This window comes from Schistosoma mansoni, chromosome 3, assembly GCF_000237925.1.
Source record: "Schistosoma mansoni strain Puerto Rico chromosome 3, complete genome".
Classification (NCBI taxonomy): Eukaryota; Metazoa; Platyhelminthes; class Trematoda; order Strigeidida; family Schistosomatidae; genus Schistosoma; species Schistosoma mansoni.
The window spans coordinates 27147522-27219610 of record NC_031497.1 but is presented as its reverse complement, the minus strand read 5'-3'; the positions used below and the strand labels follow the sequence as shown (position 1 = coordinate 27219610).

Genomic DNA, 72089 nt, shown 5'->3' with positions numbered 1-72089 from the left:
AATTTTTTCTAAAACATACAGACCTTAAACATGCACAGCTGTTCTTCTTCAACAGTCCATAGGCTAGGAACAGTTCTGTAGCATCTTTTGTTGTATGACAACAAGCGAGAGACTTTGTGTATTATTAACGGTGACGTCGTTTCTTCATGAAAGTATGTCTACTGTATTTCCTTGAAAAAGCTTGGACCAGATTGCCAGGCGAAACGTTCGATTTACTTTAGATTCATTCATTGAGATTTTACAAATATATTCTTCCTATTTAATATAACGATAATACTTTGTTCTCCTCGAACAACGTTAAACGTCCATTCTGCATGGTACACCAAAACACTATCTGGTATGTTCAGTCAATGTTCTGTAATATTTTTGAAAATCAGCCAGTCAACAGCATACATGATCATACATGACAACTACAGTTGAACATATGCCTGAGAAAAAAACATTGGATAGCACTCACGCAGTCACATTAAGGGAGAGCTAATTCGACCATACGCTCGAATTGAGGGTCGTTTACAAATTGAATAGTCAATGCAAATCCTTGTTGCACGTGGTCGTTTAATGTTTGCGCCTACTTGATAAATGTATTTCAAAGTAGGTTCTGTTGAGAATCATAGTCAAGTTTCTGTTTCTTACTCGTGCACTTTGTGAAATCGTTGTCGACGTATTTAGACGGTTCCTACTGTCATTTATACATTTCCGGCTCATAAGTTCAGCGCAACCATTCTAACTTTCATCAACGGTATGCTCTCTTGATCGTTTCCATATCTGAAATACGGATAGTGAGTGAATATGACGAAAAGATGGCCCTATAGAGTAAGTAATAACAGCGAGATGTTGCTTCACCTACACATGAAATACCGAGGAAAATATTAAAACTTATGGACAATGGATAATGTAGACGTGAATATTAAGGACTTAATCTGACATGAAAGTGTTCTTCATTATTCTTCAACTCATAATCACTTAAATGCTTTTATAACTTTTCAGCAAATAGAATAAATCAAAGAGGAAATTGTTAGATTTTATGCAGACGTACATTTTAGAAAACCAGCTGAATTAGAGAAAGCAACCAGGTGAATAAAATGTCAGTTTATGAGAAACAGAAAAAATGTGTGTTCATATTTGACCACCACGACAGACAAACATAGTATACTGTGTTCAAGCAATCGAGTGAATATTCAACCATCCATAATATAAAATCATGATACAGACAAGCTAAGAACAGTTTACATGACTTAAAATCCGTCAAATTTTGTAACATGTTCAAGGGTGTATAAAACAGGACTGTTATAATTATATTGTGAATAGTCTGGATTTTTCAAAATACTAACTCAATATATAGATGTATTAGATAAAATAATATCAGACAAAATTACTGTTGATGAAAAACACTTTTGTTTGATTGAAATACTTAATGGAAGACTAGTTGATCAGACCATAAACAAAGGAATGACCTTACTGAGAAGTAGCAATTATCGAAACAAGAAGAATGATAAAATATTTGTTAATTTCTTTGGTTTTGACAGAATGATTGCAGAAGTTACCTCGACAATAACATATAGTTCGTCTCATGCCAGCACCACCAACTGAATTAAAACAACCGACACCATATCCTTCTGGGATAGCAGCACATGTACGTGATACAACTACAGCACTCAATGAAGGCACACCGAGTTGTGATCGAACCCTCCAACTTTTCGTCACAATTTTAGCGCAACCATCATAATTTATATTTTCGCACTTTCCATAATTTTCTGAATCGATAAGCAATTTGATTGCTGAGCGATTTACTCGTTCTGAACACAGTCTTGATATTTGTAAACTAGTCAGTCCACCTCTTAACTGATTTCCATTACTTGACATACTAGTCCAACCACCAACTACCGGTTTCCCACCAAACCATGCCAATCCAGTCCCTGGACCAGGACGAAAACCAGAACTTTCTGACAAACTTGCATAATTGTCACAAACGTAACAATGTTGAGTCTGTTTTACAATTGGGTTATTCGAATGTTTCAGATAGTTTGTCTTGGTTAAATAGGCTATTGCTACAAAAATGATCACCACTAACCAACAGCATATCGAATAGGCGTGCTTTAAACGAAACTATAAAAATATAGATTAAACACTAGTGATTAGGTTGAAATTAACGCACCATATTTGACAATGTTATCATATAAATCAGACAAGATTCAGATAACTAGAATGACGAACTTTATGCACACAAAGTGGTCAAGTTAGCCTAATTTTAGCTTTGCGCCTTAGATAAGTAAATCCATTTATAAGTTTGAACGAACAAGAGTCTATTTTCCTGTGTCTTTATAGTCATTTCGACTATTTTAAATTGCAAATTACTGCACAGTGATGTCTGTTTGAACTAATGATTCCTTTGTACTTAAAGACTGCTTGATTTCGAATTCTAAATACAATGCATTCGTTTGTGCTCACTTAGTTCTATTTGTTGTAAATTACACTATTTTGGGTATTCTTAGTTAATACAATAATTCAAATACTTCCAATTCTCACATGTACGATAACTTTATATAACCAACTATCATTTCTTTAGGTGGGCTGAGAAAACTTTCAGATTTCCAGCTGCATTCCATCATTTAATTTTGTCTGTTGACGATTTTCTCAGCCACTAGCATCATAGTGTCGAACACCTTTTCGTAAGGTTTTCCTATCCACACTGTCAAATGCTTCCTCATAATCAACCAAGTCGATGTTTAGTGACGAGTTCCATTCAATTGGTTGTTCAATGATGATCCGTAGTGTCGTGACTTGATCTGTGCACAACCGATCCTTATTGAATCCAGTCTGTTGATCTGGAAGTTGAACGTCTATTGAGTTTTTCATCTGGTTCAGTAACACTTTGTTGAAAACTATTCCCGATATTGACAGTAGTGTGATGCCCCTGTAATCCTCACATTTGCTCAGTTCTCCTTGCTTTGTTATCTTGATGGGGTGCCTTTCTTTCCAGTTCATCAACATTTGTTCTTCCTTTCAAATCTTCCTGAATAGAACGTGGAGTATTTTTTCAGCTACTTCTCTGTCTGACTTCAGTGCTGCAGATGATATATTGTCAGGCCCTACTGCTTTCCCACTCTCGATTTGTGTGATGGTCGTCCCGATTTCTTCGACCTTTGGTGGAGTGAGATCCATAGGAAGGCCTGTAGGTGCCGCCTTAATATCCGGTGAATTCACTGAATCTGGTCTATCTAAGAGTTCCTCGAAGTAATCTACCATCTTGGCCACAACCAGGTGTTGATCTGAAGCTATGTCAGCTCCTCTCCTGGTTCTCACATCTTCGATTGACTTTCTGAATTTTTTACTGATGAAAATATGATCTGGTTTACTGTGTTGTGGTCCGGTGAAATCCATGTAGAACTGTATATGCGTTTGTATGGGAATATTTTGCCGCCTATAACCAACATGTTGAATGCACATAGATTTGCGAATCTCTCCCCATTTTCATTTATCACTCCCAGTCCATGTCGTCCCACTATATCTCCATATCCTGTGTTATCCACTCCGACTTTAGCATTTAGATCTCGCATCAGAATGGTGAGGTTCTTTCTTTGTCACTTCACTATGATTGATTGCAGCCCCGAGTAGGAGTGATCTTTATTGTAGTCGATACTATCATTGGTGGGTGCATATCATTGGATAACATTCATTGTGATCACCTCCAGTTTATATCTCCTCATTTCCGTCGCTATTTGACTAGTTTTCCCTGTCTCCCACATTGTCCGGACATCCCACACACCTATATTAATTGTTGCGCTGGTTGTTTGAGAGGGTGTTTTGGTCTCGTGACTTCTGAAGAATGTCGGCTTTCATTATGGGACGTCATAGTTATTCCGAGAGGAGATCGCTTAACGCAGAGGGCAGGGTTTAGATGGTTTAATTTACATATTCTATTTAGTGTTTTTTAGCATGGTTATTTTCTACGGGATAGGGTTGCTGACCCTATGTCAAACCCCCTCCTCTACCTGAGCTTGTGGCCGGCAGTAACCCCAGAACAGCTACGGATAGAGTTGTTATACTAAATAAGGCATACAAAATTCGTAACTTTGATGTTCGTATCCGACCAGATTGGTTACGTAAAAATCTAGCTAAGTGAAGCTCGGAGGTGAAATGTTGAATTAAACGTTAGGATTCAGCGCTTTTTAGTACTTGGGTCTTGGAAGCCAATGCTTTCAAAACCTATTTAGGTAGAATACATATTTTTCAAAATACCTTGAGTATCCTGCAAACAAACGCTCAAAGTCTCAGAAATACATAGTCAGAACTAAGCTTAATAATAGAAGAATTCAGTCCCTATATAACTTTTGTCACAGAAACCTGTCTCATAGTAGATGTAGAGTTTCCTCTAAATATTTCAGGGTACGTCTGTATTAAAAGTAATGGGGTTATAGATCTCATGAGAGAAGAGATAATATTATGTGCTCGCGACGACTTTCGAGTATAATCGGGTCCATCGAAACTGTACTATAGTATCACACTTTTGATAGCTAGGTTTACGAATAAATCTAGACATGGATTAGTTACTGAAGGAGGAGTATACGGAAGTCCACGTTGTTTGTAAACGACTTCATGGCGGCCTGCTGTTAATTGCCGTTCAACGCATCTCAAAACAGACATATTTTGTTTTGAAACGCAAACCATTGTTGTTAATTCTTGTTCTCAAACATCACTGTGATGATGTTGCCCATGTTCAGCACCTGCCCCTACTGACGAACAGTGGGCACGTTGTCCTGTACATCAGGTTTCGGACACAATATACATCATGTATCTGCACCACTTCGTTTAAACATCTTATGGGCTAGAATTCTGAAAGTCGGAAACAGTGCTATCTCAGCAAATTGATCAATCAATATCAGTGGGTTGATTGAACGTGAACGGAGTTCAAGGCCAAACTCGAAGGCTTAAAAGTACCATGTGCCCGATAGTCATAACACAAGCTATAACACCGCCAGAGACAGATTGTGTCTAACCACCATCTCTTAGTTTATTTATCGTAGTAGTCAAAGTCTCTGAGATAATAATTCGGGCTGAATTACTAGATTGCGTGGTCTCATATAACCCGTTAACTTCCAAGCAACACAGTTTTCTAACTAAACATTCGTGCCTAACTAGTTTACTGATTGCTAGAGAGGACTGGACAGCAGCCCGATATAACGGATTGTCCTTCAGTTTGATATTCATAGATTTATGCAAAGCGTTTGATGAGTTTCTTCACTTAGGGATCACATGGAAGCTCTCAAAATTTGAGATAACTGACGCCATGCAAGAGTGGATTGAAAGATTTCTTAGTGGCCGAGGCAAAGAGTGAGGGCAAGTGAAACACTATCTGGTTGGGAACCGGTTAGAAGTGATGTACCATAGGAAGCCATGTTAGTTCCCCTATTTTTCTCCCCTATTTCAGTCGTCGTGACCGTTATTTTCAGATGATCTGAAATTCTGAAAAACAGTGAGTAGTGAGGCTGATCAAGCTGATGTAGACGAATTATTCCGATGATTCCAAGCTTAACGTTTGAAACATAATTATAGAAAGCATGCTAATACTCCCTAAACATGGCAGTGCCCATCAATATACCGTCGACAGTACATCACCTGCATATGTGCAGGAACATGGGTATCTATGGGTGATGGAAGTCCATGGCTTGAAAACAAGTGAGCATTGCAATTCAGCAGCTCCCAAAGGTTTTCAAGTTTTATGGTCACTTCGCTGAACACTCAAGTGCTTTAAAGATATGTTTTGATTTTGCCCACCACCTATAGGAGACCTCACTTAGGGTATTGCATTCAAACATCCAGTTAGTGTCTTCATAAAGATGAAATCAAGCTTCAGCCTGTTCAACGTGTGGGAACTAAGTTAGCGACCGACCTTATCAAACTCTACTATAACGAGCGATTGAAATGAGGAAACTATTTGCCCCCATTTTATCGTAGAACGCAAGCTGAATCACAATTGATTGATCACTGGGTGGTGATCAATGTCATGCGTGTCAAGTCCTTCTTAGTGCTGAACGAATGCTATCGATGAAGTTGCAATTTGGCCACTAGTCTAGGTGGCTCGGCACTGCGTGCACTATGTTGAAGTAAGATGGTGATTGGAAGTGGTCAACAGGAAACCCTGTACCCGGGTTTCGTGCTACTTGGAACTCGTCAGCAAGGTGTACCTGTAATCTTGAGGGAACTGGTGCTTCCTGACGGATTCCGTCAGGGGATAAAACCCTGGTCAAGGGCTGTGACAAATCCAACCAACAAACTAAATTAGCCCTCACAAAACCATGCAACTAAACTATAGCATTCAGATCACTGGTCATTTCATGATGTTCCTGATATCCAGTGAGAAATTGTCACTGGTGGACTTAAGACATAATGTGAGTTAAACATTTGTCACAAATGGAATTGGATAACTGTCACACTATGTAGAAATTTGATTGAATCTGGAGTAGCATATATGGATGCAGAATCACTAGTTCTACTGACTAAACATTTTTTACTAAACCTAAAGGATCTGGGTTCGATCCCTGGCGAGATCTTATGCCAGCACTACTAAGGAGTCCTATACTAACTCGAAACAGCTATATTTGGTTCTACTTCTTGATCTTCAGTTTTACTCCGAATAAAGTCAATCAATGACGAGTATTACTTGAATATCAGAGACTAATCATCATAAATCCCTTCAAATTCAAAGCTTCAATAATTTTAAAAAGGTTAAGATAGCCAGCTATCAACAATATGATGTTAGATACAATAATAATAGTGATAATCATTTTAATAGTTGAGATCATGAGTCAATTGAAGCTAGACCACCACGGAAAACCTGGAAGCATTGAATGGCCGTTTCATCCCATTGCGGGACTCCTCAGTGGCATTGCGCATCCATGATCCTGCCTCGGGAGATTCCAACCCAGAACCTATCAGTCTCGGCGCGTGAGCGCTTAATCTCTAGACCACTGAACCGGTTGGCATCCAACGGTATTAGTCTCTAACTTTAATCAATCTACGAAATTGAGCGACACATCCATTCATGATCTCAACTATTGAAATTACTATAACAACCACAAAACCCCTTTCTGATACTAATAATTAAGACTTACCGTTTTCTTAGTTAGCAAAACATCCAAAAAAGATATTCGATAGTTTTGATTAATGGATTCAAGATCAGCTACATCATCATTATTATCTTCTTCTTCTTCTTCAACAGCAACTACTAAATGTTTCATGATGAATTGACTTAACTAGTTGAGTTATTTATAAAAATGTGTTTTTTTGTTTTCTTTTTGATTTCATTCCATGTAAACATGTTACGTAATTTATTCAATGTACATATATCTATCTACTTGTTATGTAATTTCTATATTAAACAAAGGGTGAAACAATCACCATGGTAACTGTTTATTGATTAGGTGAATATATACACATATGTTATCAGTCTGTTTATTTTTAAAGAAAGAAAAAAGGACTTGAAATATTACTGAGGTGTAAAATATATGTTACATAATAAATGAATTGATTTCAAAGGAATATGTGAATATATACATTTGTGATGAATGAGAATGTAGTCAATACAGAGAGAGAGAGGGGGGGGAGACAGGGGGAAGGGGGGGGTGTTAGAAATTGGTTAGAAATATCGATTTTCAAAATGAAAATAGATGGTTTTGAAATTTCATTTTTCAAACAAAATTTGTTTTTGAAGTATTCGTTTATAAGTATCAGTTAACTATTTACCTTCAGTAGGAATGTTTGAACACTTAAGGTATTATTCCATGAAAGAAGGATTCTAATCAGAACTGTATATAACCAGTGAATAATATTGATCATAGTTACATTCTCATCAGGCTTCACTTTCATATAAATGAATACTTTAATGGATGAATTCATAAGTCGATTAAAGTTAAACAACCATGGAAAACTTAGGAACATTAGACGGCTGTCTCTTCCCAGTGTGGAACTCTTCAGCAGTGCGCATCCACGATCTGTAGCTTGGGACTTAAATCCAGGACCTTCGATCTTGTGCACAAGCGCTTAACATCTAGACAACTGAATTGGCACCCAACGATGTTAAATTGCGCCACCGACCACCAATGTTTTCAGTAAGTCACTGCGTCACAACATACCCAGTTGAACTCCACTGGTCACAGCTTCTTACTAGAACTTCAGGAAATATATCATGGATGCGCGCTGCTGAAGAGTCCCATAATAGGATGAAACAGTCATCCAATTCTTCCAGGTTTTCAATGATGGTCTGACTTTGCAACAATCTCCAAAAAACCCCATTTCTGAAAATGAATATTTCTACACATTCAATAAAATAAATGACATAACTATAAATAATACACAAAGATGCAAATTGATGGTAAGACGACAGGTGTACTGGTAATGATATCAATAATAACAGAATAATAAAAGGTTTCAATCAGTGGTTCTGTAGTGATCGAGAATACTATTGGGGACAATCGAATGTATTTGAATATAAAATTGCAGAAGATCTTAGTAAAATTTGGGAACCATACAGTAAATACTTCATTTAAAAAATGTCAATCATTCGTCTCAGACTTCACTGTTCCTTCATTTCCGTACCAATTGACTTCTATTCTCATTATTTCCTTCTCAATCTTCTCGACCTTCTGTTGCTAGACATTCTATTCCTGACTATCGTTACGTACTACTTATGTCAATATAAGTTGCATACACCACAGTTCTACATAGGAATTAATTCAGAACTTGAGTAGATAGACATTAAAATTATTATTACAGAGCATCAGGTACTGAAATTGGCGCCGTGACCTTGAAATCTCTCAAACGCATCTGATTGGCTCGTCCATAAATTATAGTCTCACTGTTTTGTTCTCAATTGTAAAACACAATTAATAAATTAGTTCTAATAAACTTATTCTTAAATTTTCCCCTCCCGTTTCTCACAATCACCATGATTGACAAATGACTTTCAGTTCTAGTATTCTAAAATAACACATTATTTAATCGTTGCTTAAATGAACATATCATTCTTCCCAGTAAATAACTGTTGATTCTGTTCTCACTTTCATTTCTCCCGTATTCATTCGTATAATGTATACTGCATTATATTACTTAGTGGAAATCAGTGGCTCATGTGATTGTCAATACTTTCAATGGGCGTACGTTACTATAACCTCTTCATTGTGTTTACATGTGTTCCGAATGGTTAATTGATTCGATGACTATAACGGTACTCTCCTTCCTTCCCATTTTTACTCAATGAAAAGCTGATTCTTCGTAAAGACTTACATGTTGGATTGTTCTCTGTTTAATGTGTTGACATATATTGTTGATATGAAACATCATGTCGTTACTTGATTCACCATATATCTCGTAAATTATTTCTCATATAATTGTTTAAGGGAAACAATTTTAACTGATCATACCTTGAAGGGTTACTAATATGTTAGATGCTCTCTCCGCCGTCCATTCTTCTGACTTATTTGGCTACAGCCCTTGATTAAAGATTATAGTAGTGTTATAGCATCCTTTTAGGCCTTCCCACACTACTTTGGAGCTCTGGCCCGGATGATTATTAAGTAATACTACAGGATTTAATCTTCTTCATTTTGCCGTTGGCGCCATCACGTGTATAGGATCCTTTGTTAATCAAGTGAACCTCTTTGTGGTTTTTATCTCAGAGAGCAGCTTGCAAGTAACATTAATTCCATAACAACTGTTATCATTTTGTTGTTCAATATACCACTTTATATTAACACTGTAATTTGTTATCTTTTGCGTTACTCATAAACACGCGCTTGGGTTTGTAGTGTTAATTCTTTTGGTATATTATTGAAAACTGCGTATTGTTATATTTTGACTAAGCTCTTTTGCTGGGATCCATTACAGTGTTGAGTAATGCTAAATGCTTTAAATGTGGTATGATTGGACACATAAAATCAGTTTGTAATACTACTATTCATTTCGCTGCAAGTAATGCTGAACTTAGTAATTGGGATCCTATTAAGTTGAATGTCTGGAATGTATCATACTGTGATCAGATTTATTATATTATTTTACCAGGTGTGCATTGTTCCCATGATTTATACATTTCTAATGAAATTATTTACAAACATGTAGAGGATATGTTGAGTGCACCAAATGCTGATCAGAAATCTTATGTTATTTTATCAGATGTGGTTTGTCTTAATGATTCACTTATTTCTAGTGAAATCTTAATTAAATGTCAGGAAAAAGTTTTAAATGGGTTAAAACCTGATTACAGTCCTTATGATGTCACATTAAACGTTATTTGTCCTCACAATGGATCTATCTCCAGCGATATTCCCATCTAATGTGACAAGTATGTTTAGAATGAGTCGAATTCTAGTCACATTTCTCATGTTATTGTATCAGATATTGGACATTCTCCAGACCAATGAGTGTCACATAGAGTCCCTAGTCAGTGGTACGATGAATCAGAGGGAATAGCAAGTTTTAACGAAGTAGTCAGAGAAGCAGTTTTCCCAGATATGAAGTTTGCACAGGCAGAAGATGCAAATCGATTTCAAGACTGTCCTAATGAGTATGAGGCAGATGCACGTTTTCCATGTGATTGTCTTGCAGGTAAACCAAGCCCAGATTATTCATATGTGTTAATTGCACATAACAATTCATGTTTGTCTGGTAAATAGAGCAACGACCTTGTGTATTCTTACATGAAAATCAAAGGGGATACGCATCATATTTTTTATGCGAGTCAAAGTCACGTGATGGAATGCCTCAAATTATATGTCAGTGAGCACCCTCAAATACTCACACATAATGATCGAAGTATGAGATATGAGAAGATAATGCAAAGTGAGAACGTCAAATTAGTCACGACATTGCGGCATAAGGACCCTACATTATGTGGGGGAGGATGATGTTGGAATGTCTGTAGCGAGATCCCTACATCTGCTTCGGACCCCGTACTGGATGCATCAGAGACCTCATTCTCACGTCCCAGTCAACAGCACGTGTCTTCAGTCTCATGTACAAATCAGCAGGCCATGCCGTTCTTGAATTCGGATGAGATTGCAGTCTCACGAGGTACGAACGAGACTACCCTCTCACGTCCCGGTCGCCGAGTACGCCTAACCGTACGCTTTCGCAACTAACCTCTCAATCAACAACGGATACGGTATAGGACTCTATCCCTATACTACACACACGCTACACCTCTTTTTCTTTAATTTTTTATCCTGGGCCCACGCCTCCGACCATCACCCTGTTGGTACCGTTGATTTCAGTCAGTCTTGGCGAAAGCTGGACTAATCAACTACTCTTTTTCAACTAAATTAGTCGATGTTCTGGCTCCGAATATGTCTGGCATACGTATGATCTCGTAGCTGGTATTTATGGCACTTCTAGTTTCTTGATTCAATGTGGTTCCGTCCTACGTCTGCAGAGTTTTCTGGTCCGAACCCCTAAAACTCTATCCTCGGATTATGGACACAAACCACTCTGGTGTGACACGCTAACTCAAGCAACAAATACGGCAAGTTTCTCCTGGTACCGTTCTACGTAAAAGACCTTCGGTGACAACTCTAGGATCAACGATCGCTTCCTGTTTGTCAATCCTTGCGTCCTACAGTCGCATGTTTACCAATCAGTCCCACGAACGAAACCGCTATGTATCGAAAGTGTAAACCCTTTCTAGTGGAGGGCTCCTGTGGTGACCTACTTTTATGAAGAGAACATGGTTGGTACAAAGAGAACATAAAGAAAACCGATTGTATCAGTGATTGTTTTACAGTACTTGTTTGTTTAAGTGTACCAAAAAGACACTTTTCCGTTGTCTCTGACTTTCCACGAACTCGCATACACTCAGCGGTCTCGCTTGTGGATTTTGGCACGTTTCGGTGTTCTTCGATACCACGAGATCGCCAATAAATACATCTTACTACAACCATCAACTACCTTTTGATATCTGGCCTTTGGAGGGGTTTAATCTAGTAACTGTCACTTAGTTTACCTGTAGTGGTGGTCATAGTCAACCGCGACCCGACGCCTACTACAAGTCTATGGCTGAAATTCTAGCTATCGGTTATTTCAGTAGATAACCGACATATTGATCATATACAATTCCAGGAACCAGGAGAGTCCGTTCCAATTTCAGTTGTTAATTCGAATACTAATGAGCATATTTTAGATCATGTAGAGTCTGTATCTATTACACAGTCCGACAAACATATAAGTAGAAGACTTTCAACCGATTATAGGAACGTAAATTCCAATTTAGGCTGTAATGGTTGTGGTGTCTGTATGAACTAATGGTATTTTTGCACCAGACGACTGCCTGATTTAGAATTTTAAACAAAATACGTTCGCTTGTGCTCACATAGTTGTGTTTGGTCTAAAATGCGTTATTTTGGGGATTCCTAGTTCATGTAGTAATTCAACTACTTCTAATCATCACAGTTTGATTGACCAAAAACTGTTGTTCTGAATATTAACAGCTTCATCGTGTTTGGGATGCATTTGTTCTACTCACATTTTAAACCCGCTTATTTATAACTTTATCCTCTGACATCTTGGTTTCGCTCTGATTTCGGTTTGATGTCTTGATTTTTGGTCCTGCAACCTAAAAACTGAAATTTCGTTTTTATTAGAAAGATATATATTTGGGTTGATTACTTGAAATTTTTGACTAAACTTTTCTACTTGAATTACAATTCGGTTCTATTGTTACGAGTGGATCAATCAACCGTGCTTCAATACATCATTATTATATCTCTTTAATTCCTTTGTACTACACGGGCTGAAAGTTTAGAATTTGCAGGAGAGATGAGTAGAGTCTTTTTCCAATTCGAAAACCTTGTCACTTGCCTTTCTTCGAATACGTTTCAATAGAGCAATATTGTTATCAAGATAAATGAGCCCATTGTATAGGTGTTTGTCAGGTGAAGAACGTTTTAAATAATTCCATAGACAGGCTATCAGATTTTAAGAGGCCTGAAGACGAAGGCTGGTCGGAAACGTCACATAAAGTACCACATGGAACTATGCCCAGTCTCTTTTCTTGGGTAGAAAATGTGGTACTACAATCTCACCAAAATTAAAAGGTGAGCAGAGCATTGCTGCTATTTACCATTATCATTCTGGGCGTGGTGGTGTCGAGAAGGAAGAAACTTCTGGTAGTTTCATTGTGTATCCTGAGTGAAACTTCTTGTAAAATCACAATGTCGTTTGGGTGAAGCGTTTCCCTCCGAATATAAGACAACCTGCTTATAATAGAGTTAGGGAGTATCGACCAGTGGACAGATCGTTGATAAACGATAAAAAGAGGAGTGGCTAAAGGCTAAGCCTCGTTTCGCCTTGTTTGAGAACCAGTCAGATGAAGGAGAACGAACTCTAACGGCTTGTAATAGTGAATATCTACAATTCATCGAACCTCACTAATGCCAACGAGCTCAAGTTCCAGACTGGGCGTTCAATGCTCATTACCATTAGATGTGTAGTGGATGTCGAGTCGAGGACGAACTATGATCACCACTACTATTCGATTACGCGCCCAAAAACGACTTGGTTCCTTTGATAGCTCGTAAATCAGAAGGCTTTATTAATCCAGATCAAGCATATTTATTGGCGATCTCGTGGTATCGAAATAATACCGAGACGTGCCAAAGGGTACAGGCGAAATGGGCAGTGCGCGAGCAAGTTCGAACCAAACAAGGCGGATAGCGAAACAAAAAGCGAATCTGATACAGTTAAACAAATACAGTAAAACAATCTCTGGTACAATTGGTTACAATAATAATAATTGTTTCTGTTATTCCAATCATGTTCTTATCGAGACTGGCCGGTCGCTACAGATGCTCCGGAGAAGTCCAGACAGCTTATATGAGCAGAATAGTTGTATTTCAGTTATAGGTTACATCTATCTCAAACAGTCATTATGGAATTACGTAGTCTGACAGGGAGGAAACCGTTTTGTGGATGATAAACAAACGCTTTTTGGCAGATCTTTTGAAGGAATTCTTTGAAAACTCTTTCTATGTCATCCGTAACCGCTGAGAACAAGGACTTTTAGCTTACTTTCTCGTTTCTATGTGGACTTAACCATACTCTTTTTTCAGTCAGAGCATAGTTTGCTGTTGACTAAGGAAAATTCGAAGAGATCAGTAGAAGAGAAGAATGGTAGATCTGGAAATTATTTCAGGGCTGTGGGTTTAATTTAGTCTAATCCTGCAGGTTTATGTGAATTCAAGCACCTTAGGATCCCCTTAATTTCAATAGGCTCTAGCTCCACGATGCTTAGGTCGGAATAGGAGATGTAGGAAAAGGTTGACAAGTCTACTAGCCTCTTTATTAGGGCTGTATGTTGAAGCAATAGTGAGTGGATTTGAAAGTGTAGTATCAGTACCTATCATAGCAGCCGACGTTATAGAAAATGAAAAGGCAAATGTAACTACCCAAGATACCATGTCATCCGTCGATACCCTGAGGACAAGGCCAAAAGATAAAGCTTTATACAGAATATTGATGATGCAACGGATATTCTAGTTTTACAACTGGATACCAGTAGCACCTTCTATGTTCGATCGTTCCCAGTCAGATAGAAATCAGAAGTCAGACGAGAAGAGGCAGGAAAGATATATTTGATTCGTTACCAATATATCGAGGACCTTTTCTATAAGCTGGCTAATGAAACGTAGGAGCTGTGTCCCACGCTGTGTTGAAACGTGATCTGGTGCGGATGCATGACCGAAAGCCTTCAATTAAACAAGTCCACTTAAACAACATGGTCAGCATCCAATGTCGGACACTTAATGAGCTACTGATTTTGGGGAATTATTTACAGCTACAGATCACTCCCCCCCTAGTGAGGTAGTGATGCTCCTAAGACGTGACCAGCCAGAAGTTTAAACCCAACGAGTTTGTCGTTGGTAAACACTCTTATGATAGCTTGCTTCGTTCAGCAGCGTCTGGTCGTCTTTCCTTAAACTATGGGACCAAAATGTACAACAACGCAATAAAGAAATATAGTGCAATGAAAATTTCGGTTCCTTGCGAAACTTCGTCGTTCCTTTCCAGCCGTCCTGGAAAAGAGGAAAAATAAAACGTGTGAGTGCATGTCGAAAATACACTCGTACTTGAGTAAGGACACAAGATGAACGGGGGAAAAATGAATAAACTAATACACTTACAAACAGCGTAAAAGCGATCGGAAAAAAAACTGGTTTTTTTTATAAATATATATAAAAATATAAATACGCTCAAAAAAATAAAATGTTTAGTTTTTTTTTGGTTTTGTTTTATATAATTAAAAAAAAATGAGCGTATTAAAAAAAAATTTATAATAAACCATGAAAAGGCAATTCACGATAAAACCTGTGTCCTACGTGCAATATTCGTTAGGATGTTCTGGAAATCTTACTCGTCTTCCAGAACGCGCTGTTTTAGGTTTATCTATCGTCGTTGACGAAGTATCAAGTTGTGTGTTTGTTGTCGTGTGGGGTACTACGAGTGTAGTAGCTGTGTCGTTTGCTTGTACCGAAGGAAAATCGACGTAGCTAGGGTTTCCTTCTAAGTACGCTGCTTTGAGTCAATCGATACTGATGCTATCGTTCGTGCCGTTCTTATCGACTACATAGTACTTGGGTTCGCGTTGAAGAACTTTGAAGGGTCCTTCGTATGCGGATTCGAGGGGTCGTCGATGTGAGTCTCGACGAATTAAGACGTGTGTACTATGTCGTAATTCGGGTTGAACGAAAACGTCAGTTGATTGAGGTCGAGTGTGGGCAGGTTTAACTGAACGCATAGCGTTTGAAAGCCTACTCGTGTAAGATTTTAGATCCATGTTCAATGAAGAAGCTGAAGGATCCACGAATCCTCCTGAGAGTCGGAGTGTCGTTCCGTAAACGAGTTGAGATGCCATGTATCCAATGTCAGCTTCCATTGCATTGCGGATACCTAGCAAGACGAGTGGAAGAGCGTCTGTCCACTGTGAAACGTTTGAAGCTGATAATGAGGCTTTTAGTTGTCGATGAAAACGTTCTACCAACCCGTTTGCTTGTGGGTGGTAGGCGGTCGTTCGGAAGCGCGTGATTCCTAATAGTGAGGTCAGACAACGGAAAAGTCCAGATTCGAACTGGCGTCCGCGGTCTGTAGTGATTGTGGAAGGGCAGCCGAAATTTGCTACCCATCGTTCGACGAAAGCGCGAGCCACTGTTTCAGCAGTAATGTCCTTAATCGGTACTGCTTCTGGCCATCGAGTAAAACGGTCTACGCATGTTAGGAGATATGAGTATCCGTTCGAGTCGGGTAAGGGACCTACCAAATCTAGATGGACGTGGTCGAAACGAGCGTCAGGGGTTTTGAAAGAACCTAAGGGACATTTGTTGTGTCTGATCACCTTAGATTTCTGACAGCTTACACAGGAGCGTGCCCACTCCCTCACGTCTTTATTCATGCCAGGCCAACAAAATCGTTCGGCTATAAGTTCGATTGTTGCACGAACACCTGGATGAGAAAGATTGTGCAACGTATTGAAGACGTTGCGGCGATAATGTTTTGGTACAATTGGACGATCCCTACCTGCAGATGTGTCACAGAGTAAGGTTTCCTTACCTGTTCCCATCTGCTTAATACTTAGTTTTAGAGTTGTCGAGGATAACTCATGCTGAAGATCAATGTCTTCTTTTTGAAGCTGAGCGAGTTTAAGAAGGTCGATTCCTTGGAAACTGTTCAAGGAATTTATTCGAGACAAGGCGTCTGCGACTACATTGTTTGCTCCAGAAATATGTTGTATGTCTGAAGTAAACTGCGAAATGTAGTCGAGTTGTCGAGACTCTCGTGGTGAGTACTTGTCTGAAGATGAATTTAAGGAGAAGGTAAGAGGTTTGTGATCGGTAAAAAGCGTGAATTCTCTTCCTTCGACGGAATGTTGGAAATGCCGTACAGCACAATACATAGCTAGGAGTTCCCTACCGAAAGTGCTGTACCTAGATTCCGCGTCTAGCAACCGTCTCGAGAAAAATCCTAAAGGTTGCCACGAGTTGTTAACCCATTGTTGTAAGACTGCTCCGATTGCTGAGTCGGATGCGTCTACGGCGATACTAATGGGCGCTTGAGTGTCCTGATGAGCAAGCAGGGTTGCTTTAGCGATGTGTTCCTTAACTGTGGAGAATGCTTTACGGGCTATGTCGTCTAAACTAATTGATTTCGCATTTCCACGAAGCTGATCGGTTAACGGTTTCATTAAGGATGCGCATTTGGGTATGAACCGTCTATAGAAACTTACGAGTCCGTTAAAAGTTCGTAACTGCTTGATCGTGGTCGGTTCTGGGTAATCCAGAATGGCCGCCACTTTGCTCCTAAGTGGTCGGATGCCTTGAGCATCAATAGTGTGTCCTAAGAAGTCTAAGCAGTTAGTTCCGATTTGGCATTTCTGAATGTTGACAGTAATGCCATGCCTTTGGAGTCGATCGAAAACAATGTCCAGATGCTTGAGATGTGATTCTCTGTCCGGACTTGCTATTAGACAGTCATCTACATACGCATGTACGAAGTTGAGACCTCGGAAGACGTCGTCTATAAACCTTTGGAAGGTTTGAGCCGCATTTCTTAAACCAAAAGGCATTCGTAGAAATTCGTAAAGACCGAAAGGAGTGATGATGGCGGTTTTAGGAATGTCGTCAGGTGCCATCGGGATTTGGTTATAAGCTTTAACCAAGTCGATTTTCGAAAAGACAGTTGTACCTTTCAAGGTAGCTGTCAAATCGTGAATATGAGGCAGCGGGTAACGATCGGGAATGGTTTTAGCATTCAGACGCCGATAATCACCAGTTGGCCGCCAATCATTGCTGTCCTTTTTAGGGACCATGTGCAATGGGGATGCCCATGGACTATTCGATGGTCGAATTAGCCCTAGGTCCATCATGTGGTTGAATTCGTTTTTAGCTAACCTAAGCTTTTCGGGAGCGAGTCTTCGGGCTTTCGAAAATACAGGTGGTCCTGTAGTCGAGATGTGATGTGTAACATTGCTGGTCACACAAGGCAATTTCGATTGCGATTGGCATATCCCGGGGTATTTGTCGAGTACTGCTTGGTACAAGGGGTCTATGGTGTGCTTAATCGTGACTGGGGATAACCTGCAACCAGAACAAGGAGTTACGCAAACGGATAACTTAGTGTTTCCGTCTATTAACCTTCGTGCGCGTGTGTCGATGAGTAGATTGTGGTGTTGTAACAGGTCTATACCAATGATTGGCATAGAGACATCTGCAACCACGAAAATCCAGTGTATGGGTTTGCGTAAACCCACGTTAAGGTAGACGTACCTTTTACCGTAAGTAGCGATCGGCTTTCCGTTTGCCGCCTGTAAACTCAAAACAGACTCGCGAAGTCTGTCGTCGGGATTTGCTGGAAGAACGCTAACTTCTGCGCCAGTGTCGACGAGGTGGCGAACTTTCGTAGTCACATCCGTGACATATAAGAGGCGGCTGTGTTCGCCGGCTACGGTTGCCGTTAACGCGTGCCAGCTGGGAAGTTTCCCGAACTGTTTTTCGTGTCACTCGATTTTGGGGTCGGATAATTGCAAGGTTTCCTGCAGTTTCTGGAAAACTTACCGTACTGGTTATGATACCAGCACCAGTCGGGATTGTCTGTCTCTCGTGGTCAAGAGCCAGATCGCTTACGTGAGGCACTTCTACGCGGGGTTTTTGACCGACTACGGTCATTGCGAACTCTAAGATATCGTGTAAGCGTGTGACATAGTTCGGCCATGTCAGTCGAGGTCGATTGGGGTTTTTCTTTGACGGAAAAAACCTCGGCCTTAGAAGATCTAGTGATTTCCAAGATTCGATCGGCAGATGCAGCTAGTTCATCTATGGCATTGTTTTGAAATGAAACAAGCACTGCCTGCACCTGTTGAGGGAGTTTAGACAAGAAAAGTTGTCTAAATAGGCCATCATCGAAAGTTCGTTGGCCGATGACTTCTCTCATTCTAAGCAACATGTCCGTCGCAGAACCATGTTGCAGGTCGATATTGTTAAGGAGTTGGTCTAACCGTTGTCGATCAGTTAGGTCTCCTCGTTTTAAAATCGATAGCTTAAGCGATTCGTAAGGTTCGGAAACATCACTAGTAAACATACTAGGTGTTACGTACCTGTTAAACTCGCGCGGTAACGCCTTAACTACCGCGAGGAAACGTGTGCGCGAGTCCGTGATTCCGTGCATGCAAAAATCGGCTTCTGCATAGCAGAACCAGGACTCGATATTGTCGGGCCAAAATGGCGTTAACTGAATCGAAATAGGGGGAATAGACTTTAACTTAAAGATCTTGGGTGAGTGTTCCGTCATAGTAATATAGCTAACGAAAAATGTCTAATTAAAATATATCCGAGAAAAAAAATTCGCGAAAAAAGGTATATCACAATATATAAAATTCAAATAAAGAATAACAATGAATAATAATATTCCAAAATGGAACAGACTCACAGTATATTGACTTGGTGTACCAGATCACGTCGGTCTCACCAATGATGATGCAACGGATATTCTAGTTTTACAACTGGATACCAGTAGCACCTTCTATGTTCGATCGTTCCCAGTCAGATAGAAATCAGAAGTCAGACGAGAAGAGGCAGGAAAGATATATTTGATTCGTTACCAATATATCGAGGACCTTTTCTATAAGCTGGCTAATGAAACGTAGGAGCTGTGTCCCACGCTGTGTTGAAACGTGATCTGGTGCGGATGCATGACCGAAAGCCTTCAATTAAACAAGTCCACTTAAACAACATGGTCAGCATCCAATGTCGAACACTTAATGAACTATTGATTTTGGGGAATTATTTACAGCTACAATATTTTTGGAAATTTCGCTACCGAAAGTGATATGGACCAACTTTAAAGTGTTAGGAGACTTTTGAAATAAAAACGTCCAAACAAATTCTTGGTATTAGTTTCTATTCATCAAGAAATCATCTCTGATAGGATGGTTATTCTACTATTTGGTGAAGTAATTTGCTTCAGTAAAGGTTTAAATGAGCAATTCTGTTTAGAAACTGAAACTGAAAATGTGGGCATTGACTCTAATGCTTATGCCTAACGATTTTAATAAGTATCACAATAACGCGAAATTCACAGAAGCATCTTAGGAAGTCAAACACCTAGGGGCAACTTATAAGTTATATCCATTGGACTACGTTGGCAAACATTATCGGATACGCAGACTTAACTTTAAAAGATTGTCTCTCCAAGAATACTTTGTCGAGCTCTCTAAATAAATTCATGGCCCCTATAAAGACAAGATACTCGCACTCAAGTGATATCAAGCTGTCACCGATAGTATGCGTTAGTATTATATTGTGCCTAGTAGGATTCATACTGGAAATAATCTTTATCTAAATGGTTTCAGGGAGTCATATCCGTTCTTATTTCTGTGATCGTCTTATATAAAGGAGGCAGGAAAGTTGTGGCAAAAGCATGTTTATTCCCTTCTAACCAGTCTTCGTCGATGTTGTTTAAACATCTCAGTTATAATTTTGTTTCATAACGCGGGTTCATGATCTGACTCCAACGTGTACTTTAATTTAAGGTTTATTTTCCATATTACTGAATACTGAAGAATGCCAATGAAGCTTGATATTAAAAGGAAACTTTTATCAAGATCCGATCGAGTTAAGTCCGTAGATTTGCACTCAACAGAACCATGGATTTGTGCTGCACTGTATAATGGAAATGTGCATATATGGAATATCGAGGCTCAGCAGTTGATAAAAACTATAGAAGTTTGTACAAGCCCTGTTCGCGCTGCAAAATTTGTAGCTCGCAAAAATTGGATAGTTACAGGCTCTGATGATATGCAGGTGAGTTTCAAATAACTCTTTGACCATGATATCATGATCAAAGATAGCAATATTGCTATTATTTTCTAATTACGAAGTTAGTAAGATCAACATATGTAACCGGAAGAAATACAATAACTTGATTCACTGTTTTATTCGGCTTAATGCTTTGATTGTGCTGATTTACTCAATCTTCATTCAGTTTCAGGCTTATTGTAATTTACTTTTTCTATCTAAAATGATCCGTCCGTTTGCCTCATGCAGTAACCACTCTTGTCGCGTAAACTTGCAAGCTTATTTGCGCCACAAATTTTCCTATCTCGAAACCCAGTCAACAGGAAATGGGCCGCCTATTTCACTTGTATTCTTATTATCCTAATAATAGCTTCATTTAGTTATCTCCTGTTTTGAGAGCTTTATATTTCTAATTCCAGTACCATACATAACTATATTATTAACTTCTCAATGATATTTGTTTTCGACTTGTCATAATTTTGAGCAATGTGAATCGATGTAGTAGTGTCTAGTTCTATAGTGGATCACAAATGTTAGAGATGGATTTCACCAGATTCTTTTCTCTCGTTTGATTCATATGTTCAGATTTTTGCCAAAAGTTCATCCTTTGACCATCATCTGCAGATAATCGTCTTTAGTAATCGGAAACTTTAGGAATAGATTTTATCATGGTATAGATGTGTATTCTTTTTCTCCTGAGTTTTTGTGTTTCAAATATTGTATCATTACTTCTTGTCCATTGATTTCATGTGTTCTCTCCGGGTAGGTTGTCTTATCAACATGGGCAATAATGTTATTACTGGCTTTATGTTTTCTCTTTGCTGTGCTGAATTTGATGGCTTGAACTAGTGTACGTTTGTTCCACATCATGGTTTGTCCATGACTGACTAATTGATAACACTCATAATTTTTAAATGCATTATCATAAGTGGATGCCTTTTGTCATTGCAAACTTTGCGTTTTGTCAGCTTTTTCATTTTAGTCACGTCACATATTACTTTCTTCATACTTTTAACTACAGTTGCGAGTTTTCAATTATAATACTCTTGAAAGAATTCAACAAATAGAAGCACATTCTGATTATATACGATCCATTGCTGTGCATCCTACTCAACCATTTATTCTTACATGTTCAGATGATATGCTTATACGTTTATGGGATTGGGAAAATAACTGGACATGTGCTCAGGTATGTTTTAAATTTAGCTAGCAAACATTGTCTCTTGTTAATTGATTTGTCGGACAATGGGTAATTAGAGGTGTAATTCAGTAGTCTAAAGGGTTTTTCACAGATTTAAACCTACTTCGTTTACGTGGGTATGAGTAACAGGACAATATTGTTATTGTCCACTACTCCACAACTGTATTTTTCACGATTCCAATCTGTGTATGATGGTTTAGAATTTTTTTATTATTTTATTTATACACATAAATATTGGTACAAGGAAGCAACAGATACATATGCGCCGCACAAATCAAATGAGATTTGTGTGAGGGCTGTGATACTGCCTGGGTACCCAAACTGAAGCAGGTGGTTTTCTTAGGGAGCCACACCCGGAGCCTTCGATCTAAAGGTCTGATCCACAAGGCAATGGAGCATCGTGAGGCGATGCATTCCCATGGTAGCCGGTGACCAACAATAGGTTCATACGCCATTTGTTTTTTCAGGATCCTGGAGATAGCCCATGTGCACCATTGGTTTGGAATGAGGGTTTGCCAACTCCCCTAGGTGGACTTTCCGTGTCCACCAACCCGGTTAAAGCTCCAGACATTCGCTTTTCGTCCTCTCAATTTCGTAAACAACATTTATGCCACGAGAAGGCAGTGAGTAGGACTTTCCTGGTAGAGGCTATATTACGCATGGCCATGTGAGAGCATTTCGAGAGGGAGAGCGGACTCTCCCCACTCTCGGCCGTACCAGGGCATTTGGGGGCAATGGTTTAGAAAGTATGAAGTAAAAACAGGATGATGGGAAAGATCTTAGTAACACAACAGCCAAATGTGGCTGTGGACGTGGGATACGATAATCAATAAACTGGATATAATTTAGCGACAGTAAATCGTATAATAATTCATAGATCAGAATGAAGCTTACTATAAGATGAATACAGATATACACAATCCAATTACTCAATAGTTAAACAATAAGAATACATATGGAATAATAGTCCATTAGTAGGTCCTGGGAGTCACCCGTGCTTATGTCTTTATCAGGATGTAACAAAGAGCTTTCCACCTTAAGACCCAATGATGTTCCCACGTTTGCAAATCTGTTCGGACTATCCAGTAAATCTCCTGAAAACTGGTGGAGTGAATCATACCAGCCCATTAAATTTGTCAACCTAAGTTTGATAAATAATTGCACTTATATTTCTCAGAAATGCGACATGAATTTGTGAGCTAGCAGCTTGCTACCTGTTTGACTTGACTTATATACGTAGAGAGGTCTAGCATTTATCTAGCCATGTGATTTTAAGGGATCAAGAATCGCACTTCCTAGGCTCATTTGATTGGTAACAGTAATAGAGTGAAAAGATTTCGAAATAGTAGTAGTAATGTTGGTAACAATAGGCGACACTGAAAGCAACTAAATCGACAAAGAATGAATATAACGCTTGATAAACAGGATATGTATTTTTCCTGTTTCAGTCGTACCATTTTATTACTACTCTTGGGGATGTTAACGTGTTCTTATAGTACCTAGAAAGGAAAATACATTGCCGTTGTATTATCATACAACCAAGGTACACCTACCTTATTTAATGGAGTGCTAGGATATTCGTTTATTTCTTTTACAACTAGTACACTAAATGAAGCAGTTAAAATTTGTTAACGAGAACCATCGTATACAAGTCAAATTTTGAAGTAATCATTATTTATGTTTCACATTGACATCTGCTTATCATTTCGTTATTCCAGGTGTTTGAGGGTCACAATCATTATGTTATGCATCTAGCATTCAATCCAAAGGATAATAACACATTTGCTAGTGCTTCTTTGGACCATACAGTCAAAGTGTGGAGCCTGGGATCAGGTACTCCAAACTTCACATTAGAAGGTCATGAGAGAGGAGTCAATTGTGTAGATTATTCCACATCCGGTGATAAACCTTATTTGGCTAGTGGATCAGATGATAGAACTGTGAAAATATGGGATTATCAAACTAAAGCTTGTGTTCAAACTCTCGAAGGTCATGCTCAAAATATCAGGTAGTTAATTATAGATTTCCCATGCATATTTTCATTTGTAAAAATAACTATGTATATATATATATATTATCAAATTCAACACTCAATGAATCCTTCCTTTAGGAATTGGTACATCTTATCCGGTACGGTACATACTCCGTTATTCTTTTGAATAATCTCTTTACTAATTTGTATAATTGTATTACTAGCAGTTCAGTTACGTGTTTATTGATGACAAGTTCACTTTCTTCTGTATCTGTTTTTTTCTCAGCTCTGTTTTATTCCATCCTGAATTGCCAATAATTCTTACCGGGTCTGAAGATGGCACTGTACGATTTTGGCATGCTAACACTTATCGTTTGGAGTCAACATTAAATTATGGCTTAGAACGTGTCTGGACTATGACGTGTCAACGTGGTAAACAGATAGTTGGTATTGGTTATGATGAAGGTACTGTTGCTATATCTTTGGGTCGAGATGAACCTGCCATGTCTATGGATGCATCTGGAAAATTGGTTTGTGCTAGACATTCAGAGCTAGTTCAAGCTAATTTACGATCGTTGAATTTCAGTGGGGAAGGAAGTGAAATGATTCAGGTAGATAAATAGATTTTTATGAGGAAAATTGTTCTCTTAGTATGAAGGGATTGAAATACTGCGTTTGTAACTGTATATGTAGATGTTAGTCGGTATGAATTGGGGGCGTTATAAACTTGGAACTGTTGTATACAAACAAGCTACATCACTTATAGGTCGTAACATCATCAGTATCCTTTCCACGTACTACGATTTTTAACTATTTCAAATAACGATTCATATAGTTGTGCAGACAAATTATTGTTAATTGTTTATTTACCATTTAGTTCGTTTTCTGTCACATATGGGATGCTTGTCGATAATGAATGACTTCTTGTTTGGCATGCGTTGCGACTTGGTTATTCATGTATGTAAGCTAATGAATGTTTGAGAGAAAGACATCGAGCACCTGAAATATTAATAGTGGAAGCTTGCCTGGTGTGTCCTCTTGTCCAAACTCAAGATAAGTCAGAACAAGGTACACACGTCGGAGGATCAATAAGCTAGAATTATCTTGGCCTCGTCTCGAGGTCAATTTGACCAATTGAGGTATATCATTCATCAAAGCTTAGGGTACTAGTTAATGAATGAAATAGTATACTCAAAGTAGAATTATAACTAGGATTCTGATTAACGAATCTTCTTTTAATTATCGATGAACGTCTCATGCACAGTGCTTATGATGGAAATTCTCATTTTATTTTGAATTCTTATTACATGACTTCGCATTGAATTTATTTTTTTTATCAATTCCAGGATGGTGAACGTCTTCCAGTTACTTTCAAAGATATGGGTACATGTGAAATATATCCACAAATTATTGAACATAATGCTAATGGACGTTATGTGGTTGTTTACGGTGATGGCGAATACATAGTTTACACTGCTATGGCATTAAGAAATAAAACATTTGGTCAAGGCTTGGAATTTGTATGGTGTCAATCTGATGCTGGAGTTTATGCTGTTCGTGAGAGTAATGCTGTTGTTAAGGTATATTTTAATCGTTTTATTGTTAAATACGTCAATAATTTGCTTTATTTTAATATAAACCTCAATCTGAGGAAAGAAATGTATGTGAGATGGTGGACAAGATATGTAGGTCATGTGGATGATTTTGATGGAGTTTTGTTGTCTGAACTAGATGGTTTGATCGTGGGGCTTTCATCGTTATTATGAACGACATCAACGGCAAAAATTTCAGGTAGAAATGAAGTGTTCGAAATTCTCCACATATGTCTTACAGCTTATCCATAATTATGGACAAATATAAGACCATAAATCAAATCAATGGGCGATACAATCAAACTAAAGTAGACAATGACTGGTTAATGGTCAACAATAACCAATCAAGATCGAGGTCTACAGGACAAACTGTGAGTCATATGTGGAGAAATTAGAACACTTCACTTCTACCTGGAGTTTGTGCTGATGATGTCGTCCAGAAGAACGATAAGAGCTTCACGACCAAACCATCCAGCTCAGAGGACAAACTCCATTTATATATATATATATATATATATATAGTTCCCCGAAGTTACCCATAATTTAGTCTTCTTCGGACCCGACAATATATATTTTTTTCGACAATATATATATTCGACATATATATTTGAACAAAAAGAAGTGTGTATCTAGATATATTGAGCATATGTTTCGATCACACTTGCACCAGTCACCAATTTTTTCAATATTCATGGTCACGTCACCAAGATTTATTGTTAGGGACAAGGAGAAAAACAACGGTTGTTTTATAATGTCAGTCGTTGTTTCACTGAGAAGGTATGACTTGACTTATCTTTTACTTATAATGTCATAAATCGCTGGTTATGATTCCCCTACTTTCAACTGTTGGGTTGTAGGTGTGAACCTACTGTGGTTTTAGACATTTTGGTAGTATAATAAGCCCACACACACAAACATGTACATGGTTGTATATGAGCTTCACTAACTAACGTCAAATATCTGTATATTCGTCTGATAGATCTCTCATGTAGCGTATTATTTCCAGTAATTTTCTAGAACTCTTTATAGAAGTATATTCATTCATGATGGCATTTGGGTAAAACATGTTTTATCTAAACGATCGGTCGGAGGATGAAATTCCAGTTAGATTTTCATTTTTCTTTCAATTTCTGTTAGTTTCAGTGTTCAAAAGTAGTAACAGTTTAATTGTCAGATGGTCGTTTGCTTAAACTGTCTTAGGTAAACAATTTTATTCTTGAAGCATCATTATATTCATTGTCACTGTTTAATTTACAACCCAGTCATATTTATGGATGTGACGTCAGCTCACTGAAGTCATTGAATGTTGGACTGATCCGTGTTGGTAGGTGTAAGCTGCATGGTTTGAATTCGTGCGATTATCATACTCATTGGTTGGAGACTTTTGGTAACAGGGTTCAGAATCGTTCACGAAGTCGTAGATGTTCTGAGTCTTTGCTTTTCCCTAGATCTTAAGCTTTATCAGTATCTTATACTTTTTATTCTGCCAATTCGTTCCCTCCTCGAATCATACTGTTTCTGCTTAGTCCTTCGTTCTTCCACTGATATCATTACTAATTCAATTACACTACGACTTGTCTTGACAATTTCATCTCGCTGTACTAATATCAAATGGTTCACAAATTGATATATAATAATAAGAGGTACCTGAAAACGAAATTGGATTAGAAGTGGTCTTAGTGACCTGAGAGCATGACCTCAGTGCCCAAGGGACAACTGCTGGAGGTCGGTCACACACGATCTTTGTGTGTTACCTCCGTACTTGTTTAATTTTTACCACCGGAGACGGATATCCGTGGGATTAGGCGAGGTGTGCATTTTTAGGGTCGACCTATTCTAACCCCACTCCTCCTTGTGGGAAGGCAGCGTCGCTGTTATGCTGGTTGTCTGAAGGAAACACCTTACTGCTGTCACACCTCTGTACAGTCGGCAGTACAACTTCGCCTTTGGATCTTGGGTTTGCTGCTTTTAGTCTTACCACTCTTCAACCGACCTGTCTGGCATGGTAGGACCTTGAGGAACGATCGTTCCAGCCAGTATAGCTCGATTGGTTCATCACGATAGAAAAGCCCGACCATCACGTCAAGGTAGCAGCAACAGTCGGGGGTTCACAAATTGAACTAATACATATATATATGTCACACTTTCTACGTTGCTTATATATGACTGATTGATTGAGTTTTTCTTGTGTACGATTATTACAATTTTTCACATAAACAAAAATATTATATTATTATGAATCCTATTTCTAAATTTAATATCATTATCATCATCATCATCTCGACTACAGCCCCCAAATGCCCTGGTACGGCCGAGAGTGGGAAGAGTCCGCTCTTCCTCTCCAAATGGTCTCACATGGCCACGCGTATATAGCCTATGCCAGGGAAGTCCTATTCATTGCCTTCTCGTTGCGGGACTGTTGTTTACGAAATTGAGAGGTCGAAAAACGAATGTCCAGCGCTTTAACCGGATTGGTGGACATGGCAAGTTCACCTAGGGGAGTCGGGAAACCCTCATTCCAAACCAATGGTGCACATGGGCTCCAGTATCCTGAGTGAACAAATGGCGTATGAATCAATCGTTGGTCATCGGCTACCATGGGACTGCATCTCCTTACGATGCTCCACTGCCTTGTGGATCGTATCTTTAGATCGAAGGCTCGGGGTGTGGCTCCCTAAGAAAACCACCTGCTTCGATGCGGGCATCATAGCCCTCATACAAATCAAATGAGATTTGTGTGGCGCATATATATCTGGTCCTTCCTTGTACCAATATTTATATGTTTAATTAAATTTAAACAAATGACTACAATGTATAATATCATCTTTTTTTTATTAAGGTTTACAAACAAATGAAAGAAGTTCGTACATTTAAATTAGATTATGGTGCTGAACAAATATTTGGTGGATATTTATTAGGTGTACGTTCATTAACTGGTTTAACATTTTATGATTGGTTAACTGGTCGAATTATTCGACGTATTGATAATAATCCAAAAGGTGTTTATTGGAATGAATCTGGTCAATTAGTAGCATTATGTACAAATGATACATTTTTCATATTACGTTATTTAGCTGATGCTGTACCAGATTCTAATTTATCAACAATTAATAATAATCATGAAGATATAGATGGATATGAAAAAGCTTTTCAAGTAAGTGAAATTTTAATTTTTTCTTTATTCTTTACTGTTATAATCAAAAGGATTTTTGTGGAGATTTCAGTATTTCTCATAGTTGAAATCATGAGTCAATTGAAGCTACTAGACCACCATGGAAAACCTGGAAGCACTGGATGTCCGTTTTGTCCTATTATGGGACTCCTCAGCGGCAGTGCGCATTCACGATCCCGCACTCGCGAGATTTGAGCCCAGGACCTACCAGTCTCGCACCAGAGCATTTAACCGATTTGTGAATACAAAGATGATAAAATTAGGTTTTCGCTTTTTACCCCCCCTCCCCGCTGTTTAACTCTAATATAATCACATCGGTAATGACATAGACAAAATATAAATCCTACTTAACTAACTTCTTACATATTTTGTTGATAAGTTCTGTTGACAACAATATAGATATAATAGGTCGAATACTAATGTTTTGAATGTTTATATTTCGTACATTCATTTCGCCAGACAAACGAAGAGATAAGAAGTAGACAAGGCAAATGTGTTTACTCAAGATATTGCACATTACAAGGGTTAATTGAACGCAAAATAGATAACACAGTGCGATAAGGAGATAGACGTTAGAAACAGGTGTAAGGTGGTGGTTGAATATAGTCCACAGGAAACTCTGATCGACAAACGTTTCGTGATATTTGGCACTCGTCAGCAAGGCATATGTGCGGTCTTGGGGGGGAATGATGCTCTCTGGCGGATTCGGTCACTCAGATTCACAGTCAGAGACGTTACGACGGGCTATCCGAGTCGCGACTGAACTCTTAGAACTGAGATGTATTTACAATCTCGATGGATCACTGGTCAGTGACAACTATCATGTATGTCAGGTCGCTCCTAGCACAGATCGAATTCTGTCGACTAAGTTGCAATGTAGCCACTAGTCTAGGTGACTCGACATCTTGTGCATTATGCTGAGATGTAAGATGGTGTTTGAATACAGATACACGCACACAAACACACACAAGACCTATTGTTGTCGAATTATAAGGACATAAATATAGGGCGTATACATACTAAAGGTCACGATTTCTTATGAAATGAGTAGGATTATTACGAAGGTAAAAGTGACTCATTAGTCACAGGCTGTCTGAGTTATTAAAGTCTGTTTAAAGGTTAGTATAATTCACGTTGCTACAATTTCACCTGTTTGATCCAGTTGAGGTATGTTTACCTGCTTATCAAAGATGAAGTATCCTTTCCAGTAGTTTGCTCTGTAACTATTTGCAACTGTGAAATGTAATCTTTTGTGGTTGAATACACGCATTTAACTTGCTTATATTTGACTATAGATGTCTTCAACGTATTGTCAGAAAAAGTGTGGTAGAATTACCAAGTGAATAACTTCTAGGGGAGACTATGAACCTACATCAGTCAAAGTGTTGAACAATTTGTTACCTATGTACCCACTGACCATCCACCCTGACTTCCTATACTAGCTAGGATAAGAATAGAAGTGTGTGGCTCCATTCATCGTTTGTTGTAAATAGTCGATAATTTCACTTATTTGAGTAGCTATATGAGTGATATTGGTGTGATATATCAAGCTGAATTAATCTGTATGTATTCAAAGTCAAAGTGGTTCATGCTGACTAGGACTCTCTTTGGCACTATCAATACGTCAATCTGTCTCAGTTTTGTTCTATGCTGTTAGCTTCTTTGTAACTTCATGACGTCATTGTCTCTGAATACTCTCTTTAATTTGTTTTCGACATGATGTAAGCAGTAGTAAAGTACGATAACCTGTGTTTTGGAAATTATTCATGTGGTGATAAATAAATAATCATACCTGTCTTGAGGTACCGATTTCATTGAATTGAACACTTCCCACACGTGTCATCACAACGACTTCTATCTCATACATCATTTAATGCTGTTGGCACTCAATGGAAAGTCCAGATATAAAGCATGAAGGATGCCTTTTCTGCATTAATGTTCATTACTATTGTGTGAAGTACTATAAATAATTAAAATTAGCGGTTTGATAAGGTGTCAACCATATTGCCAAGTAGAAACCACTGATAACCCGATTGCCTTCTGTTTTTAACTACTACACTACTCATTAGTAGTAAGATGCACATTCCTAACAAAAAGTTTTGCTTAGTTACTAGGATTATATCATTTAATACTTTCTACCATTGAAAAGAAGTGTTTCTTCACTCGATTTGTGTTTTTCAAAATGTTTGAGTACAAATTTCGTCTACCTTCCGTTTATTGTTTAAAAACGTAGTTTCTTCTTGTTTTTCTCATTTCTAATTCTTTAAAATATTGTCGTTCTGTATTTTGTTTGAGGTGTAGCGTCGGTTACTATGTTAAGCCCATATACCTTCTTCTAGCTTGTCGACAGGCCAATTTATTCATTCTTCTTGAGTCACGTTTCGACCTTGTTAATTGTTTAGTTATCAACCTTGACTGTTTTGATATGAGCGTATGTGTGTGCACTTCTTAGCCCGTTCAGATGTTTGTAGCTTATTTTTTGTGACTATAAATATCGATTAACGCTTGATTAAATCGAGTTGGCTCATCCTCCAACTCTATCGTGCGTCATTTCGCTCCGCTCTGTTCTCTTCGCTTCGTCCCTCTAATTATCTGTCCAGATCAATGAGTGTACAAAATATACCTATTGAAACATTCATTCTCGTATTTCACTTATTTAATTCCGTTATACACTAACGTGGATTAAGTCGATACTTTTATACGAAGATAGGCGATATTTATATCTCATTAGCAATCAGAAACTATCAAACTGGAGTCAGATATAGGGCCATTAAAATGGTGAGCTCGTCGATAACATCGTCCGATCTAATTGACGTTAAAATGAAGGGTCCCACTAAAGAAGCATTTATGCATATGCATGTATAAAATTTTAATTCTATTCACCAAAATAGTTTGAATGTTTGTTCAAAGGTACTTTCTTGTTCTGATATTAATTTGTCAAGAAATTTGTGCTCGTCTAAGTAGTTTGATTTGATTTTTTAATTTTTAATTCATATATATTAGTTGTTTGAACCTTCCCAATGATGTTTAGGACTGTAATTAATCAGTCTATATATACATCCTGTGCGGATCGCCTCGATATTGGAAGTTATTCTCAAGCATTATTAGCAAAGATGGATGATGGCTAGCAGTGGAAACCAGGACATGCGTTTCATCCTATTTGGAAGTAGTCAGTTGAATATGCCTGCATACGGGAGTTGATGTTCACTCCGAGACTGATCAATAAGAGTCCTAAACATGATTGAGAAGATCCAAACAACCATTATATATGGAATAAAATTCATCCGATTGCACAAGCTTATGGTTATCTAGACTCAGTAGTTGAGTGGATAACGCGATGGTGTTAGAAGACAAAGGTAATGGGTTCAAGTACTGGAATGAACATCAACTCTGGGTTGCTAGTACATGCAGCTAATTAGCCCAAAATAGAATGAGACTTGCATCCTGGATTCCACTGCAAATCACCATCCATCTCTGGTGAGAATATGAAAAAAAGAGCGAATTGAGATCGTAAACATTACATATCTCCAAGTATGCGTTTATCCTGCTTATCATTTTAATTCATCTATAGTGGTTTTTATAAAAGGTGGATAAATTGATAGTCAACGTATTAGACTGTTGGCCACTAGAATCAAGAACGTTCAAACAACCTCAAGACCACTGCATGTATATCAAAAAAGAGTAGTGTTTATCAAACATAGCTGATTAGTTTTAATAATGAAAGGATCATTAGGCGATTAAGATTAATGTTCAGGGGTTATGATTTGGGACTGGGACTAAAATTAGATTAACCAGAAAATCTAATCCCATTTCTACATCAAAACCCTGAATCCTTATCCTAATCCTAACTGTAATCGTATGCTTTACGTCCTAATATAAACTTTAACTCTGAACATTAAACACTGATTCCTAATCTTAAATCCTAACCGTAAACACCAAATCATAACCATAAATTTCAGACCTTAATCCTAAATTCCAGTCACATGGCCTATATCCAAATTCTAGCATTATAAGTTATTTGTATTAACTAGGTACGATCTAAAAGATGTTAACATTAACCTGAGAGTCACCTAAATTTGCTTATAGCTCCATCAATATTTCTATTATTATAGATTTTGAATTCATTCTGGCTACGTGTGGTCTGAATAATCGGATTGAACGGTTTTTTCTTGTATTTCTACCTTATTATTATTTTCTCTAATAGCTTGTACCAAATGGTGAAGTTAGTAGTCAAGTACTTAATGGTCGTTGGTTTGGTGATGCATTTATATTTACAACACAAGGGAATCGTTTATGTTATTTTGTTGGTGGTGAAGTAGTTACGCTAGCCTTATTGGATCGTCCAATGTATTTATTGGGTTATTTAGCGAAAGAAAATCGTCTAATTCTAGGTGATAGAGATTTACAGGTATGTTTTTGCTGAAATCAATGATTTTTTTTTGCGTCGTTTTCTTTTTCTATGTGCTTACCCAGTTTCAAGATGCAAGCTAACATTTGAATCTATATGGCTCATTGAATGAGATTCCTGTCACTTCTATATTTTGACGGTGTTTCATTCTCGGAGCTAGTTATTTTATCCAGGAAGCTTTCTGATCGTGTTCCCTAGACAACATTATCACAAGCATACATTTCAAAATGAAGTTAGATATTAGAATTTCTACACAATTATCCAAGAGTTCAGAGTTGGACAACCTGGATGCAGCTAGACGATTTGGATTTCGCAGATGACTTACCACTTCTATCCTACACACAGCAACAAATGCAGATAGAGACAACCAGTTTATTAGCAGCCTCTGTATCAGTAGGCCTCAATGTACACAAGGGAAAAAACATGATCCTCAAATACAACACAGAGAACACCAACCCATTCACACTTGATGGAGAAACTCTAGAAGATGTGATAATTTTCAGGTACCTGGGAAGCATCATCGATGAACAAGGAGGATCCAATGCAGGTGTAAAGATAAGGATTGGCAAAGCAGTGGTGGCATTCCTACAGTTGAAAAGCATATGGAACTTAAAACAACTCTCAACCATTATCCAAGTCATAATCTTCAATATGAACGTCAAGACAGTACTGTTGTAGTTAGCTGAAACGTGGAGAACTACTACAACCATCACAAAGTTACACGTATTCATAAATGATTGTCTACTCAGGATATTCAATATCTGTTGGTCGAATATCATCATCAACAGCCTACTGTTTGAGAGAACAAACCAGGTTCCATCTGAGGAGGAAATTAAAAAAAGACTCTGCAAGTGGGTGAGACACATATTGCCTAAATCATCACATTGCATCACGGGGTAACTCTTAACTTACAATTCTCAAACCAAAAGAAAGTGGCAGATCAAAAAGCACATTGATGGCAGACATCAAAAGGATGGATAACACTTCAGAACAGTTGGAATGGATGACCCAGGACGGATTTAGTTAAAGAATTCTGGTTGACGGTCTATGCTACACGAGGGGATACACTATATCACTTAGATTTTAACAATAAAGACACTTCAATTATGTCTTAACAAGTTAATCTTATCACTGAGATTAATATTATTCCGACCATTGGGTAGTAATTAGTGTAATGTTTATCTAGCCCTCCAATGCTGATCGAATTCTATCAACCAAGTTGCTGTATGGTTACTCGATCTCGCGTAGACTGTGTTTAGATATTACCTTGAGATTAGGTTTCTTGTTATTTAACACTCGTCACCTAGCTTCACAGTTTGTGAAAGAGTATCGTTTCCTTCAAAGATTACTTGTACACTTTGCTGACGAATACCAAGTATCGCCTAGGACTGGAGAATAGAACGAAGTCAGCAACACAGCAACAGGACAAGCTAACTATTCCACTGCGCCCCAGCCCTGCTAAATAGAGGGAGAAGACCAAATTCAGCCTATGGAAATGTAGATTCCACAAGCAGTCGGAAGTATGAACGAACAAGCACACAACTCACGCATATATATACAGCACAAAAATATCCTTGGGAAACGTCACAAAATAGCATATATAAAAAAGAAACGAACCAATAACATTTAAGGTCCTTCCAAGTGGGAAATACAAACTGAAGATATAAGGTGGGCGCGAAAATAAGAAATTCGAATTCCCATAAATGAGATGTTTACCAAGTAATTTCTGGGGATCTAGCATCCACAACGGAGACATTGAGTGATAGCTAGGTACAAAGTTAATTAACATGTATAACTTTTTAAAACTATAAACTAATTTTTAATTTACCTCTCTTCCTCCTCGCTTTCTATCCTCTTTGGTGATCGGCCATAGATTGTTAGCTATACTCTATTACTAAGTGTATTAGAATATGAAACAGCGGTATTACGTGGAGATTTTACAACAGCCGATGCTATTCTACCAAATATATCAAAAGATCAATATACAAAAATTGCTCAATTCTTAGAGAAACAAGGCTATCGTACACAAGCTATGCGTGTTACTACAGATATGGATCATAAATTTGAATTAGCTTTACAATTAGGAGATTTTGAATTATGCCAACAAATAGCCATGGATGGTGATGCTAAAACAAATGAAGCTAAATGGAAACAAGTAAGTTAGTCAGTTTGTCACTTATATATTCACCTAAACAATGTATATCATTATGTCTTGCTGAAGTCAATTATTCAACCGGTGAATAGGATTTTCTACATTGATAGTTTGTGAGATCATTGTTAGCAAATAGGAGTTGTGGGGTTGTATGCACTACACTTTGTCATTCGATTTGTATGAGGGCTATGATACTTCCCAGTCGCCCAAATCGAACCACGTGGTTTTCTTAGGGGGCCACACCCCGAGCCTTTGACCTACAGGTCTAATCCATAAGGCAGTGGAACAACGTAAAGAGATGCAGTCCTATGGTAGCCGATGATCAACAATAGGTTGTCACGTCATTTATTCTTTTAGGATCCTGTAGTTCATTTCCACCATTGGTTTGGAATCAGGGTTTTCCAACTCCCCTAGGTGAACTTTCCGTGTCCACCAACCCGGTTAAAGCGCCGGACATTCGCTTTTTGTCTTCTCAATTTCGTAAATAACCCCTCTCACGAGAAGGCAGTTAATAGAACTTTCCTGACATCGACTGCATACTCGTGGCCATGTGAGAGCGTTTGGAGAGGGAGATCTAACTCTCCCCACCCTCTATCGTACCAGGGCATTTGGGACAGTTACAAATCAGTATGAGGAATTAAGATTGGGATTTAAAATCAAAATTTAGGATTAGGGATCAGAGTTAGGGTTTCCATCATGAATTGACATCGGCCATAATGCCGAAATGCTATCTAACTATATGGATAAATGAATTCCGCGCCAAAATCCAAAACTTGCTTTCTTAAATCTTATTGGTTCTATAAATTATAGTCTCACCGTAGTAGTCTGAATTATTCGTTTGCTGATACTCACCACTGAAATTCAATCAGTATTTAATTATCTGGACTCATTATTCCAGTGGATAATGCATTGGTGATTTGAAGGGAAAAGTACTGGGTTCAAAATGTAACTATCAACACCAGGATACACGTTCATGCGCGTCCTGGATTCCATTGCTAGTCACAATCCATCTTGTTTATAAAAGTCTTGTGGCAAAATGGCAGTTTCTAGTCAATCCTTGCAGGATGTACACTTATAAACTAAGACTGATCAAAATTTAGTTATGAATGTAAACAAAACTGTTATTCAAACCTCCGCGAATATACACTATAAGTACTCATGGTAAAACTGGATGTGAGAACTAAATGTCCCATCAAATTTCTGCCGCCATCAAACTAACGAAGAAGCCTATCTCTCTGCAAAACTAGAATGATTTTATTGCAATCTTCATATTATTATGGTTGATTGTTTGTAGTTAAACGTTGATCTCAACACTTCAGTCTTGGCACCTGGGCAGTATCATAGCCCACACACAAATCAAATGAATTGTGTGGTGCATGTATATTCAGTGCCCCTTTGTATCAATAGTTATGTGTTCAAATAAATACAATGTTTCAACACCATTTTTAGCAAGGGAAGTATTCAAACTGTTCATTCTACATAGAATAGATAGATTGTGACTTGCAATGGAGTCTCGAGTGTACGTTCTACCCTATTCGAGACTCATCACCCGGATGTACTTGGATCCCAGCATTAGCTTCCACACTGGGATTCTCTATTCTTTTTAAAATTAGCTGTTACATGCTTTAATAATAATAAATTGCCTTAATTAACAAATAAAACTCTCCTTCTTTACATTCCCAATTGTATTCAGTTAGCTGAAGCTGCTTGTAAAGCTTGTAAATTTAAATATGCTGAACAATATTTATCACGTACAGATGATTATGCTAGTCTAATGTTATTAGCAACAAGTTCAGGTAATCGTAAACTACTTGAATGGATTGGTAAAGAAGCTGCTACAAAAGGAAATGATAATATTGCTTTTCTAGCACGTTTTCTTGTCACTGATTTAGAAGGTTGTCTTGAAGTAAGTTTATTATTAATACTATTATTTTGCTTTGTAAGCATTTTTATTTCATTCAACAGTCAGTCAACTGCAACGTAGGACCAGGCACATATATGCATCGGTCCAAGTTGCCATACCTCGTTAGCACAACATGATGGACACCAAATTCATAGAAGTAGTTACTTCACTGGTAGTAATATATAAAAGAAAGATTGTGTATAAGAATATAGTACATTTTGTTATATATATTTATGGTTCTCTGCCTTTTGTTGTGTGTGTATGCGTGTGGCTAGGGGCGGTTTTTTTACACACTTTCAAAACCTTCCCACACCCTACCGTAGCTACTGCCCTGACTTCGATGATCGAGCTTCTATATTGTGATGATCTAATCATGGTTTATCGATTTGAACTTAGTGGCTCAATTGATGCGACATAGAACTTTATAAAGTATCATCATAACAATCTTCATCAACAGAGGTGTTTGGAACACCACCGCCACCATCTATCTCGACAGACAATGTTGTCTAGTGTTTTTAGTAAGTCGGAATAAAGTTAGGTGCAGTTAAACCAGTCCATAAAGACATTGACTATTGGACTAAACCGTGTAGGTAGATGTAGATTACCTGATTGGGTTCCGCATGATTATCATAACCAGTGGTTAGAGACTTTGAATGAAATGGCTCAAAATCGTTTGGAATGGCGCAGGTGCATCCATTCCTTGTCTTTCCTTAGATCTTTATTTTCTAAATTCCCCACAAACCTTGTAGTATTTCACTATTGTATGCTTATATTTATCTTAGATGCCTAATCTTTTCTGTCGTTTTTAATAGTCCTATTACTATCTGTGCTTCTCCTGGATTCGACCTGACTATCTCATCTCGCCGGGCCATGGCAACTGGAACCGGTGTATACATATGCTAAGTTCTACGTCGCCTTTGACTGACTGATAACAGACCCTGTTTTAGCTTGCTCGCAGTCGATTAAAAGTTTATGTTATGATATGAGTTGTTAAGATATGAATCTGTTATTATATAACACTAAGAGGTATCAACAATCTAAGTGTATTCGAGCTTAAGTGAATGTGTAGTTCAGATTTTCTATGAAGGCCACACTCTATATGATTAATTTGAATGCATATTTTTAAATTGTGCCTGTCCTGCAACCATATGAATAATTCTCGCTATTCCATATGGTTACGCTTTTATTATTCAGTTTTGTTAACGTCCTGTCCAGTTCACTTAAAAACCAACAAATTCATTAATTGTCATCTTATAAGATATTAAAGAGTAGTTGATAAGTGGTATAGCTTACCTGACTTAGAAACAATAATGTTACAGACTTACATCTCCTACTTCAATGGAACTACTCACTTACTTACGTCTGTTATCCCTCGTGAAGGAGCATAGGCCGCCCACCAGTATTCTCCATCGAATACTGTCCTGGGCAATCCTTTCCAGTCACTACCTGTCCTTTTGATTTTTGCTTCCGTTTCTCGACGCAATATATGCCTTGGTCTTCTGTTTTTCATTTTGCCTTCAGGATTCCAAGTTAGTGCTTGGTTGGTGATACAGTTTGGTGATTTTTGTAATGTATATCCTATCCACTTACAACGTTTTTTCCTAATTTCCTCCTCAGATGGAACCTGGTTTGATCTCTCAAACAGTAGGCTGTTGATGATAATATTCGGCCAACAGATTTTGAATATCCTGCGCAGACAATTATTTATGAATGCATGTACCTTTGTGATGATAGCTGTAGTAGTTCTGAAAGTTTCAACTACCTACAACAGAACTGTGTTGACGTTCATATTGAAGATCGTGACTTTGATATTGGTTGAGAGTTGTTTTAAGTTCCATATGCTTTTCAACTGTAGGAATGCCACCACTGCTTTGCCAATCCTTATCTTTACACCTGCATTGGATCCTCCTTGTTCATCGATGATGCTTCCCAGGTACCTGAAAATTATCACATCTTCTAGAGTTTCTCCATCAAGTGTGAATGGGTTGGTGTTCTCTGTGTTGTATTTGAGGATCATGTTTTTTCCCTTGTGTACATTGAGGCCTACTGATACAGAGGCTGCTAATACACTGATTGTCTCCATCTGTATTTGTTGCTGTATGTGGGATCGAAGTGGTAGGTCATCTGAGAATTCCAAATCGTCTAGTTGCTATGTAACTAGTTGGACAGTTTCTCTCTATCCCCCATACATTAGAAGTATGAGCGAAAGTCCCATTCATAACACATTCCCCTTAATGAATATGTATGACACTAATTATTTCTTAATTGATCCCAATTATTATATGACTAATTTTATGCTTTTTTGCTTTTTATCATTGTTTTATTTTTACTTAGTTATTGACCAATGCTAAACGATTCCCTGAAGCGGCATTTTTTGCTCGTACCTATTTACCAAGTTATATGCCTGAAATAGTTGAACAGTGGCGTAATTGGTTAGATAAATCAAATAAAGCCAGTGCAAAAATTGCTAATTCTTTAGCTAATCCAAAAGATTATCCAAATTTATTTCCAGATCTTGAGGTATGTGTACATATTTATTCTCCTATTTATTTATTTATTTGAACACATAAATATTGGTACAAAGGGGCATTGAATACATATACGCCGCACGAATCTCATTTGATTTGTGTGAGGGCTGTGATACTGCCCAGATACCCAAACTAAAACAGATGGTTTTGTTAGCGGGCCACACCAAGAGCCTTTGACCTAAAGGTCTGATCCACAAGGCAGTGGAGCATCGTGGGGAGATGCAGTCCCATGGTAGCCGATGACCAACAATAGGTTCATACGCCATTCGTTCCCTCAGGATACTGGAGCCAGCCCATGTGCACCATTGGTTTAGAATCAAAGTTTCCCAACTCTTTTAGGTGAACCCTCCGTATCCACCGACCCGGTTAAAGCGCCGGACATTCATTTTTCGTCCTCTCAATTTCGTAAACAACACCCGTAGTGCGAGAATGCAGTGAGTAGGACTTCCGTGGTATAGGCTATATACGCGTAGCCATGTGAGAGCATTTCTAGAGGGAGAGCGGACTCTCCCTACTCTCGGCCGTACCAGGGCATTCGTGTAGGAAACACCTTTGATTAGTATACTTTCTCTTTTCCCCCCATATGTCTGCTGTTGTAATATCTTTGTCGGCTGTTTTTCTATTCACAGTCTTACAGTTTATACTGGAAAACAGGAATCACCGTTACTTCCATGATGTGAAGTAAAAATACAAACATTGGTACACATGAGTTATTGACTCTCTCTCTTTCAAATGATCCTAGCACACGTGCTCATATAGACCACAGATGCCTTAGAAATATTGCTCGCATCTGCTGGGATAACCGGGTAAGTAATAGTGAGTCTAGACGCAGGGTATTAGGGAATGATGGTAAATCGGTTGATGAGTTCATGAATCTTCATCGACTGAGATGGTTAGGCCACGTGTTATGTATGCCTGAATACCGATTATCACGACGCGCTATGCTGACTAGTGTTGGGGATGGTTGGAAAAGAGTTAGGGGCGGCCAAACCAAAACGTGGCATCAGAGCATGAAGTCACTCACTTCTAGTCTGAGCCATGTTGGCAGATGCAGAATACGTGATTGGGGTCCACGTGACTATCGTAACCAATGGTTGGAGACTGTGTGTGACATGGCTCAGAACCGATCACAATGGCGTAGGTGTATACACTCTTTATCTTCCCTTAAACCTTGAGATTAAAATTGCTTCATAACGTTTTTCGTTCCTATACTATATCCTTATATACAACCTATCTTTTATATACTGCCACCACTAAATTAACTACTTCTATGAATTCGGTGTTGATCTTGTTGTGCTAACGAGGTATGGCAACTTGGACCGATGCATATATGTTCCTGGTCCTACATTGTAGCTGACTGACTGACCTCATATAGTAATTTGTTCAAAATCAGGTCATCATTAAACTGATTATACTCATATTGTAGTCAACAAGAACACGAGTGGGTACAATCGAATGTATTTTAGCACAGCATTACAGACTATCTCATTAAAACATGAGAACCATACAGCAAACAGTTAATTTGCAAAATAACAATCAATTGTCTCAATCTCAACTGTTCCTTCTGAAACTATCAGTCCGTCATCTCTGATTTCATAGTTCATGCATTTTCATATCAAATGCGTGCCGTTCTGGTTCTCTCCTTATCGATCTTCTACTGAAATATATTCCATGCCCGACCTTCACCACATACTACTTATGTGGATATCAGTAACCCACACCATAATATGACAGATTTTACAAACATGAATATCACATAAAAATAAAAAACAAACAAACAAACATGAAGTTCCTGTAAAACACAATACCAAGTTCACACAGACTAAGACAAAGGATTTAGTTACTATATTAGATGAACAACATTTCTACCTACGTGATACAAACAATATTGACCTGAAATAATAATATTACTATGGGAGTAAACTAATGTCATGATATGTTATATCGAATTGGAGAAAACACACGAACGTCAAGACAGTCCCACTTTACGGAGCTGAAACGTGGAGAACTACTACGACCATCCTCAAGAAGGTACAAGTATTTATAAACAGTTGTTTACGCAGAATACTCAACATTCACTGACCGGATATTATCAGCAACAGTGTTTTATGGGAGAGGACAAACCAGCTTCCAGCTGAAGAGGAAATTAGGAAAAGACGTTGGAAGTTTATCGGACATACATTAAGGAAATTACCAATGTGCATTACAAGGCAATCCCTAACTTAGAATCCGGAAGGGAAGCAGAAAAGAGGAATGCCAAAGAACTCATTACGTCGGGAAATAGAAGCAGATATGAAAAGGATGAATAACAACTGGAAGGATCTGGAAAGGATTACCGAGGACAGGGTTGGATGGTGAGTGCTGGTGTGCGGCCTATGCTCCTCGACGAGGGATAACAGACGTAAGTAAGTAAATGAAGAGTTCACCAAATGAAATAAATAAAACTAACGATTACCTTTCAATTTACTTGTTGTTCCCACTAAGTGTTCTAATGCTAATTAATACATGAAAAGTCTTTCTGTCCCTTATCTGTCCAATCAGGATACAAAAAAACTAAACTCAATTTACTATGTATATTCATTACTCAAAATCTCATACATCAATTACAAAACTACAATACAAGATAAATAGACAATCACAATCTGTGTATAATTAGGGAATTTACGACATAGAATTCAATAATACAGGTACATAATTGATTGATTACAATTTCTTTACTTTAAATTATGTATCAACAGTTAGGGTGTCAACTGAAAGCTTTCATTAAAGACCATACAGGGATACTAAGAGCCAATTATTGAATAGAGTAAGATACACGACACTCGCATTTCATCCTATATGTTGAATGTATACCTGCATCTCAGAAATGGTGTTCACTTCAGGATTCACACTTAGTAGTACCTCCTCAAAGTCTCACCTTTCCACTTATTCACCTCTAACTAACACTTACGGTTTTCATTTTTAAGAATTCTTAGATTCAGATTATCACTTTTGATTGTTATTGACTTCTTTTAGGAGGCTTTATCTACAGAAAAATGGTTAAAAGGTGATAGAGAAGCACGTTTAAATTTACCTGCTTCAGCTTATCCAACTCAACAATTACCAGGTGATCGTGATCTTCATGCTGAAATGCAAAATAAACCTATCCCCATGCAACCATCATTATTTGATGATAACTTACCGTTTAATGCTAACTTAATTCCAACAACTACTATTAGTCATGACGACTATGTACCAACCATTGAGGAACAACAACAAGAAACTATTTCATCACCTGTTGTTGTCGCTTCAACAATACTACAATCGAAAAGTAATAATCGAAATGATTCTGGAGATAGTGAATTAGACTCGGTCAAGTTGATTGGAGATGAGGAAGAAGATGAAGAGGAGGAGGAAGAAGATGAAGAAGAGTTGGACGAAGATATTGATGATGATGACGACGACAACAACGAGGAGGAGAATAACAATAACGATCAACTGGATCTTGATAAAGAACACGTTGAATCTTGGTACGATGATGATGATGATGATGATGATAGTGATGATAACTTCGTCGACGCGAAACCTCGTAGTGGTTTAAATAACGAAGCGAAAACCACATTACTTGGAAAAGGGAAATAGTTTAAATATTTTCTGCTTTAATATTGTGATCCCTGTTATGTATTACGAATTGACTTATTTCTTGACTTTTTGTTAGTCTATTGTTTTTTTTGTGGTCTTTTGTATGTTCGTTTGTATACTGGCTTGTTTACTATTTTTGGTTGTCAATGAGGTGGTTATGCAGTCTAACAACCCATATATACATAATATACACGTGTATGTATCCTCTATTTTGATATTATATCAAAATAAAGTATAGTCGGGCAATATATTGAATCCATTGAAACTAGACATGTACACCATTAGATGTCGACTTGGTGTGGAGGTTAAGCGTTCACTCGTGACAGACTAAAAAAAAGATCCTCGGTTTGATTCCTTGTGGAGGAGTTGTGGGTCTGCTTTGGTGAGTAGTTCCATACTAGGATAAAACAGTTATTCAGTGCTTCCGGGTATTAAGTAATGGTCTAGCTAAGATTAGTTCGTGATTTAAAACAACAGACGTAAGCAACAAACGATCTGTTCCTATTCAAAAAAGAATATTCATAATGAAAGTTCCAAGTATAAATACTCTTCAGTGTGTTATTAGTTAGCACATAGGTAATTCGATGTTAATTAGATTAGTTAATTGCGTTGGCAACTTTGTGTGTTCGAATGAGTATTGTCAGTGGCGAGGAAATATTATTACGAAAAAAAGGAGTCCTTCTTTGGTTTGGTTTGGGATTCTCCAGACTAGTGGGAGATTCCTATACTTACTAAAGGTGTGTATATGATGTTTGTCAGCTTGCTGTATGCTCTTTTGGATGATGTTATGCAATGGTAGATTTCTGGTCATATACGAATTTTTCTTAGCATCGACTATATATGGTGAATCTGTTGAATACTGAGTTCTCGGTACAAGAGATAAGCTAGTTGCTGGACGAAAGTGGTTGCATTATTCATGTTAAACTACTGAGCTCAGAGAACAAAACTCCATCAAAATGGTTAATGGTGAATAATTCCACAAGTGACCAGATGAAAACAAGTCATTGGGAAATCTTCAACTTGTTCAAAGTAGCTTTTCAGTGTTTTGGTGTTCTACTCTCTGAACTAGATCGTTTAATTGAAGATTCATTTTCTTTTTGGAAGGCATCACCAGCACCTACTTAAGGTCGAAACATCGGTTTGAACTTGCTTTTATACACTGATTCATTTCAGCGTGTTTTATCAAAGATGTGTTGACCTATTACAAGAACGTTTATTAGTAGCTACTCAATGTGTACCTCATCGACTAATGATTCGTGCTGTCTTGAGATGCTCAACTCACTAATCAGGATTCCAATTTTCCCAACGCTCGTCTGCCATTTCATCCAAAATCTAGCGTTCTTGGCCTTGATACGTTCTGAACGACGCAACTAACCCTTAACTAATGTTAGCGTGTTGTCCACTCCGCACTCGTTTTTATATTCCCAGCCCTGAGTTCGGAAGTGAAGTCACCCTCCAAACTTTTATTATTGGCACATGTGGGTTTATGTATAAATATTCTAGACCGCACACACCACATCATAAAATAGATGATAGTTATAGACAACCCTGTCAAAAGTTACTAAACCAGGCAAACCGTTAATCATTAATTAGCTATGAAGTAGAAACAATATGTACAATAATTATTTGTACGTCGGATAAGCTTACATTGAACGGAATATAGAAACCCAGTGATCCAGTTATCTAGTAATTGCGCAATAGGAGTATATATAATAATAATCCATAAAATAGTTTCACTAGCTCTTCAACCATCGTCCTGATACGTTTTGCAAAGGAATACTGTAATTTGGGAATAGGCTAATCAATACCGAGTTCTGGCAGACGACTGGCTCTCATTTTGAGTTGGTACAGTCCACTCTCCCTCTCGAAAGGCTTTCACATGGCCACTCGTGTACAGCCACTGACAGGGAAGTCCTACTCACTGCCTTCTCGCGGTGGGGGTGTTGTTTACGAAATTGAGAGGAAGAAAATGTCCAGAGCTTTAAACCGGTTGGTGGATATGGAGGAGGGGAGTTGGAAAACCCTGATTCCAAATCAATACTGCTTGGGGTGTGGCCCCTCAAATTGACCACGTGCTTCTGTCCGGGCAGTATCACAGCCAAAACTCAAATCAGGCGACTCGTGTATTCGCTGCCCTTTTGTACCAATATATGTGTTCAAATAAATAAGTGAACAACCTTAGTAGTGCATCGCTTGGAATAATGTAAGCTAGTTTAATCTATATTTAAAAATCTTTTTTTTTCGATAATAGCTGTCTCCAAAGCATCGCCAGCATTCTTTGAGAACAGCACGTGATGTTGCTTACTCTGAACTGAATTGTTGCATTGCAAGTTTTTTAATGTCTTTTTAGATATAAGCATGTCAGAAATTAACACAATCAATATTAATGCATATTTATCCAAATCGAGGGATACAACAGAGAAGTCATATGTACACCAATTGAGCAAAATGTTACTCTGGTCAAACGGGATACCATCTCACTTATATATACGTTAATTAATGTTAGAATTTCAAAAGGAGTTTTGAAATTTGCCATCTAGTTTAGAACACATAATAACAAAATGGGGTTTTCTACAGTTTTCCAATAGGGTACAGTTTGTGATTTAATTATATTGGATAATTTTAAAAACCGTAATGATTTTCAAGTGAATGTAGTATAAACATCTCCGACAGCTAGTTTACTTATTTAGGATCGTATAACATCCAGTGCCAAAAACGTTGTCACGTAAATTTGAATTTGGCAGATTATTTGAGCTACGCTCTCCTCCTCAAGATAAAGTAAATCTAGATATTTGATGTCCCACCATCCATAATCTTGTTACTTTTAGATTTGTGCTAATGTCAAATGTTATATTCGTAGGCTACTAGTATTTGACCATGTGTTTGATGCATTGCTTCCACATGTTGGGACTACCCATTGAGCATTTTTGAGGTTGGACGTAGACTCTTGGGGTGTTGCATTGGTTTCGAATCTCCATAGCTTGAGGCGGCTGGGATATGTATTACATATAATCACCGCCTACGTCGATGAGTAATGTTTTGGAGTAGGGTTGTAAGTATACTAAAGGTTGCTCAAACTGAAACACAGTCTCAATCTTTGAAGTTGTATTGAGCGACGTTAGTGAATGCAGACTGGTTAGTCGGTATCTGAGCAGTTGATATAAGGTGTTTTGTCAATTGCTATTCTTTCGAGTCCGCCAAAGAACATGCTCGTACTAGAATATGCTTAATCATTCTCTAATTATCAAGTATTGTATGCTTGAATCGAAATCGATTCGGAAGATATGAGAATTGGTTGCAGATGTTCAACGAGGTGGTTCACAAATGGTCGAGTTTTAAAATTATCCTATGTATGCTGTCGAATGATATTGTCTATGCTTAATTTGTTTCTTACTGTCGCTTATACTTCTATTACTAATCTGATACTCATCTTGACAATATCATACCGCTACGTTAATGTTGTGGTATAAACAATTTGGATCGATGGACTAGTGTCTATTATTATTTAAACACATAAATATTGGTACAAGGAAGCACCAAATACATATGCGCCACACAAATCTCAGTTGATTTGTATGAGGGCTATGATACTGCCCGGGTGCCCAGACCGAAGCAGGTGGTTTTCTTAGTCACACTCGGAGCCTTTGACTGAAAGGTCTAGTCCACAAGGCAGTGGAGCATCGTAAGGAGATGCAGTCCCATGTTAGCCGGTGACCAACTACTAATTCATACGCCATTTGTTCCCTCAGGATACTGGAGCCAGCCCATGTGCACCATTGGTATCGAATCAGGGTTTTCCATCTCCCCTAGGTGGACTCGCCTTGTCCACCAACCCGGTTAGAGCGCCGGACATTCGCTTTTTGTCCTCTCACTATTGTGAACAACACCCCCGTGCCACGAGAAGGCAGTGAGTAGGACTTCCCTGGTAGAAGCCGTATAGGCGTGGACATGTGAGAGCATTTCGAGAGGGAGAGTGGACTCTCCCCAACCAGGGCATTTGGGGGCACTAGTGTCTATAGTTGTATATACATTATGATTAACCCATATTACTGAAATAGTTAAGAACATACTTCAAGACAATGTGTAAAATTAATTTATTCTACCATAATATTGTTTACATACATACGTACACATACACAATAAATTAATCCACTATCAGTAAACAATACAAAAGTAAACCGAATACCTTAGTGATAAATTAAAAGAATCTGAAGAGAGGGGAGACCAAAACTACAGTATTAACCAAATAATTTAATGCATAAAAACATACAAAAAAAGAAAAGAGAGGGGTGATTTAAGGAGAAAAAAAAACAAAAAAAAGTCAGAAAAATATTACCACTATTACATTATTAAATATAAAATATACGTAAAATCAAGTCATCCTTCTCTCTCTCTCTACATATATATCAGAAATTATTGTACATTACCATGTACATTTACACAGTGATAAAGAATACGTAGTTGATCTATTAAATTAGTTGCCATAATGAAGAAGCACAGTGATAGTTTTTTTTATTTTAAGATACGGGGGAAGACGTGAGAGCAAAGAAAAATAGGTTTTGTAGCTGGGGTGGAGGAGGGAATCAAAACTTACCACTTACAAAAAAACACACATAAATATTATTTCGGTGGAGGGTGGTGGTGAGAGAAATGATTTAAAAAATATCTCCGTTTCTTGTGATTTGCTTGCCCCTAACCCTAGGGTAATCCATACCATAAAGCAAATTGAAAAAAAAGGAAAGAGACAAACCAATGAATAAAAAGAGATAATAGAGACTTCTCTTCATATGATTGATCAATCCAATAGTATGTGTGTATAAAAGTGGGGATATGAAACAGAACACACACACACACACACACACACACAAAGTAAATCTGATCAAAATTGTGCAACATATTGAAATCGTTTCCTTGAAAGGGGAATTATCACAGTTGTTGATAACAATGATAAAGAAGAAAATAAACAGAGATGATGTTCATTAGATTTTCATCATAGTTTACATGTTTTGGCATTCATGTTCTTATTCTTCTTTTTCTTCTTCTTCAACCTTCCTTCATTTGGAACCATTCAAAAAATAGATTCATTCACATTTGTATAATTAAGAGATAATGTTAATGGCGATTTTGATGGTGTTTTATTCTCTGAGCTGGATGAGCTAAGCTCCAAGACCAAACCACTCAACTCAGAGAATAAAACACTCCATTAAGATAATGTTAATCTTTTAGTCACTGGGATGAATTCTTATTATTATGAGCTATATAGAATCCAGTTATTATGATTATTGGATACCATTTGTATAATATTGAAAACTATCATATAATTTAGTTGTCATTGAATTTAATGAATTATGAACCATTTGATCAACTAATTGTTTTAATTGTTCTTCTGTACGTGATAATTGAAATCGTTGACGTAATTCCGTGATTGTTCGATAACCGTTACCACGTGCAAAACATGGTAATTGTGGACATGTAGCATGAGCTATTTCAACTAATACACAAATCTATATGCCCATCCCAATCACCAAAAAAGAGAAAGAAAAGAGAAGTGATCAAATGAATGAATATACTACTAATGAGACAAAAAATATTCACATAGTTGAAAGCGTAAGTCAATTGAAGTTAGACCTGAAAGCACTGGACGGCCGTTTCGTCCTATTATGGGAGTCCTCAGCGGTGCGCATCCACGATCCAGCACTCGCGAGATTCGAACCCAGGACCTACCAGTCTCACGCCAGAGCACTTAACCGATAGACCACTGAGCCGGCATCCGATTGTGTTAATGTCTAACTTCAACCAATCCACGAAGTTTGAGCAACCGTTCACCAATTGTCTTCAGTGAGTAGTTATCTCACAACAGACGCGGTTTGAACTCCACTGGTCACTGTTTCCCACTAGAACTCCAGGATATGTGTCTTGAAGTCAGTCACTAGTGAGCATATGATTATAGATTAGAAGGGGTTTTGTGGAGATTTCAGTATTTTTCATAGTTGAAATCATGAGTCAATTGAAGCTAGACTACTATGGAAAACGTGGAAGCACTGGAAGGCCGTTTTGTCATATTATGGGACTCTTCAGCAGTGCGCATTCACGATTCCGCACTCGCGAGATTCGAACCCAGGACCTACCAGTCTCACGCCAGAGCACTTAACCGATAGACCACTGAGCCGGCATCCGATTGTGTTAATGTCTAACTTCAACCAATCCACGAAGTTGAACAACCGTTCACCAATTGTCTTCAGTGAGTTGATATCTCACAACATAAATATTAATGATTTATATTAATATGAATAACATCTATTCATTGAATAATTTGATCAGATCGAACAAATGGGATCAAATCATAAATTCATATGTAACTCATAAATGGATCAATGTTGGATTGTCTCGATATACCAATTAAAATACAAGTTAATATAGAATACATGAAATGTAACTAGCAGTAGAATCAATGAAGTGCGTTTCGTCCTATTTAATACTCGTCAGTTTGAGGTGCTTACATCTCAGAGATGATGTTCACTTTGGTACTGAGATCATTTGTTCTATTGCAAATGAAATTAAAACGAATAACCGTTGCACAAGTGAGTGATTATCTGGATTCACCAATTAAGTGGATAATACGATGGTGTTTGAAGCGGTCCCGGTGCATTTGGCTGATGAGTAGTCTTACATAGGGAAAGACACAAGATTTGAATTATACTGCTAGCCACATTCCATCTATTCTATGCATAATTTCTATCCCAGAATCCTAAATTTCATCTAGGTATTCAAATGGCTAAGTGATGTGCTCAAAATTGGATGTAACGTTGTTGATCAGGTAAACATGTATGTTTACGTGAAAAACGTAATTGTATTACCGAACTGTTCAAAGTGAGATGATGAATGAAGGGAGGATAGTTCGAACCTGGGACTCAATGTCATCCGATCAGGGAGATCGACAGGCTAGATTAGTGTTTATACATATCACGTGTTTGTGGTAAAATACCAAGTCAAAGTTAAATGATAAGTAAGAAATTCTAAAGGAAACACATTGCTAGGAATTTTAACCAACATGAACTTATATGTTGGGATGGCTACGAAAACCACGAAACTTCCAGAGGCTCCAAAGCACCAAGGGAGATTCCATCTAATCAGAACCTGATAGAACCTTCTAGAATATCAACGTGGGATGCTATGATTGGACAGTAGCATAACTTGCCTCCTTAGGAATTGGCTGAATTATAGCCAACACTCAATAATCCCTTACCCTGTTTCTTCCTTCTGATTTGTGACTGTAGGGTTCTACACACTCGAGTACAGTTAGTTGAATATCGTATTCTGTCATAATCAAGTAGCGGACGTCAGAAGGGTATACACCTATAATTTGATTCACTAATTAAACTTCCTTTTACATTTCAATCTTCTTATATGCATAATTAATTTTAGTATACCATAAGAAATGTATAATATTATTTTATTTAAACATATAAATATTGGTACAAAGAGGCATCAGATATATATGCGCCGCACAAATCCCATTTGATTTGTGTGAGGGCTATGATACTGACCAGGTGCCCAAACTGAAGTAGATGGTTTTCTTAGGGGGCCAAACTCGGAGCCTTTGACCTAAAGGTCTGATCCACAAGGCAGTGGAGCATCGTAAGGGGATGCAGTCCCATGGTAGTTGGTGATCAACGATTGATTCATACGCTATTTGTTCCCTCAGGATACTGGAGCCCATATGCACCATTGGTTTGGAATCAGGGTTTTCCAACTACCCTAGGTAGATCCTCCGTATCCACCAACCCGACATTCGCTTTTCATCCTCTCAATTTCGTAAACAACACCCCCGCCACGAGGTGGTAGTGAGTAGAACTTCCCTGGCAGAGGCTATATGGGCGTGGACATGTGAGAGCATTTCGAGGAGAGCGGACTCTCCCCACTCTTGGCCGTACCAGGGTATTTGAGGGCTATAATATCATAGCTGAACTGGACAGTGAACAAAATGTATTGAACTAAACTCTTTCTTTGATTTACAAAACAAGAAAAAACTGGAAAGAAGGAAAAGAACTAACCTGTTCCATATGTTTACGTGCAGCTAATAGACCACGTAATAAAAGAAATTTAAAATATTCAAATAAATCACTATTTAAACCACCTATTACATCAACTTGTTCTAAGGTTAATTTAAATGGACTTGTTTCAAAGCCTAAATTTTTCCCCGGTGATGATGATAAAATAAAACCATAATCAATATGGATAATATGACCTTGATTATCTAATAGGATATTACCATTATGTCTAGATAAAATGAAAAGAAAAATGAAGAAGATGGTAACCAAGGAGATATAACACAACTCATATTAATAATAATAATAACAGTGACGGAAACTTACATTACATGAGCTAGTGACTATTTGGATTCAATAGCTAAATGGATTATGTGAGGGGGTAGGTTAAAGTGAAAGGTATTGGGTTTGAGTCTTGGAGTGAACAGAAACTTTTAGATACAAGTAGATCCGGCTGATGAGTCTTGAATAGGACAAAACGCACATCCTGGATTTCAGTGCTAGCCACTATTAATCTGTGCTTAAAATTATATTAGTTGCATCCCAGTAGATATGAAGTGAGTGTGTGAATACATGTTACATAATAAATCGTTTACTTCGAAGTGAGATGTTTGTAGAGTTAAGAGTAGGTTGGGGGAAAGCTAGTCAGTCAGCTAAAAAGTAGGACCAAGCACACATATGCATCGGGCCCAGTTGCCATATCTCGTTAGCGCAACAAGATGAACACCGGATACATAGAAATAGTTAATTTATTGGTGGTAAGCAATTTTAATCTTAAGGTTTAAGGGAAGATAAAGAGTGTATACACCTACGCCATTGTGATCGATTCTGAGCCATGTCACCTAGAGTCTCCAACCATTAGTTACGATAGTCACGTGGACCCCAACCAAGTAGTCTGCATCTACCAACATGGTTGAGACAAGAAGTTACTGACTTCAAGCACCGATGCTACGTTTTGGTTTGGTCGCCCCTAACTCCTTTCCAACCATCGCCAATACTAGTCAGCATAGTGCATCGTGGTAATCGGTGTTCAGGCATACATAACACGTGGCCCAACCATCTCAGTCGATGAAGATTCATGAACTCATCAACTGATTTACCATCATTTCCGAATACCCTGCGTCTAACCTCACTATTACTTACCCGGTGATCCCAGAAGATGCGAGCAATATTTCTAAGGCATCTGTGGTCAAATACTAGTAACCTACGAGTATCTTCTACTCTTAATGGCCATGTTTCGCAGCCGTAAAGTAGAACAGAGAGAACTGCTGCGCAGTATACTCGTCCCTTAATTGATAGACGGATATCTCGTCTTCGTCATAGGCGACGTAATTTGGCAAATGCCAAACGAGCCTTTTGAATCCGTGCTGAGATTTCGTCAGACACCAACCCATTAGGGCTGATCAGACTTTCAAGATAAGTGAAGTTGTCGACGCGTTCGACTACTTTGTTCCCTATCCTTAGTTCAGGTGTTGACGCAGGCCAGTCCTGGAGTAACAATTTACATTTAGAGGGGGAGAAACGCATCCCAAACATCCTGGCATTATTACTCAGTTCTAACAGAAGATTCTAACAGCACTCAAGACCACTGGGGGAAAGCTAGGTATGGTCATACCAAGACATATACAGAGCAATAGTTAAGTAGTTAAGACGTTCAACTTTCAGTCATCATGTATCTTGGGTTCCGATTTCGCTCTACCTACTTTGCTTAAAGCAACCGAGTTGTATCATTATCCTTCACATACCCAAGTACCAGGTGAATAAGTATACATGTTTAAATCAAGATATGACATTAGTTCATGAAATTGTTGACTGTTGGTCTAAGTCACGCCGCTAGATTTAAATTACGTGGTTAAAATCCTCATGATTAGTAGTCGGAGACTTTGGGTGGCATAGTTTAGAATCTGTCAAAATGGCACAGATGCATTCACTTTCTATATTTTTATCGACTTTGATCTACAATATTCTTTCATATATAACTTTATATTCTGTCTTTCCGCATTCAGTTCTCAATATTCAGTCTTTCTTCTTATTATTATTACAACACTATTTCAATCTCTTTTGCAACAGTTCTTATTATATTTACCTCGTCGTGGTGATATGGTTGAACCAATGTGCATTTGTAAATTGATTATAATTGAGATTTAGAAAAAAAACTACAGAAATATTTATCTTTTACAATTGCATGTGGATGTCTTGGAAGTACTTCTAGCGTATTGTAGAACTGTTTTGCCTACTGCCTTCTCGCGGTTGGGAGGGAGAATGTCCGGCACTTTATTCGGGTTGGTGGACACGAAGGATCGATTTAGGGCAGTTGGAATACCCTGATTACAAACTCATGGTGCTTATACAATTTAGGATCCTGATGGAAAATGGCGTATGAACCTATTGTTGGTCATCGGTTATTATGGGACTACCATCTCCTAATGTTGCTCTACTTACTTTGTGGATTATACTTCTAAGTCAAAGGCTCAAGAAAGTAGCCCTCTGAGAAAACCAACTGCTTCGGTTTAAGCGATCGAACAGTAACCCAGCCCACACAAAAATTTAATGATTTGTGTGACGCACATATATTACGGTGCCTTTTTTTTAATAATATCTTACTTACTTACTCCTGTTACTCCCAATGGAGCATAGGCCGCTGACCAGCATTCTCCAACCCACTCTGTCGTGGGCCTTCTTTTCTAGTTCTATCCAGTTTTTGTTCATTCTTCTCATGTCTGTCTCTATTTCTCGGCGTAATGTGTTCTTTGGTCGTCCTCTTCTCCTTTGGCCTTCAGGATTCCATGTGAGGGCTTGTCTTGTGACACAAATGGGTAATTTCCTTAAAGTGTGCCCATTTCACTTCCAGCGCTTCTTCCTCCACTGAAATCTGGTTTGTTGTCTCACACAGTAGCTTGTTGCTGATAGTGTCTGGCCATCGGATCCGAAGTATCTTGCGTAGACAGCTGTTAATAAACACTTGTATCTTCTGGATGATGGCTTTCGAAGTTCTCCACGTCTCCTCCCCATACAGTAGAACTGTCTTCACATTTGTATTGAAAATTCTGATCTTGGTGTTGGTTGACAATTGTTTTGAGTTCCAGATATCCTTCAATTGTAAATATGCTGCTCTTGCTTTGCCTATCCGCGCCCTCACATCTGCATCTGATCCATTGTGTTCATCAATGATGCTACCCAGATCTGTAAAGGTTTCCATATCCTCCAAAGCTTCTCCGTCAAGTGTAATTGGATTGGTGAATGTTGTGCTGTATCGGAGAGTCTTGCTTTTCCCTTTGTTTATATTGAGACCTACTGTTGTTTAATAATATCTACATGTTTAAATAAGTCGATTGATATTCTCAAATGATTATGTAATAAAAATTATCAAAAAACAAAACCCCAATAACTTACCGATCTTTAACTTGAAATAAATAACCAACTAAACAATAAGCAGCACAACTATGTAGAAAATTACGTTGAGCAGTTAAAAACTCTTCAGAATTATCTCCACCATGTTCACGATGCATATAATCTAATAATGATAAATGAGCATGTCGTTTAATTTGATGAAATGATACAGTGTCCGGGACAGGTTCAATAAAACCACTATCAGATGATGTAACAACTACAGTTAATGGACGTAACCATAATGGGACATATTCCATTGACCAAATATTCTGTTTGTAGGAAATAGATAAATACAGAGTGTAAATGAATTATTGGGCAAAGGTGACATGAATAAAACTGATAAAAAGTACTTATTTTCATTGAGATAGCAAATCAATTCAATTTCGAAAACCATTCAAAATCTAGAGACACTAAAAAACTGTTTTATCCTAGTATGGGACTGTTTAGAAAATGTGCATCTACAGGGAATCGAACCCAGGAACTTTGGTCTATCGCACGAACGCTTAACTTCGAGACCAGTGAACAGGAATTCAAAAATGTGTAAGTCTAACCTCAATCAATCCGCGATACTGAGTTTTGGGTTAGTGTTTTAGAGGTTAGACGTTTACCATAAGACGGAAGGTTCAGCTTCCGAGCCTTAGTGATAGGGTCATGGATACGCACTGCGTCTCATACTAAGACGAAACAGCTATCCGGTGTTTGTCTAACATAATTTGGCTTATGATCTCAATACTATTTAACAATCTCCACAATCCCATATTGTCCGAATTATAAGCTCTTATTAAATTCGAAATGTTATGTCTTTGAACATTATTATTCCACGTTTACTATCTCTTCTACAACCTAGTGTCCTAGACTTGACCGATTACACTTCTGACCCACATAGTTAATTTTGAACCAGCGAAAGCTAAGCTAATATTGATCCATTATTCGAAAGTCTTTCTCTACATTCTTCTTTGGGTCCATAAAGAAGTCAACAGCTAACTTCTATCATTATTATAATTTAAACATATATAAGTTTATATACAAACATACTAGACAGTATGGCACTGCAAATATCAATTATGTATAAACAGACCAAAAGTAGCTGTGAATAACCAACTGGCAATAAAATAGGGAAAATAAACAATATTATAATAAGCAAAGATGGATAATGGCTAGCAGTAGAATCCAGGACGCGCGTTTCGTCCTATTTGGGACTCGTCAGCTGGAGTTGATGTTCACTCTGGGACTCGAACCCAGTACCTTTCGCTTCAAATACAATCGCGTCATCCACTCGGCCACTGAGTCCTGAGCCCAGCGGACGAGTCCCAAATAGGACGAAACGCGTGTCAAACTGGATTCCACTGCTAGCCACTATCCATCTTTGCTTACCACGCTTGTGAACTTAGGCTATATCGAGGCAATACGCACAGTATGCACATATGCCAATTAGAGACTGACCAGTTGCAGTCCTAAAAACATCAATGGGAAGATCCAAACAAACAATACTAAGTAAATATTATAATAGTTAATGCGTTGAATGAAAATGTATGATAAACGGAAAAGGTAATAATTCGAAAACCAGTTTCAACTTTGATGAAATTCATCTCATTGTAACACGAAAAATTACAGTATTTGTTGAAAGCTGACACTTTATTGAATGTTTGAAGAACTACGTTTATGACTGGTCTTAGAGGTGTATCGGCTTCAGTCAGTCAGTCAGCTACAACATAGGACAAGGCACATATATGCATCGATCCAAGTTGTGTACCAGCATACAATAAACTGACCAAATTTCAAAATCTTAAAAAACGTTTATTTCCCATCTTCATTAATATGCCCCCAAATGCCATGGTACGTCCAAGAGTGGGGAGAGTCCGCTCTCCCTCTCCAAATGCTCTCACATGGTCATGCGTATGTAGCCTCTTCCAGGGAAGTCCTACTCACTGCCTTCTCGTGGCATTACTGTTAGTTACGAAATTGAGAGGACGAAAAGCGAATGTCCCGCACTCTAACCGGGTTGGTGGACCCTCCGTGTCCACCTAGGGGAGTTGGAAAACCCTCATTCCAAACCAATGATGCACATGGACTATCTCCAGGATCCTGAAAAAACAAATGGCGTATGAATGAATCGTTGGTCACCGGCTAACATGGGACTGCATCTCCTCACGATGCTCCATTGCCTTGTGGATGAGACCTTTAGGTCAAAGGCTCCGAGTGTGGCTCCCTAAGAAAACCACCTGATTCAGTTTGGGCATCCGGGCAGTATCACAGCCCTCACACACAAATCAAATGAGATTTGTGTGGCGCATATATATCTGGTGCCCCCTTGTACCAATATTTATGTGTTTAAATAAATAAATAAACACTTTTGAATCTATACTAGAGTTATACATAGGTTGTGATTTCCCATTTATGACGAGTTGTGGTCTTGTAACTAGTCTATATTATCATATAAGTCTTGGAGTGATAATAATGGAAGGCACATTAGTTTGGCTGTTGTAGATAGGAGCTTCTATACAGAAGAAGAAATTAGTATTCTTAGGTGTTATCGGTCATTTTGATTATTAGTTGAAGAGAAGAGTATTGCTTTGATAAGGATAAATGTTGTCGTAAACAAGAGATTTTTGAATTGTACTGTGGTTGATATAATCCGGTTGTTTATTATGCGAGCAGTTGTATTTTTTTAGTCCGATTATCGACTCATTTTGTCTATATTGAGTGTAGGGACCAGTGACCTTCACCTTAAGTCATAACCTTCTCTTAACTAATGTCTCAGTAATAGTGAATAATGACTTGAGAATTTTAATGTTTATTAGTTATAACATTCTTCTCAATCAGAAAAGGAAGATAGCAAATAGAATAACTTTCTGTTGTACTCTTATTCATCCATGACTTAAAATGCATACAATAATGCACGTCAATTGTCTGATCACAAAAACGAAGTTACAATGTGTATACATCATAACTTAGTCATAAGTGTCTAATTGTTACATAATAAAACTATGAATAATGATTATTCTTATTATCAGTATAGAGTTGTGGAGATTATAAGGATTTTAATTGAGATCATGAATCAATTGGTGTTGGACCACCATTGAAAACTTGGAAGCACTGGACGGCCGTTGCGTCATGTTGTGAGACTCCTCAGTAGTGCACATCTACGATCCCGCCCGCAGGATTCGAACCCAGGACTTTCGATCTCGCGCGTAAACGCTTAATCTCTGTCCCACTGAGCTAGCATCCAACGGTGTTAATGTCTAACCTCAACCAATCCACGAAATTGAACGACCATCTTCCATTGTACTGAGGTAGATACCTGTCTCTACCTGAAATAGATTAGCTCCACTGGTCATGGCTTCTCATTAGAACTTCAAGAATTCCTTCACGAAGCTAGTCCCTAGTGAGCACATAAATCTTGAAAGTTCAACGTTTCTTGTATCATATTCAATATGATGGAAGACAAATTAATAGTTAGTAAAACCTATGATCTCGTGATCTGATAAAAAGTTTAAGATCAATAATGAGAAGAAATTTAGGTGAACTTAGAAAAAAAGTAGCAGTAAATTTGTTAATTGATTTTCAATGATAAAAATCAATCAATAATGAGATCAAGCATAAAACTGTTTTTATAGTATTAGCAACTATGAACTTGGGAAGTGACGATGGTTGATTCTAGTACTCCAGTTTATCAACCTTTATAGGTGTTAAATTTCTGGATGTGATTACAATTGAGGGCTACAATAAGTCCTAATTCTAAACAATTAATAATCATTGATTCATTTTTTAATTGTTTGTTTGAATCTTCCCATTGATGTTTAGGACTGTGACTGATCAGTGTCTTATCGGAAGTGAGAGGACGAAAAGTGAATGTCCGACGCTTTAACCGGACTCGTGGACACGGAAAGTTCATCTAGGGGAGTTGGAAAACCCTCATTCCAAACCAATGATGCACATGGACTATCTCCAGGATCATGAAAAAACAAATGGCGTATGAACCAATTGTTGGTCACCGGCTACCATGGGACTGCATCTCCTCACGATGCCCCACTGCCTTGTGGATGAGACCTTTAGGTCAAAGGCTCCGAGTGTGGACCCCTAAGAAAACCACCTGATTCAGTTTGGGCATCTGGGCAGTATCACAGCCCACACACAAATAAATGAAATGACGCATTCTATTTGCTAGAGACGTTATCAGATATGGCTCAGAATAGAAGCCAGTGGCGATCCTGCTGTAACCTTTTAATTTCTTCATAAAGAGTGGTTCGAACTTTGTAAACTGAAAGAGTCTTCCGGTTGTACATTTCAGTCCTCCTTTCTCTTCCTATTTTCATTGTTTTGTGTGGCGCATATGTATCTGGTGCCCTTTTGTACGAATATGTATGTGTTTAAATAAATAAATAATTAATTATCGGAATATATGCATACTGTGCGGATTGTCTCGATATTGCTGAAGTCACAAGCATTATAAACAGGGATGGATGATGGTTAGCAGTTGAATTCAGGACACGCGCTTCCTTCTACTTTGGACTCGTCAGTTGGATGTACCTGCATCCCAGAGTTGATAATCAGCCCAGGAATCCAACCAATCTCGTTTAGTAAACAATAACGCGGTAATCATCAGTTGAAGAAAAAAATATGGGAAAATATAAATATAAAATAGTTGGTATAAGATAAAACTTACTTTTAACACAGTAAGTAATTGATAAGCTAATTGTTCTTGTCTTAAATCGTCACCAACTTTTACAATTGCACTAGTTAAAATCCATCCTGGTAAACTACCCCATGGTGATGTGGCACGTATACGTTCACATTTCACATGCCATGGTTCTTTTAGCACTGCTGCACTTGGATCTTCTGGATCACACTAAAAATAGTGAAAAAACTATATAAATACATAAATACAGTTTTATTGTAGAGTTTGGAAGAAGAAATATGTGTTAGCTCAAGCTACTATATCATTTCGAAATAGCAGTAGCAGCAGTGACACTGACAAGGGTAAAACGCTGAGAATATGGTTGAAATCATGAACCGATCTAAGTTAGACTACCATTGAAAACCTGAAAGCATTAGGCTACCGTTTCCTCTAGTATGAGACTCCGTAGTAGTGAGTATCCATGTCCCCGTTCGTGTGTGAGATCGAAGGCCTTAGGATTCCAACCAATGTTGATTTCACTATGAAGTTCAAAAGTATTACATCTAACTCAGAAAAAAAACATAATTAACTCTTTTCAATGCAGAACAAAATATCACACATTTATTAATTAAGGTATAGAATGGTAGTGGAGAAAATCAACTCAGAGCGGCGAGACTATCAGTTATAGATGAGCTAATCCGATTTAAGATAACAGGTCACGGATTTTTGGCGTGAAATTTATTTACTCATTTGGCTAAATAACATTTTGGCATTATAGTTGATGTCTGCTCGTGATGAAAACGTTAAATCTAATTGCTAACCCTAAACTGTCAAGTGTAAACCGTAATCCTTAAATTAAATTGACAATCAGTTTGAACATCTGGATATGTTTTTGCCTTCTAGATATTTCCACATATTATCTATTTTAATATATACTTGAAATCATGAACCAATTGAAGCTAGACCACCATGGAAAACCTGGAAGCACTGGACGGCCGTTTCATCCCATTATGGGACTCCTCAGCAGTGCGCATCCACGATCCCGCCTCGCAAGCGAGATTTAAACCCAGGACCTACCAGTCTCGCGCCAGAGCACTTAACCGATAGACCACTGAGCCGGCTGGTATCCAACGGTGTTAATGTCTAACTTCAACCGATCCACGTAGTTGAGCAACCCATTTATCTATTTTTGTTTGTTTTAACATCATTCTGCCTATTAATCGCATAACCCATTAAAGTGCGTTTATGAAAACTTTACGAACTTTCATTGTACAAGTTACAAAAAAGTGTAATCTGAGACATTGTGGTTGCCAAAAAATATGCAACAAAAAGAATGTACATTATTCAGATGTCGATTCTTGGACTGCTAACTTCTAACTGGCGACTACCCCAATATATGTCGTCAGGATCGATCAAGAAGTAAAAAACGGAAACTTCTTGAAATAATTTGTGTTGAGAATTCTATAGTGTACCGAAAATATAATATTGAATAAAGCTTATAGCAATAATCCTTATTCTTTACATTGCTTTATAACCCTCATTTATCCCTAGAAAGTAGGTGGACATTCTCAAGGTCAGTTTAGCACCGCTCAAAGGTCATCCACAAATTACAGTTTCACCTTCTTTCCTAAGGACTGGTGTTTATATTATTATTTATAGTCTCAGTCAGTCAGCTACAACGTAGGACCAGGCACACATATGCATCAGTCCAAGTTGCTATACCTCATTAGCACAACAAGATGAACACCGGATTCATAGAAGTAGTTAATTTAGTGGTGGTAATATATAAAAGAAAAGTTGTATATAAGGATATAGTATAGGAAGGAAGACAGATATGAATCAGTTTTAATCTCAAGGTTTAAGGGAAGATAAAGAGTGTATACACCTACGCCATTGTGATCGATTCTGAGCCATGTCACACACAGTCTCCAACCATTGGTTACGATAGTCGCGCAGACCCCAACCAAATAGTCTGCATCTGCCAACATGACTCAGACTAGAAGTTAGTGACTTCATGCTCTGATGCCACGTTTTGGTTTGGGCGCCCCTAACTTTATTATTATTATTATTATTACTATTATTATTAATGGCTTTATTCAATATTATAATCTGGTACAATATAGAATTCTCAGCACGAGTTATTTCAACAAGTTTTTTTACCAAAAAAACCCAGGAAAAACAAAAAAAACGGAAAAAGAATGAAAAAGGTTTAAGAAAAACTGAGTTTATACAAATTATCAAATTTGAGAGATGCTTAAGAGTACAGGTTATTTACTAGGTCAACTCTAACAGCCTGTTCGTCACAAAGTAAATTTGCTAAGTAAAGTATTACAGAACTTTTATAGATTTACTTGAGTGTATGGATTTTAATGTATTTACGTCTCGTTCTACCAGAAGATATACAAGGAGAAAGATATGAATGAAGCGGATGGTTAGTATCTGATAAGATAACACCTGCCAAGAGTTCGGAAGACTTAAGATGTCCTATCCACAAGCATATTAACAATGACTTCAAAAGATTCACAACATACCTTGCAAACTGCCTTCAACACTCTACGCAAAACAGCAAAGTCTTTTCTCAAAAGCCCAGGAAAGAATAATGGAGAACAATATAGAATAATAGGTAATATACAGGAATTTACAAATTGTAAGAGTAAATGGCGAGTAATCCCAAAAGCATGCAGCCTCTTTATGTAGTATGTCAAACCGTAAACTTTTTTCGATAAGAGTAAAACATGAGAAGACCAAGAAAGATCAGAGGAAAAAATGACACCAAGATATTTGACCTTCGACACTATGTCTATTAAGGAGTCTCCAATGGCACAAGCATTATGTGATCCCAAAATAGAGTGTAGGTTCTGTCCATGTCTCAAGCTAAAATTAACAGCTTGACATTTAGATGGATTGAGTAAGAGACCATTACCAACAGACCACCTTTCAATACGAGATAAAAACTAATTCATTTCTATGGGAAGTAAGGAGGTAGAAATCGGCATACATACAGTGAGGTCGTCCGCATATTTTACAAAAGTGTTTTCTGTGGAAGATGGCAGATCATGCAGAAAAAAAGAGAAGAGCAAAGGTGAAAGAACAGCTTCTTGTGGCACACCTACATTAGACAGTAGAGATGTTGAACACTTTCCTTCAAATACAGTGTACTGTTCTCTTCCAGAAAGGTAGGAACGTAGCCAATTGGTTATCCAGCTGTCAGTGTCGACGCTGATCAGCTTGTTAAGTAAGAGGTGTCTTGGAATAGAATCAAAAGCAGAAGTAAAGTCCAGGAAAGCGCATCTAACATACTTCTTACCCTTTTCCAACCCGAACACTATATTGTGATGCAGAACAGCAACGGCATCTAATGTGCTTCTTTTGCATTTGTAAGCAAACTGATATGGATCACAGTGCTCTCTTATTGCAGGTTGAAGTGGTTGTATCAGTAATTTTTCCATTATTTTGAGGAAAGGTGAGGTTATTGCAATGGGTCTAAGTTTCACATTTTTATCACCAGAAGCTTTCTTTGGTATAGGGATTACCTTTATCTTTCTCCACATTTTCGGTAAGACATTAGTTGAGAAGGATCTGTTAAAGATATTCGTTAATGGATAACATAAAACATCAGCACATTTTTTTAAAAGGTTTGGGATACCATCAGGCCCTAAACATTGGGATGAATTCAGAGACTGGAGACATTTCCGGACATCATTTTAAGTGAAACTGGGGACACAATTATTCTTCAAACCCTTGGATATGGGGAGCATGATGTCAGATGACTGACGAATAAAGGACTTATTTAAGTCACAAACATTTAGCTGGTTATCGCTTCTAGTCTGCCTGTCCCCTGTAATTTCTTTAAAGAGTTTCCACATACTTGGAGAGCTTCTACAAGATAGGAGTTTTTGAGTGAACACAGAGTTGAGACGTCTAATCTCTTGGTTTATTTGACCATTTAACTTACGAACTTCAGTAGTATTTTTCTCCTTGTACATCCTTTCTTTTACCCTCCGTAGTCGTTTTAGTTGTGGAGATGTAAGTCGATCAAAACTTAAAAAGAAGGTTTCGGTAGGACAGCAAATATCAAAACAGAATTTAAGATAACAGGTGATAACATCAGTTGTGTTTTCTATTGAGTCATCTGTAAATAATTCCCAGTTGGTCGTAAGAAACATGTTTTTTAGATTTCGTAAATTTTCTTCTGAGTAATTCCTGTATATTACTTTTTTGGTATGGTGTATGTGTGTACTCTTTCCATGTTTACCATATACTTTAGGTAGAACACGAATTATACAGTGATCCGAGCTAGACAATGGAGCACGTTCGCGAGTCACATAGGTACCCACATCATTAATGAAAACCAAGTCTAGATGAGCATTCAAACGAGTAGGAAAATCTACTACATTAGGTGACCTAGTGATGTAAGGAAGCTGCAGTCACATGAATTAAAATCACCACATATAATTGAAAGTGAATCACTGAAGGCAGTTACGGCGAATTCAGTAAATTTATCAGCGAAGACAGATAGCGCAGATGATGTGCAGTCTGGAGTCATGTAGATATTGGTAACATAAATATATTTGTATTTATTTAGGTGTTTTGGACGGCACCTTAAAGTTAGACAGTCAATAAAGTCATTTGAAAACTTGAAACAGGCAAAAGTAGATCGACACCGGTTAACGTTCACAAAAGTAGCTACTCCACCACCACAGGTCTTTTTATTGTTTGATCGATCCTGACGATAGATATTAAAATCACGTAATGATACTAAGCAATCATCCTGCAAGTCAGTCAACCAAGATTCTTGAAATTGTGATGACACCACAATTACGATACATGTTTTGACTTAGCAGAAATTGGAGATAGTCCACGTTGTTGATTAGTGATCGACAGTTAGAGTTCAGCAGCTCGGGAATCGACATTTCATCAATGTTTATTCTCTTTAAAGCATATTGCCAACCACCATGATATCTCTTATTGTACTTGCTTGTAATTTTTGCAGCGAAAGGACGTAAGCTTTTCATAAACGCGCCTGTATAGGTTATGCGATTAATAGACATAATGATAAGTTAAAACAAAATTAAAAAACCCAGAAAACTTGTTGAAATATTTAGATGGCAGAAACAGGTAGCCTAGGTATTCAAGCAGGCCGCCTAATCCAACCATCCCCAACACTAATCAGCATAGTGCGTCGTGGTAATCGGTGTTCAGGCAAACGTAACACGTGGCCCAACCATCTCAGTCGATGAAGATTCATGAACTCATCAACTGACTTACCATCATTTCCGAATACCCTACGTCTAACCTCACTATTACTTACCCGGTGATCCCAGAAGATGCAAGCAATATTTCTAAGGCATCTGTGGTCAAATACTAGTAACCTACCAGTATCTTCTACTCTTAATGGTCATGCTTCACAGCCGTTAAGTAGAACAGAGAGAACTGCTGCGCAGTATACTCGTCCCTTAATTGATAGACGGATATCTCGTCTTCGCCATAAGTGACGTAAGTTGGCAAAAGCCAAACGAGCTTTCTGAATCCGTGCTGAGATTTTGTCAGACATAGTCTGATCATGTTAGTAAATTAATTCACCAGTACATTTACCATTTAGTTCTTATCAGAGACTTGATGCATTTTACAGGTCAGCATAGATAATAACTAATAATAAGTCCATTCGACTTTTGTCAATTTGTACTACTTGTGGAGTGGTAAAATGTTCGTCTATCTATTAAAGTATGGATCTTCTATGGATTACCTCGTTCTATTTTACTTAATCTTTTATAAGACATGTCCTTTTAAGGTAAATGACATCTCTTACCTAGTAGTATTTTATCATAGATATTTATGAAGCATGACCTTGATTATAATAATGTGCAGTCCACCAACTGAATAATACTGAAATTTGTTAGGTATAAGGTACTAGACAAAGATATTAAATTAGTTGACAAGTATTCCAATGTTTAATTGTATAAGGATATGGATGTTACACACACTCAACACACCTCGATACCCAATGCCAGGTGTCGTAGGAGTGTAGGCTGTCAGAAAGTTACACATCGGCAAAACAAGATATAATATCAGTTCATGCATGGAATCGCCTACCTTGAAAAAAGAGATGTTAGCTCGTGCACTTGGTGGAAAGAAGACTGACGTCGGGCGTCTGAATTAAAAAAAGTGAAATCAACCTATCAAGTCACTGATTGTTGAAATGGAACCATATTGGCAGATACAAGCCATCTAGTTTGATGTCTATATGATTATCGTAACCTATTGTTTGAGAATAGCATACTGTATTTTCTTAAATCGTACATCTTTGTATTTTGCGAATTTATTCTTTCCTTTCGAATTATATTTACTTACTTACGGTAGTTACCACTCGTGGAGGAGCATAGGTCGTCCACCAGCATTCTCCACTGAATTCCGCCCTGGAAAATCCTTTCCAGATGTTTACAATTGCTATTCATTCTTTTGATGTCTGTTTCCCAATCCAGACACAATGAGTTCCCTATTCTTTCTCATTTCTTTTTCTCTTCAGGATTCTAAGTTAGGGCTTGCCTCGTGATCCTCTCGTATTTGGATAACTATTTCTAGTCTTTTTCCATTATCACTGACACTGTAACTATACATATTACCCTTAAATTTGTCTTGATGATTTCATTTCGTTGTTCTAATATCATGTAACAACTTGGATCGATACAAATATTTGCCAGGTTTCACATCATTTAAAACTCCCTGAATAACATTAAATCAGAACTATTTTTTTCTTAATAATTTATATAATGTATATCACGCAAAATACTCAACATTCATTGGCCAGATATTATCAGCAACAGCGTTTTATGGGAGAAGACAAACCAGGTTCCAGCTGAAGAGGAAATTAGGAAAAGACGTTGGAAGTGGATAGGATATACATTAAAGAAATCACCAATGTGCATAACAACGCAATCCCTAACTTGGAATCCGGAAGGGAAGCGGAAAAGAGGAATGCCAAAGAACACATTACGTCGGGAAATAGAAGCAGATATGAAAAGGATGAATAAAAACTGGAAAGAACTGGAAAGGAAGGCTCAGGACAGAGTTGGATGGAGAATGCTGGTGAGCGGCCTATCCTCCTCGACGAGGGGTAACAGGCGTAAGTAAAGTAATATCACAATAAACGAGTTATACAATGATTACATATTTATGTATACAAATGTACTTACTCTAAACGATCTATGAGGTTGAAGTTCACATTGTTCTTTAAGTCGATTACGTATTTCACCAGCTCCAATATAAATAGGAGATTTAGATCTAGTAGTATTAGTTACTGTAATTGAATCAGTAGTTGTGAAAGAATCATCTTTAATGATAGTTTCATTAACTTCGTATTGATTACGTGTTGATTTGGTTGTAGGATCTTTTCCTTCATTAGTTTCATCTATAGTTAAATGATAATGATGATTCCATTCTGTAGGATTTATTAATTCATCACTTAATGAAACATTAGATGATATTGATGAAGAACGAAGACTTAATTCATCTGATGTATGTGTATTTACATTGATTTCATGATTTTCTGTCATTTCAGCAGATGAAAGACAACCCTTTTTTTAAAGAAGGATTTGAAAGAAATAAGAAATAAAACACACATGAATAAAGTTATGTAACATAAGTTACACACAAACAAACGATTTGTAATAAAGTATACCCATTGTGGAAACGCACTGCCACTGAGGAGTCCCATAATAGGACGAAACGGCCGTCCAGTGCTTCCAGGTTTTCCATGGTGATCTAGCTTCAATTGACTTATGCTTTCAACTATGAAAATACTGAGTCTCCACAAAATCCCTGCTGATAATACTCAAATAAGTTAGTTGAAGGTAGTAGTAGCAACAGTATAGATAAATATCCAATCAGAAACGCGACACATAACTCTTCACTTTCTAAGAGTTTGTAAGAAGCTTCCATTGAACGCTGGTTGGATAAAATGTTCCCAGTGTTTTCTGGGTACTAATGGACTTTACCGTGGAATACTTTGGAACTACTTAACATAACTTTCAATACCAGTTTTTCTATTAACCTGTCTAGATGTGTTTTTTCAAAACTTTTCTTCCAAATTTCCATATTACAAATGAATATTCATGGCTTATATCATGAACTAATCTTGGTTAGACAACCATTAAACAACTGTTTCGTTCTAATGTGGCACTGCTAAGCAGTGGGTATCTCTAACGGTATCGGTAATGGAACTTAAGACCTTAGAACATTTGAACACCTCTTTAATATTCATTGTTTTACTCTCCTTCATTGATGAGAACATTTCTGATAAACACCGACTTTTAATGATTAATACTATTGAGTTTAGGTTGTATGCAGCTGCTAAAGAGAAACCATGAAGTAGAAATGAATTGACATTATTCTACCGAGTTCATTGTTCTTGCTTCAATCAAATTTAACAATGAGATAAAGCATTGTATAAGACCAATTTATTTTTATATAGGTTGTTTAAATCTTTCCATTGATGTTTAGCACTGTAATTGATCAGTCTCTTATTGGGATATATGCATCATGTGCGGATCGCCTCAATATCACCTTAAGTCCCATGCTTTATTAGCAAAGATGGATGGTGGCGCTATCAGTGGAATCCATGACGCGCGTTTCGTCCAATTTGGGATTCGTCAGTTGGATGTATCTGCATTTCACAGTTGACGGCCACTTCGGGACTCGAAACCAGTATGGTTCGCTTCAAACGCTATTGCGTTATCTACTTAGCTACTATACAAACTAGTGACTATGTGGACTTAGCAGCTAAATGAATAACGCGATAATGTTTGAAGTGACAGGTATTGAGTATGAGTTCCGGGGTGAATATCAACTCTGAGATGGAGATACTTTCAGCTGATGATTCACAAATAGGATGAAACATGAATCCTGGATTCAACTGCTAGCCACTATTCATCTTTGCTTATAATCATTGTATAAGACCATTTTCGGAAACCTCGATATTTACCTAAGTTTCATGCTTGTTGGACAAAGTGAACGTGAAATCTTGAATGGAATGATACTACTTCCGAGTATTGGAATGTATACTTTTGAACAGATTGACAAGTTAACATTAAACTAAACAAAATAGATAGGATTTATTGATACGATCATATTAACGAAAAATATCAACATTAAGAAGGAAGAAACATTGGAATAGGGACAATAAAATTTTATATTGAAATTAAGACAATAATGAGATTATTTTATATAGTTGAGATCATGAGTCAATTGAAGCTAGACCGCCATGGAAAACCTGGAAGCACTGGACGGTCGTTTCGTCCTATTGTGAGACTCCTCAGCAGTGCGCATCCACGATCCCGTCCCGCTGGATTAACTCTAACAGTATCGATGATTCTAGATTTTGACATTTCCATGACAAAAATTCTCCCTTATTTGGACATGAACTAGTTCTATGTTACCATAGAATAGAACTGACTAAATGTCAAAATTGTCATATCATACTAATCAATGAAATCAGGAATATCTACACAATGACAAGCTTATTAATATTTTCGTAAAATGTTTTAACAATGTAATGGATATCTTCTGGGGAATGAATGGGAAACTGGAGAGAGAGTGAGGTTAGAACGATATTTTATCCAATTTTGTACCCCTCATTCATGAGTATTATTAATCTCGACACTAAAGGTGGAGTCATTTACCAATAAGGAGAAGTAGGGATAATAATCAATGTTATTGTACCTTTGTGATCAGATCAGTTGGCTTTTATTCAGTAGGTTTATGGTTCGAACCCCACTAAATATACCTAGGTTTGGCTAACCATCAGGTACATAACAGAAATAGTGAGCTTTAAAGCTTAGTACACATAAACAGGAAGTTGGAAAAACAAATTACGAATAAGAGGAGTAAAGTAGACAAGAATGATTATATTCACGAAAAAAGTATGACTGTAGTAATCTATCATTATACATTAAACGATATTTCTAATCTCCTAAGAATCTAGTAACCGTCTGTGCAAAAAACCAAAGCTAATATGTCATTGGTTAGTGTATATGTACAAGAAACTCGCTAACAAAACGCAATTGTAGTCATTAACCTAAATTTACTTGACCAGTTTATTGAACCGATTTCAACTGGGGTCCTTCAACGGTTATTACCGATCACAAGCTCGGGGGAAAAGGATCTCGTACATCTACTTTTAGATGAATTAAGCGTTCGAGATGTTGTACACAAAGACAATGAAAGCTCTGTAATTGAACTATTTATTAAAAACAACTCATCACTTGAGATGTAGGTTTTCTTCATTATTTTAAAATTTTACATAAATAGTGGCTTTTCACAACAACACTCAGTCAAAGTATGGACTTCTAAACTACAATTTCACATATATACTACCATGTAGAATGACAGAATATATAGCATTGTTTTCGACAGAGTAAAAGGTAAGTTTTTCAAGAAGCTTTTTGAGGCTTGTCGCTTATGCGCGAGACTGAATGCCCTCAGTTAGATTCTTGTGGTGGGGTCCAGAGTTCGCATTGTTAGGGAGTCGCATACTAGGACGAAACGACCGTCCAGTACTAATTGGTTTTTAATAGTGATCTAACTTAAATTGGCTCATGATTTCAATTGAATTATTCAATTTGAACATCCTAGTTTAGTGTAGAAAATGCATTTATTCAACAAATGCTTACTGTATTTAAATTAGAATTCCATGGATAGACAGCAGATAATGAATTGGAACTTTTTGAACTGGCCGCTGTTAATGGTCGACTTGGTAAAGAAATAATTGATGGATCATCACAGCATAATATTTCCACATAGATTAAAAATGGTGCCTATGTTTGGAGGGAAAAGAAACATTGGTAAATATTAAAACAAAATAGAGATAAGATGTCATACGTAGCGTCAATCGGTTATTGTTTTACATTATATAAGTAAGTAGTTGTTATGTTTACTTATTTAAACACACAAATATTGGTACAAGGAAGCACCAGATATATATGCACCACACATATCTCATTTGATTTGTGTGTGAGGGTTGTGATACTACCCCGGTGCCCAAACTGAATCAGGTGGTTTTCTTAGGGGGCCACACCCCGAGCTTTTGACCTAGAGGTCTGATCCACAAGGCAGTGGAGTATCGTGAGGAGATGCAGTCCCATGGTAGCCGGTGACCAATGATTGATTCATACGCCATTTGTTCCTTTAGCATCCTGGAGATAGCCCATGTGCATCAATGGTTTGGAATCAGGGTTTTCGAATTCCACCAACCCGGTTAAAGCACTGGACATTTGCTTTTCGTCCTCTCAATTTCGTGAACAACACACCCGCCACGAGAAGGTAGTGAGTAGGACTTCCCTGGCAGAGGCTATATACGCGTGACCATGTGAGAGCGTTTCGAGAGGGAGAGCGGACTCTCCCCATTCTTGGACGTACCATGGCATTTGGGAGCCTTTCTTAATTTACTGTTCTTTTATTACGGGCCCGTTATTTAATTCTCTTTCATTTATATTCTAGTTATTGTAGATTGTATGGTTCCTATTTATGTTAACGTGCTATTAAGTAATTAGCCCATATTATCATTATATGAATTTTAAGTTTTAGACTGAACTATTCAAATAGGAGTTATCTACCTTAATAGTAGTTGATCTACGTTGGCTAACGGGAAAACTGTATCCTAGAGAATACTGGTTAGGATTATCTCGGCTTCAAGTTATCAATGTTGTATCCGAAGAAGATTAAATTATGGGTAACCTGCAGGAACTATTTATGGATTGTTAGTATATATATATATCATAAGCCTTCATTTGATCTACGGGCTACTGCTATTAGCTACTGTCTGCTGTAATCACAATCACTTTTGGCTGGATCTTGTATATTATTTTCCATTTTGTGGTGTAGTTCGATCTGGTCTGTTTGTATATAAACCATATATATATCTAAAAAAATATTATTCAAACAATAGAAGCTGAATACTGTGTTCCAAACTGAAAGAGTTGGGTTAGGTGAAAAGCTACTATATCGAAGACCAATAAACATTCACAGCTGAATCAAGTCTGTTAGTTCTGGATAACTTATCATCGATTTTATTGCATGTAGCGCGTATAACTGTCTCATACTCGAGTATGGTTGAACTCTAATAGTCAAGGTTTTTCACTAGAACTCTTGAAGTCGGTATCATCAATAAGTACATAATTATCATAAGTCTAAATGGTTTATGGAGATTGGAGAATTTCCATAGTTTCTTTTCACTTGGTGTTGTTTACTTGTATTTTCCCACTGTTATTTAAGACTGCAATTGATCAGTCTTTTGTTAGCATATGTGCATCCTGTGAGAACTGCCTCGATATTGCCTGAAGATACAAGTAAACAACACCAAAGTGAATTTAAACATCACCTCATTACACAAGCAAGTGGCTATCAGGACTCAGTAGTTAAGTGGATAACGCGATGGCGTTTGAAGCGAACGATACTGGATTCGGGTTCCAGAATGAACATCAACTCTGAGATGTAGGTACATCCAGCTGACGAGTTTCAAATAGGACGAAACGCGCATCCTAGATTCCATTGCTTATTTATTAAATGATACTTTAAACGAACAGATCCGAATAAACACCTTCTTTTATTTATTTTTAAAATTGTGTAAAATAATATTGACATTAAAAAAAACAAAAAAAAACTTC

The 72089-nt window shown here is 37.7% G+C and overlaps 3 protein-coding genes across 3 annotated transcripts in view; 1 reads left to right on the top strand and 2 right to left on the bottom strand.

Moving 5' to 3' along the window:
• Nucleotides 1-1017: 1017 nt before the first annotated feature.
• Smp_015100 (hypothetical protein) lies at nt 1018-7238 on the bottom strand (the record flags this gene model as incomplete). Its single annotated transcript, XM_018799833.1, has 2 exons — nt 1018-2106; nt 7113-7238. The coding sequence occupies 2 exons, from the start codon at nt 7236-7238 to the stop codon at nt 1456-1458; spliced, it is 777 nt and encodes a 258-aa protein (XP_018651582.1). The 3' UTR covers nt 1018-1455.
• Nucleotides 7239-20520: 13282 nt separating this feature from the next.
• On the top strand, nt 20521-45724 carry Smp_015090 (putative coatomer beta subunit; the record flags this gene model as incomplete). The annotated part of the gene is made up of 12 exons (XM_018799832.1): nt 20521-20831; nt 21847-22014; nt 23745-24034; nt 24285-24609; nt 25345-25578; nt 28430-28744; nt 32967-33170; nt 35044-35325; nt 37016-37228; nt 39560-39745; nt 42769-43104; nt 45626-45724. The coding sequence occupies exons 1-12, from the start codon at nt 20592-20594 to the stop codon at nt 45722-45724; spliced, it is 2892 nt and encodes a 963-aa protein (XP_018651581.1). The 5' UTR covers nt 20521-20591.
• Nucleotides 45725-48447: 2723 nt separating this feature from the next.
• Nucleotides 48448-72089, bottom strand: part of Smp_130340 (phosphatidylinositol 4-kinase) — a gene marked incomplete at its 5' end in the record, with an annotated part of 61265 nt that continues 37623 nt past the window's right edge. Inside the window, 6 exons of the mRNA XM_018799830.1 lie at nt 48448-48878; nt 51429-51654; nt 54816-55081; nt 59479-59661; nt 66624-67004; nt 70098-70241. Coding sequence (XP_018651580.1) covers nt 48654-48878; nt 51429-51654; nt 54816-55081; nt 59479-59661; nt 66624-67004; nt 70098-70241 — 1425 coding nt within the window. The 3' untranslated portion in view covers nt 48448-48653. The remainder of the gene's footprint in view (nt 48879-51428; nt 51655-54815; nt 55082-59478; nt 59662-66623; nt 67005-70097; nt 70242-72089) is intronic.